A 72,089-nucleotide genomic window follows, 5' to 3' on the forward strand; every position below is an offset into this window, starting at 1 on the left:
TGTCAAATTTTTCCAAACTTCCACCTCAAATATCTCGAAGTTCCAAGCTCAAAATGAAAAAGTGTTCAACATCAGACTTATTCCTCTTGATCTGACCTTTCCAAAGAACTTCAATTCATGCATTTTGGATGAGAAATGCATAGGTTGCGTATGGCTTAAACAGGCTGACATCATTTGGCATGGATCAATCTTCAAATGACTATGCACATGTACCTTGCAATCCAATCCATCTCCAAAGCTTCTGAACTTTATTTTGGACTTTCAAACAATCATTCCATGGGCCTATGCACGCCCATGCATCATGCTTTCATCATTTGCCAATTTTGAAAAGTGAAAGTGAGTGCGCAAATATCATCCAATTTCTCTATAAATTGAAGCCCTTATGCTCAGAATCAACACACACACTGCGCCAACTTTAAATCTCTATTGAAAACCCTTCACATTAAGAGGATAACCCTGATAAATTCATTTAAATTTGAGCTTGAATCTCCACTGCTTTGGAATTCAATTCTCCAGGAATCCATTATTTCTAAGCCTTTCCATTCCTCTTCTGAAAGCAATTGAAGTGAAGCAAAGGATGATTCAGATCAAAATCTAGCAAGCTCAGACCTCCACTGAGGTAATTTGCAGAATTTTTCAACTCTTCGATTCTCCTTGATTCTTGCTCAATTCCATTGATTATTGTGTTGGCTGAAGTCCTACCAATGTAGGCAAGGTGTTTGAGTTGCTTTGAGGCCAAATCAAAGCAACTCAGATCATGAACCTCATTTTTCAATTCCACATATCTCTCAATATAGTTGAAATTGGAAGAAATGGAGGTGATATTCATGCTCAGTGATGTTTTCTATTTAAAATCATGTCCCTGTTTGAAATTTTGGTGATGGTTCATGTTGACCAGTTCGGTGAAGCTCATCGGAGAAGACAACCAGAGCTTTGGCTTCGGTGATGATGTGTCTTTGGTCTAAACCGTGTGATCCAACTTCCACGTTTTAATCTTAGCCGTGCATTATGATTACTCATGTTCTAGCGCTGTTGACTAGGACATTGGTGGAAGGCGCGTTGTGGATCATTAGATCTGCCACCTCAATTAATGAGGGAGATCTGATGGTCGACGTATTTTAGCATTTTCTGAATTTCCATATAATTCCATTTTCTTCAATAATTCATAATAAAATTAATATTGATCCAAAAAATATGGGACTTTCACCAAAAATTGTCAAATATTTTTCTATTCCATATTCTGAATTAAAATTAATTTTTGGATCATTATTAATATTTTTCATGAATTAATTGATTTTTCATTTGTTTTTAATTTTTAAAAAAATATTTTTAAGTGTCCAAATATTATGAAATTTTTTCTCCAAGGTCCTTTGAACTTGTTTGACCTATGATAAATCACATGGCCATTTATTTGGTGTTTTGATGTGATTTTAGGATTTGGACAAAACATATTTGAATTTAAGGCATTAATTTAATATTTTTAATTGAATAAATGCCATTTTACTTATGTTTGAAATTCTGGTATCAGATATGAGATGTCGAAGGTAATGTCACGACATTAATATCTGAACAGTACAAACAGGATAAAAGATAAAGAACAGTAATGCAAGAGACACAAGCAATTGTTAACCCAGTTCGGTGCAAACTCACCTACGTCTGGGGGCTACCAAGCCAAGAAGGAAATCCACTAAACAGAATCAGTTCAAAGACTCTCAGTAAACAACTTCAAGTTACAATCTTTTCACCTAATCTCTACCCGTGTGACTTCTAGCTAAGAACTCTTAGATATGAGATCCTACTCACTCCCCCTCAATCACAGCAGTGATATAAAACAAGAATTACAATGAAAAGAAGACACTCTTCAAAGCCACATACTTGATCTTGCTTAAAAGCTTCAATCCAGTAAACACACACTCATGCGTCAAAGCTTAGAGTGGACAAATTATAACTCAAAAATCATTCCAATTCAATCATCTATTGATGAATGAATGACTTACAATACACATGACCACACGAGACTAAAAACCCTTATTCTCTCTCAATATTTCGTTTGTTATTTCTTATGTATAAAACCAAATATTCCATGCCCTATTTAGAGAATCGTTTGGCTGGGCTTGGACATCACAAAACCCTAAAACTATTTTCCATTCATATCTTCTCATGATAGCTGATTATATCTTGTTGGAAAATAAGTCAATCTGGTTTTAATTACTGATTGAGGGCGCGTTCAATCATTACATCAATCACACATAGATTAGCATTAAAAACGCAATCACACAATACATAATATTCAGACTGAATGTTCTGTATACAAATGTCATGACATCGGGATTGACATCTCAGTAAAATCCTGCATATTCACATTTTAAACATCCTGCAGGTACATGTTATCTTATGTCAAGACAACACTTGTGACAACTTGTGAACACTCTAGGTTTTACCAAAATTGCATCCAACACATAGAACCAACAAACTCCCCCTTTGGCAAATTTTGGCTAAAACATATGTCAGTCTTTTTGTTCACAAGAGTACAATAAAAACACATTAGCAGTTTAGCAGTAGAAGTAATAAACCACACATTTACTAGCTATAATAGCAACTAGTAAACACACATTGAACACATATATGTGCTTCTTCTCCCCCTAAGTCTATTCAACACAGACATCTCCTTCAACAACACCTGTAACATCCATCACCTAATCTAACATCACCTTCAACATCATCTGTACATCCTTTTCAACATCATTTGCCATCTATTTATAGCCTAGCTACTTCATAGGACATATTAATTGCAGCTCTCCTCTGCAGCTCTCCTTTAGCTACTACGTCTCCCCCTTTTTAGTCAAAATAGACCAAAGAGACCAATGAGTCAAAATAAATGTCTATTAGTCAAAGAGAAAGTCACATAGAATGTTAAAACATATTGTCAGGTGTTACAGAACCACAAGCCAACACAGATATATAAGCTGAGATAAAATCCAGAGACATCAAAGAGAACCCAAAAATTACATCAAGGCATCAAAACAAGACTGCCAAAAAAAACATCAAACATCAAGGCATCCAGAACATCACATCATCATAAAAGGGGAACAATCTTCACCAACACTCAGTCAGACCTTTCACTTGAGGTGTGGGCATCTATCAGAACCTCTAAAGCTTCTTTTCTGGATTTAGCTACCCTTGTCCCAGTTTCCAATTCCTTACAAGTCTCTTTCAGTTCAGCAATCAGACCACCTTGAGAGGCTGGCTTCTTTACAGCAGATGTCATTACAATGTCATTGACATGACTGCCTTCGAATAATTCGTAATGAACTGACAAGGGAGGTTTTCTTCTACTAGGGATATCACTTGTGCTCAGAATTCCAAATTGCTGGCTCAAGATTATCCCACAAATTATTGAGGGAAAAGCTATGGGCAGCTTCACTGCATTTGTAGAAACATGTTTGACAATTTGTTCAAGCATGAATCTACCATAATCAAAATTAAGCTTGGTTCCAATAGCAAATATGAGCCTTCCAAGAGCATTTTAGATTATAGAGATGTGATTAGTTGGTACCTAGTTTGCTGACCCTATCTTGTGCAAGATAGCATATTTCACAGTTAATTTTCCTGCAGAGAGATGCTTCTTGCTTGGCCACTCCTTAACCTGTCCAGCAGTTATTTCCCTACATACCTCATTGTCTGTGGCCTCTAGTTCACCAACACCTTCTGTGCCTCTTCCGAGGAACTTATTAATCATAGTTGGAGAAAACTTCACACATTTTCCTCTAACAAACACCTTACAAAACTCTTTGTTGTTCTTGTCATCAATGTCCTCAGGGATGTTCACCACAAATTCTTTAACAAGACCTTCAAAACACTGAGATAACCCACTAATAGTCTTCATTAATCCAGCAAACATAATCAGGGGCATGACCTCTTTAACCTCCACAACATCCTTTCCCAGTTCTCTTTCCACAGCCACTCTCCTTTGGATTACAAATTTCCACTTGGCTGCACCATCTTCAAGATGGAAGGAAATGTTAACAATGTGTACAGCAACAACCTTTGCAGGGGATTTTCTAACAGTTGGCTTTTTGACAGAAGATATGTCAGGGACATCATCTTCAACATCTTCCTCTGAATCAGAACTTTCTCTTACTTTTCTCTTCTTTACCTCCACTTTATTCCAAGACTTTGAAGGGCCTACAACAATAGCCTTCTTACCAGTTTTGACTGTCATCATCTAAGCCACAGACTTACCCTTTCTGGTCTTCATCCTCTTAGCAACACTTGGCTTCAAGTGATGAAGCAAGGTATCATATTCATCATCTGAGCTCTCATCTTCCAAGTTGATCACCTTCTTAGCAAAGTCATGCTTCTTAGACTGAGAAGCATCTACAGATTTCTTTCTAGGCATGGTTTACCCTAAAGAGCATAGTCCCTCAGCAGCTATATCTTTTTCAGACATAGATGACACATCATCATTCTCATTGTGAGGTCCAACCTAGGAGAGGGGTCCCTTCTCGATAGAGGAGTCGAAACTCCCTTTACTGAGTGTCCTTCATTAAGGATCCTCGTGACAAGATTTCTAATGACACGATCAGTATGATGCATGTCATCCATAGAGCTAGGGTTATTAGAAATATTACCTTGAGTATGTCCTGCAGTGTAGGACGGACCAGGAGCGTCACCTGGGATGACTAATAGGGGAATCACTTCCAAAATATCTTCATTAAGAAAGTCCATAGAGGGTGTTTTAGCTTTGTGCGCAGGTTTGGTGTTTTTAGAACCAGAAGATGAAGGATGTTGTGACATCTTGTTGAGCTTGTGGAAGGATTTCTGTTGCCCTAGCAGAGAAGGTCGATGAAGTTTGAGGAAGGTGGAAATGTTTGAGCTGAGGTTGCGTGTGAAAATGCTATATATGGATGTTCCAATACTAGGTAATGATTTACCATAAATTGGGCATTTTCTTTTAAGTGGGAAGACAATATTTTTATTACCTTTTCCACTCCAAATTAATTGCTATAAATTCTCATAGATACAAATCCCTAATTTCCCTCTTAGACATTCAAATTGATTAGCATCCAAAGCCTTTGTAAATATATCAGCTAATTGCATTTCAGTAGTAACATGCTACAGGGCTATGATTTTCTCTTCCACTAGTTCTATAATAAAGTGATGACGAATATCAATGTGTTTTGTCCTTCTATTGGAAATGTCTTGAGACTCTTCTATGGGTGTCACTTTCATGCCAAATCTCTTAGGAAGTGACCTGAGTATTTTCCTCACTAGTTTTTCATCTAACATCTTCTCACCCAGGGCTCCTGAAGCATTAGTAATTTCAACGATATTCATATGAAATTAATGAATATTTTCATATTCTTTCATCCTTAAATTTTCAAACTTGGTAGTGAGCAGCTGCAGTCTAGACATCTTCACTCTATAAGTGCCTTCATGAGTGGTTTTGAGAATGTTCCAAGCCTCTTTAGCCACCTCACAGTTGTTTACCAATCCGAAGATGTTCTTATCTACTCCATTGAATATAGCATTCAATGCTTTAGAGTTCCCAAGGGCTAGATCTTCCTCCTCCTTGGTCCATTGTTCCTCGGCCATCTTATCAGTTGTAGTTTCTCCTTCCTTAGTAATAATTGGATGTTCCCAGCCTGTTAACACAGTCTTCCAAGCCTTATTATCCAAAGATTTTAGAAAGGCTACCATTCGAGGTTTCCAGTAGTCATAGTTGGATCCATCCAGAATAGGTGGTCTGTGAATAGATCCTCCGTCTCTATCCATAGTACCAGAAAGTAATGTCCCTAGGTCTCACCCAGAACCAGAGCAGGATGTCTGCTCTGATACCAATTGAATTTCTGGTATCAGATATGAGATGTCGAAGGTAATGTCACGACACTAATATCTAAACAATACAAACAGGATAAAAGATAAAGAACAGTAATGCAAGAGACACAAGCAATTGTTAACCCAGTTCAGTGCAAACTCACCTACGTCTGGGGGCTACCAAGCCAGGAAGGAAATGCACTAAACAAAATCAATTCAAAGACTCTCAGTAAACAACTTCAAGTTACAGTCTTTTCACCTAATCTCTACCCGTGTGACTTCTACCTAAGAACTCTTAGATATGAGATCCTACTCACTCCCCCTCAATCACAGTAGTGATATAAAACAAGAATTACAATGAAAATAAGACACTCTTCAAAGACACATACTTGATCTTGCTTAAAAGCTTCAATCAAGTAAACACACACTCAGGCTTGAAAGCTTAGAGTGGACAAATTACAACTCAAAAATCAGTCCAATTCAATTATCTATGGATGAATGAATGGCTTACAATACACACGACCACAAAGACTAAAAACCCTTATTCTCTCTCAATATTTCGTTTGTTATTTCTTGTGTATAAGACTAGATATTCCATGCCCTTTTTATAGAATCGTTTGGCTGGGCTTGGACATCACAAAACCCTAAAACTATTTTCCATTTATATGTTCTCATGACAACTGATTATATCTGGTTGGAAAATAAGTCAATCTGGTTTTAATTACAGATTGAGATCGCGCTCAATGGTTACATCAATCACACATAGATTAGCATTAAAAACGCAAACACACAATACATAACATTCTGACTGAATGTTCTATATACATATGTCATGACATCAGGTCTGACATGTCAGTAAAATCCTGCATATTCATATTTTAACCCCCTGCAGGTACATGTTATCTTATGTCAAGACAACATTTGTGACAACTTGTGAACACTTTAGGTTTTACCAAAATTACTGCCAACACATAGAACCAACAATGTTGACCATTTGTATTGACTTAATTGAGTTTCTCATTTGTTGTCGGGCCTTGGTCAAGGTTGATTTGACTTTGTCAAGTTAATATTATTGGATTTAGGGGATTGATGGAATGTACATTCCATCTCCCAAAATGAATGAATAATATTGACATACTTGTCATTTGGATTGCTCCCATTTGGTCAGATCTTTTCAACTTTAAACTTTTAAATTTTGTGCATAGGGTAGTCTCTTCATCTTCTCCCCATTTCTTTAATTTCAAAATCTCTCCCTCCATTTTCAAAACCTTCTTTGTGTGAACTACTTTTGTTCTAAACTTTGACCATTTTCAAAAAGGTAGAAACCTTGGCCTTATGCCACTAGATTTTCAAACTTATTTTCTTAAATAAAATTTGTAAATAAACTTAACTATACTTGACTTAAACCTTCAAAAAGTCAAAAAGAACTAACTCATTCAAACCATATTTAGGCCTTTGTGCCTTTCAAACTTAAATTTTGTTGAAAACAACACACTCATTTTGAAATTTCTAGCACGAAGTACGAGATTTTGATCCCTCATTTTTATGTTGTTACATAGGCACAAGACCGAAGGTCTTGTCAAACACAAAAATATAATTAATCAATTCTTTTCTCATCCCCCCATTCTATTTGTCTGTAAACATAACTTTGTATAAAATACATATGCACACAAAAAGGGCTCCCTAGGAGTACCTAGGACACTTTGGGTGCTAACACCTTCCATCTGTGTAACCAACCCCCTTACCTGTGATCTCTGGTTTTTATTAGTTTTTATTTGAAAATTTCTTACTATTTGGGTTTTGTTCGTACTTTTCCATTTTCCCTTGGAAACAATAAAAGCACGGTGGCGACTCTTATTAATTGATCTCTAGCTTGTCAATAGCTTGATGATCATGAATTTCCCGTTACAAAATTAAGTGGCGACTCTGGTGGGGAGTAGTCTCTAGTGGGTTTAGCCTACTTTTTGAGTGAATATATTTGTATATATGTGATGTTTGTATATATGTATGTGTGATATAATCTGCTTGTTGTGCTTGGTGATCTCTGAGTGGTGAGATAAGTTCTAACCCGAACTGTAGTGCAATTAAGATAGGAGGATGGTATAGTCATGTTCGACTTGTGTGGAGTAGTCCTTAACAAGTTGGCTTGAGATCAATCTGCTTAGTGGAGACTCCTTTGGATTTGGAAATGTCACACAAGTATTTATGGTTAGGTGATCGTGACTTAATGAGTCGAATTTGGGGTACAAACTGCAAGTGCACAGTTCTATCGCGTAGTTTTAAAAGATATCGATCCCACAGGGACTTATGAATCGATATACCATTTTCTAAGGTTACTTCGTAAAGCTAAGGCGGATAATACTTTGATTGTTTGGGGGAAAAGTTAAAACTAAAATAAGATCTAAATTAAATATTAATTAAGCGGATATCGGTATGTAGTTCGTCGTAATTAGGGAATCAATTCTTCGTAGGTTTCTTGGTTTTAAAATAAATCTTTTCAGTAGACACTATTGATTAAAAGCCTTTTCTCAAACTCTCGCTCTGTTGAATAAACTATGATTTTATATTATTGTAGTTGTCACTTATTAGTTAAGTCCAAAATCACTTTTTGAAAACAATAGAATCCGTAGAAACTCTTTTTAAGAAAACACTAAACGTTTAAACATCCTTGTCTCAAACTCTCGCTCTGTTGACTTAGATTATATAATTAAATTCAAATGCTTAACTCTCGTCCTCACATTCAACCTTTAAAAATACTTTTTGAAAAAGATTAGAATTTAATTAACTCTAAAAATTGCTTTCGCCCTGATCTAGAATTAATGTCCAATTTACACTGTCCTGTTAAAAACTCAAACTCTCGTTCTATTGATTTTAACTTCTTTATGTCTTTTACTTTCGTACAAAACCTTGTTATTAAACCTGTAAATTGAGACCGTAAAAAAGAGTGATTTTATTTTTAAATGTAATTAAACCAACTTAGTTTTGATTCCTTCATTCCGCTTACTCTACATACCGATACCTAAATAAATTAGCCAGACATGCTTAACAGATCTAAATAATCAGCATGCATAAATAATTCCATCTCAGACAAATAATATAAATAAACAGTAAAGCAGAGCATATATAAATTCAAACAATAATTAAAGAACCTGAATAATTTATAGCAATCTTGAACACTCCACCACAGACAGGTTGGATTTGTTCTTGAATTCTTCAATCGGACAGGAAAATAAAAGTGAAGGAATAAAAATCTAGGGTCTAACGTAAGGTTAGATCTAGTAAAAGATACACAATATTTTCCGGTGTAGAAACTATTGTGTGAAAAATTAATTAAGTGCTGAAAGATTAACTGGAAAGGAAAGTAAAAATAAGAATTGCAATTAAAAGCAAAAACAGTAAAGGAAAAATAATGGTATGCTTGCACGGCTGGAAGAAGAAAATTGAACGAAGCGGAAAGTCTCGCAGGGTTTGCCAAAAGCTACTATTTATATTGGTCACTTGTTGTAACTGTTTCCAAAGGTCTTCCATGTAAAGAGTCTTCACGTTGCAAATGGTCAAGCGTAACAATAGGCCTCAACGTCTTTGTTGCGCTTCTGAAGCCAAAAATATAGGGGAATGGTGTGACGTCTGTCACACCATGTGTTACGCTCGTAACACAAGTAGGTAGGGCGTGACGCTCGTCACAGCTTGTTTGACGCTCGTCACGGGCGCAACGCCTTGCTTTTGGGCTGGGCTTTTGCTTGGTGGAATTTGCTTCTTTTCATTTCTTTTTGCACCTCCTTTTCTTCCTTTTTCACTTGTGCTTCAAATAAGCTACCTGAGATAAATAGAAAGAAAATACCGAGTAATATCGAATAAAATGAAGTAAATTGAAGTAAATAACAATATAATTTAATTAAATCGAGTCCTAGAATGTGATATTATTTCATGTTATCAAACTCCCCCATACTTAGACCTTTGCTTGTCCTCAAGCAAAATACAGTATAGAACTCGTTTTAAAAATTTAGCCAGATGAAATTTCAAAACACACATCAATTCGTACTAGGTTGCAAGTAGATTTTGTTTAGAAGCAACTTGAATTTAATCTCGACATCAAGAACTACCGTTACCACATCTGATAATCTTACCTCATGCAAACCAGTTTGAGTCATGCTATTATAGCTAGCCTGGTTCTTTTACTCTTATTTCACCCGTTTTCATTCTAGCGAAATCACATTAAGCCCTTTATCGTTTCACGCACATAATGGAGTGACCGGTTAGTGATTTTGATCCCCTTTTTAGCTTGAAGCTCTGGTACATGAGTCGGATAACTTCGTTATTTAGTCCATTGCGAATTGCGGGGGATCGGACCGTAGTCCTCCCTACCAAGTTCAGTACCAGATACCTGCTGAACCAACTCATAATGGGTCTTTCGTATTATGTTTTTGTAGGATTTGCAACCTTTAGATTAAATGATCTGGTAAGGATCACCTAACTTAATTAGTGCATTTCCTGATATATATATATATATATATATATATATATATATATATATATATATATATATATATATATATATATTTATTTTTTTTATTTCTTTTTGGGAATCATTCACTTATATTCATCGGCCCTCCACGTAGTTTGCTATTAAGATGGTGCTGACTTCTTGTATAAACTACTCGGGGTTACTATAAAGTTAAAAATCCAGGGACTTGTATAACAGTTGCCTTTCTGATCTAACAAGTTGAGGTTTGTTTAGAGTGTTGGGGCGGTAATAGTTTTTCTCTTAATTTGTTCAAGTTCGATAAAATAAGCAACCTTTATACTTACTGAGTGTGTTGAATTTTTGTTATGGCTCATCAAATTTTTTGAGGGAATAGATAATAGAAATTTTTCACACTACGGACTTAACTTAAAATATATTATAAGAAATTTTGTTTTTTTATTAAATTCAAGGGAAATAACAATGAAAAGAAAGGTACATACTTGAAGAAGGGAGGATAGAAAGAACACGGTTTTCCCCCCCATACTTAAATGAAACATTGTCCCCAATGTTTCAAGGAAATCAAAAGAAATACAAAAAGAAAAGGAAATTAAATCAATGCTGCCTTCCGCCTCTTGTTCTTGGACCTGGTGATGTTGACGTACTTCTAAGTCGTCAAACCTGCTGAGCAACTCAGTGAACCGCTGATCGGTTATAGCATTCCTCGCTTCCTGTTGTTTTTGTTGCATTTGGCGCATCATTTGCATCATTTCGAGATTCTGCGCTTGCATACCATCAATAGCATCCATGATGTTGTCGTTGGTTGCAGGTCTTCTTCGTCGACGACGTCGTGAGGATGGGCCAGCTGCATTATCGGAAGGGTTGAGCGGGACTGATTGTTGTGCAGGAGCATGATCACCTTGCTCCATTTCTTCGAACTCGTCTGTAGACGGGTTTGCATGTGAAGGCTCGGTAGCTTCGGGAGCATTCAGATCATAGAGGTGGCGGTTGGGGTTGGTGACATCCGTTAGGGAAATGTTGGGTAGAACAACGCTTGGAACTTCCTGGTTATTCACCATAAGGTAATATTTTCGGCCTACTCTGTTCTTAATTAGGCGGCTGGACCGACAGTAGCTTATATCCATAAATAGGGGAGGTAAAGATTCTAAAGTTTGGAGTTGGTCCCCCAGGTTTAAGCCAAGTGCTATGGTGGTGATTAATCCACCAATTACAAAAGGTTGACGGCCTCTAGCACATAAGGTATGGATATGATAAAATAGGAAGGAGGCGGCGTTTACCTTAGTATCCGGTTCGAAGACGCATTCGAGGAAGAATAATTCCTTTGCGTTGACTTTGCTGTTGTTCGGTCTTCCAAAAACTGTGTTTTGCAGAATGCGGATAAAGTACCGGATAGTTGGGTTATGTATATGGGAAGCAAGGAGCACATCCCAGTTGTTGGTATCTACACCGGATATTTTCCTGAAGAGGTCGAAGGCGTGTATGTTCCACTGGGAATTCGGAGGGATTCTCGGGTGGACTTGACCTTCTACAGGGAACTGTAGCATGGTACTCAATTGGTTTTGGGATAAGGAGTATTCGGTGTTGAACATACGGAAGGTTGCGGTACCGGTTAAGTACTCGTCTTCACCGGTGGGAGTGTTGTACGCATATGAACTTAAAAATTCTAAGGTTAGGGTGGGGTAGGTAGGTTGATTATGCGTGCATAGGAAGGTTAAATCAGCAAGACGGAGCATCCATTCTATACCTTGAAGTAATCCTAGTTCTTGTAAACAAGTTAGATCAGGATACCTGGTAGAGGTGACACCTCGTTGTTGGAAACGCTCGAACTACTCCCTTTGATAATTATCATGTTCGGATCGGAAGATGATATTTCCGAAAGCTTGGTTGCCCGCCATATCGATAAGTGGTTTGAAAGAGGTAATTAGGGGAGAAGGGAAATGAAATTGATTTTAGAGAATGGTTTGTGGTGTATGAAGAAAGGTATGGTGGGTATTTATAGGAAACAAAAATTTGGAAGTTGGAAAGGGAGTGGTTGAAAAGTAAATAAATATGGGTAAATATGAGTAAATGAGGAAGGTAAAAAGGTGAAGTGGTGTAACGGTCGTCTCCCAACGGTTAGTAACGTTAACATGGTCAGACGGTGTCACGCTCGTGACAGGGGCGTTACGAGCGTCACAGGCACTTGGTGTGACGTCCGTGATAGATTGTGTGACGCTCGTCACACAGTCTTTCTGGCACGTTACTGCTTGCGTTCTTTATAATAATTATAGTAATTTATTTTTATTATTTTGTTTTGCTTCAGATTATTTTATTCTGCTATTTAAATTTCCCTTGCATGCTATTCTACTTTGCATAATAGTGCATAAATATATTTTTCTTTAATAAGTTATGTAGGTAGTGTAGCACCTCAAATTTGCACCCCCCATTTTGTACATTCATTTTCATGTTAGGTCATAACATTACATTGGCCACTGCATAGCATTGCATTGTTCATTGCCCAAGTGCAAGTCATCAGACAAGATTAGGTCAACTAGTTAGGAGATCAGTCAAGCAAGCAAGCATGTGAAATTCCTATTGAAACAAAGCCCTATGGTTGGTTCATCAAGTTCATATGATCTAGGGATCCTTTTGAAGTGATTTGGCCAAGGATTGGATGATCAAAGCTCAACAGTCAAGCTGAATTTCATCTGAAACCCTAGAAAGTCAATTGTGGTCAACTGTGCCTGAATTCATGGATTTGAAGGTGTGAGATGGTTTGAAAGGCCTCATTCATGTCCATACAAGTCTCATTTGTCATGTCAAAGATCAAGATTGGAGAATTTGAGTCAGAAGAAAGGTTTCCAAAAATAGTAAGTGACTTGTAATTTCAAACTGCCAAAAATGGAAAGGTCTTCTCCTTAAATTTACATCATCATACAAGCTTCAAATGGAATTTTGTCCAACATGAAAGTTGAGTATCTTGCTCTCACCTTTCCAAAAGGTCCAAGAACATCCATTTCTCATGTGTGGTTGGCAAGTTATGATCAAATCATTGTCAAGAAATTTTGAATTTCAAAGTGGGATAACTTTCACACCAATTGGCCAAATTGGGTGGGGTTTTTTGCAACAATCTCCATTTGACATGCTCTATCCAAAACATTCATTGCATTTCATCAAAACTCATCACATAAAAATGGCATTTTCAAGGTGAATTGAATTTGAAAAAGGGAGGGAAAAAAGTCCATTTCAAAACTATGCATTTGCCACACTTCTCACCACTTGAATTTGATCTGAAATCACATTTGGAGTGTGTTTAGTAAGAAATTCGTGCACTGTAGCAGCTCATTCCACACATGAGGGTTATTTTGGCCAATTGCACGTAAACACCTCATTTCACTAATCACTTTGGTTTTGGCTAAGCTTGATTAACAAAATTTATTAACAGCACATATAAATAGATAATTCTAACTGAATTTGTGATTAGAAATCATTCATCTCAGATCTAGATCAAAAAATCCCAAATTCTCTCAATTTTTCATTTCGTTTTTCTGCAAAAATTCCCATAAACCTTGCCTAGTTCTTCATTGTGCCATCATCCACAAGCAAGATTGAAGGTGTTGCAAGCAAGGATTCAGCAAATTCGAGCCAAATTTGGAACTGTTACATTGAACATCATCCATGGCAGCTGCATATTTGAGCAAGATCCAAGACATTTGAGCTTCGATTCTTCATTCATTCATCTTCCTAACCATTATTGAGCATCTGTTTCAACAAGATAAAGCTAGAAAACCTCAAATCCAAAGCTACACTTCAAACCAGGTCAGAATTCGATCCTCGCGTTTCATGAAATTATGCTATGGCTTATGTAGATCTTCTATCCATGAGTACACTGAGCTTTGTAGTTTTAGATTTCATCAAGTATTGAGAGAGATATCTGGATTTTAAGTTTGGTTGATGAAACTTCATTTGATCGATCCGTTCATGTGAGTAGGAATTAGGTCTAATGATGTTTAGATTAGTAATGAGCATTGAAAGACGAACACAATGGTATGCTGCTTGTTGATTTTCGTGGATGTTTGTTCTTGAGCTGGAAAATGATGAAGAACATCAAGAACCCTAACTATTTCAATTGCCAGAACGTGTTTGATCGTGTATTGGCCTGTTTGCATGATTTTTTTGTGTTTGTGTCCCATGCGTCCAATGATAGCTCGCCACCTCATTTAGTTAAACGCGGCGTTTCAGACAGCGCGCGCGTATTTGAATTTGGACGGAGTTCGAATCCTGGCTCCAGCACTTCTATAATTGGCTTGGCATTTTATTTTCACATAAACTTCACATGTTCACATCATTTGTTTCATGTGTTTTTTATTTTTTCTTTACATTCCAAAATTCATAACTTCTTGAATATTTGTCCAATTAACATGAGGTTTTTTCCATGATGATCCTTGCCATGTCTACTTTTTTTGGGTGATTTTTATGAAAATTGTGCACGTGTGGATTTCTGTTTTGGCTAGGGTTTGCTCATACATGTCATTTGTTGCACATTGCTTGCTATTTTGCTCATGAAATAACGATGCTTAATTGGATGGAGCTGAAATTTTGTATGCATAATCTAGACACCTTTAGGAGCATTTTGGTATAGAGTTTGTGATTTTTGCATTCCTGGTTTGTGAGATATGACCTGATCATTGGAGGTGTGACAATTTGTGTCACACCATTTCTTGCTTGAGTTCTTGATTTTCTTTACCATGCCATATGAACTCAAAATGATCTGAATTTTTACATGTTGCGTCTTCTGGATGTTAAGTTTTAATGTGAATTTGTGTGGATTTCTTGAGTGGATTTCTTGAGTGCATTTCCTATTTGTTTGAGAATTTCTCCCCTGTTTGACCAATTGTGAACCTTTTGTGAGTCATGATCTCATAGGATTTGTGAAATTCTTGTTGTTAATTGGATGGACTTGAAATTTGGCATGTGTATTATAGACATCTTGAAGTTTGCCATGGATTTGATTTGGCTCATTTATCATGTTTGGTCTCTGTTTTATGCTTGCTTGAAGTTGGTGCATGATTTGGTGCCTTGTATGAGCTTGTTTGAACATGCTTTGACTTATGGGATTTAATTGACTTGCTTCCCTTGGTCCAAATGACTTGAAATTTGGTGTGTAGGTCATGTTATGAATGCTGTTTAACCATGAATTTTTTGGGGATTTATTGAAATGTTTGTGTGTTGATTTGAGTTGAATCATTCTGTTTGGTTCTATGAGGTTCTAACTTGCATGTTTGACCATGATTGATGTATGAAATGATGTTGGTTGATGATATGAATGTGGGACCACTCGGATTTGATTCTTATTTGATTGATCTTGATTTTTGATAAGTTTCATGTTCTGTTTTGGTTTATTGTTCCCATTTTGACCCTAGGCCAAGTCCTAGTGGTTAGTGCTTAATGTTTGAGCTTTGTTTCAGGTCAAAGAGCACAATTGCTTATGCTTGATGATGTGCACTCAATTGGAGTTGGTTTATTGCTTGTTTATGACTAACATTGAGTTTGTTTTGTAGGCTTTGAGACTTGCACTTATGCCCTGTGGCTTGCACCTTTATGCATTGATACTTGTTATCTGTTTGTGCTGTGGACTTGTAATTGTCTGTTTGCTTTTTGTTTGTCTGGTATACTGAGTATGTTGGATTGATTTCAGGTACCTTAGTTGCTATAGTTCCCTTGCGAACTTGTGTTTGCTTTGCTTGCTAGCTTGAGCATTGAGGTATAATGATCTCTTCTCCATGTAGTCTGGAAGACCTGGCCTGTTATTCGGCCAGGCACCTGTCTGAAGTCCTCCTTAAGAGGCAATGTTTGTGCTTGTTTATTTCTGTCCCCAAGCAGGAAAAGACCTTTGTTAAGGCAATTGGCAGATACAAGAGATGTGTAATCCATCTCCTGCTATTCATGTTGAGTCATCCCTCTGCTCACACCACTGTGTTGATGCATTGGGATATTAACCCAAGATCCTTATACAGTTGTACTGTTGAGTCAGAGTCATAAGTGTAGAAGGGTTCCCACTTTCTGGACCCACACTTCATTGTCTGAAGCTCTCCCAGGCCAGGGATAAGAGCTGTGAAGTCTCATCTTCACTCACCTTTCATCAGCTTCACCCTAACTCTCAATGTTATGGTTAAGAGCTAATATCACCCTGATACAGTTGGCTTGCTCTTGCAGCCTAACCTTTGTTTGAGCCCCACTTGGTGTGTATATAGTGTGTGCTATCTATGATTGTTTGCTTTGCTATTGCCTGTGCTTTAGGATAGCTTGCTCCCTTTGCAAGTTAGATAGCAACCTTGACTTAGGGATGATTTTGCATGATAACATCTAGGCTCGAGTTAGTCTCCCTAGTTGTGTCTCCCTCTGTTATCTGGTTAGGCTAGTCTTGTGTCCCTGCGTAGGGGAACTACGTCGCCCTGATCCTCATACCAGATGAGGTACGTAGGCAGGAGATGAGCTGATCTCTCCGGGCGCCCGCTTTTGTTTTGCCTTTGTGTGTGTCAGGAGATGGATGTAAGCCCAGCGATTGGCATTCCGTATCCTCTTGTTGTGTGCTTGGAAGCTGATATAAGTCCAGCGATTGGCATTCGGGTTCCAGTGTGGGTGTGTTTGGTTCGGAAGTTGATATCAGTCCATCGATTGGCATTCGTGTTCCATGTTTGCCCGTGTTTGTGTGGTTTTGTTTGGCGTGCGTGAGCCGAGCTACGGATGCTCTGATTCTTCTTCGTCCGAGAAGATACGTATGCATAGGATGCGACATCCTAGCGAGCATGTGTTTTTCCCAGTCCGAACTACTTCGACTCTGATGTTTATGCTTGATAGACTAAGTAGGCCCAGGATGCGATATCCTGCCGAGTCAGTCTCGTTTGTTTTCTTGTGTCTCTTTCAGCCAGTGTTTGTTTCTTTATGAGCAGTGTTTTAGCAACCATATTCCTTCCTTTTGTGCGTGGATCCCGTCGAGTACGACGGATGCGTAGGGGTGCTAATACCTTCCCTTCGCATAACCGACTCCCGATCCCATTCTCTTTGGTCGCGAGACCATGTCTTTTCCAGATTTACTCTGAGCGTTTCCTTTCCCTCTTTTGGGATAAATAACGCACGGTGGCGGCTCTGTTGTTCTTGTTTTCCCGCCGGTTTTTCGCGTAATGCGACAGCTGGCGACTCTGCTGGGGATATTGCGAGAAGTTGACCTCTTGCTGGTCCATCTTCCCTAAGCGAGTCTCTCCTAGCGCTCTCTAGGTTAGGGTTTTGGTTGCTTTTTGCTGCTTCATTTATTGCATTCATTCATTTATTATTTGCATTTATGTGTGCATTAATGTTTGCATTCATTCATATTCACCTGTGCTGGCTGTGCTGTGTTTCTCTGTTTGAGGTGGGAGTTACTCGAGGTAAAAGGCCCAATACCAAGGCTATGAGTGAAATCTAGGAAACCTAGGAATAGAGTGATTCATGGGAAGCGGGTGGTATGCGCCACCTAGCGGAACATTGATATCACGAGCAGTTCAGACTCTGATGGGGTATTATCGGTGCATACATCGGGTGTGCACAGGATGATATTCTTGAAAGGGTTGTTTATCCCGCGTTTGTCTCGACCTTACCCTGGCCTAGATGACACCCGTGAGTGGGGAGGGAATGATCATTATTACAGGTACAGTTGGTGACTTGTCGGTGACTAGTTGGTGACTTGTGGTCCTGTTGGTGACTTGGTTCCTCAGATTGGGTTCAGATGACAGTTTGTCGGTTGACTTTGGGTTTTAGATGAATTGTGGTTCAGAGTTCAAGTCGAAGCTTCGATCCTGTGTTCCGAGATGCACAGCCTGCCAGTCTTATCTACATCATCTGCATCATAGCATGTTTATTTTCAAAAGAAACGCAATGAAAAAATTGTAAAAAAAAAAAAGAAGAAAAGGAAGAAACTAATCCCTGCATGCATATCATTTCTCAGGTACATTCCAGAGTCGGTTCACTGATAGAGATGGCAACAGTCCCAGAGCCGAAGCGGAAGACTTGTTCCTACAGCTTTCACCGTGAGCCTTTGACATCGCTGGTAGAGTTGAGCAACCTTATGACTAGTGATCATCTGAGGGGGTTCGTGGATCAGTTTGGGGATATTCTGACACTATTGAAGATGGTAGTCGATCCAGTACCGTTGCAGACTCTTCATCAGTTCTACGACCCATAACTTCGTTGCTTCACCTTTCAGGATTATCAGTTGGCGCCTACTCTCGAGGAGTACTCCATTCTGTTGAGTGTCCCGATTCAGCATCAGGTTCCTTTCTTGGACGTGCCTAAGGAGGTCGATTTCAGAGTTGTTGCTAGAGCTCTCCGTTTGGGTATCAAGGAGATCAGTGATAGTTGGAAGTCCAGTGGTGATGTCGTGGGTATGCCTTTGAAGTTTCTGCTGAGAGTTGCTCGAGGAGGAGCAGAGAAAGGGAATTGGGAAGCTTTCCATGCTCAGTTAGCTGTTATGATCTATGGGATCGTCCTGTTTCCAAGTATGCCCAATTTTGTGAACTATGCTGCAGTCTGTATCTTCATTGGAGGAAATCCAGTTCCTACTCTGTTAGCTGACACTTATTATGCCATCCACAGTAGGCATGGCAAGGGTGGGGCTATCAGATGTTGCCTTCCACTTTTTCTCAGATGGTTCATGTCTCTCCTGCCGGTCAGTGGACCTTTCGTGGAGGCTCAGAGCACTTATAGGTGGACTCAGAGGGTTATGTCTCTTACTTCATATGATATCAGATGCCAGTCTTACCGGATGGACGTGCGGGATGTTATTATGAGTTGTGGAGAATTCTGGAATGTGCCACTTGTAGGGACTAGGGGTTGCATCAATTATAACCCGGTTCTTTCTCTTCGCCAGTTGGGGTTTGTGATTAGTGGAAGACTATTTGAAGCTGAGATAGTTGAGAGTGTGTACTTTGAGAAGCGAAGCGACCCTGCTAGATTGGAGCAGATAGGAAGAGCTTGGAAGTCTTGGTGTCCAGAATGGATCTGTCTTAGGGAAGAAGTTTGCCATTGCCATGCCTGATTACACTGATTGGGTCAAGAAGAGAGTGGAAACTTTGATGTTGCCCTATGATAGGATGAATCCGTTGCAAGTGCAACCGCCGTTGATCCTTGCTGAGAGTGTACCTGCTGAGCAGTACAAGTAAGCCCTGATGGAGAATCGCTGATTGAAGGAGAAAGAGCAAGATGCCCAGATGGAGTTGTACCAAGCCAAAGCTGATAGGTTGAACCTGACTCATCAACTCAGGGATGTCCAGAGTGTAGATGTGGGTGGAGTAAGGAGCAAGAAGAGATCTTATGCAGAGATGGAGAACTTGCTGAATGCAGAGCACCGAGAGTGTTTGAGATTGCAGAGAGCTGAGGCTAGTTATCTGAAGAAGATCAGAGACTTGGAGAAGCAACTCAGAGACAAAGATATCCTGTTGAAGAAGGAAGTCGACCAGAGACTTGCATCAGAGAACCAACTTAGAGCAGAAGTTGTAGAGCTTAGAAGACAGTTGAAGGAGAAGAAGATCACTCCCTTGCCAGATTGTTCAGAGTGTGAACTGTTGATAGACCAGTGTCACTACTTGAAGACGCTCATTCTTGGAAGTCGTTTGTCTTAGCTTGTATTCCTGATGTATGTATTGAGAATCACCCCCAGGCTTGTTGGGTGGGATTCGTTGTTGTACTTTGATGTATCTGGATCTTTGTTGACATTGTTGTATGATCCATGTTGCTCATTTATAGATGAGGTTATTGGTTTCACTCTGTACTCACTGCTCTTGTATGTTTCTTTGTGTTTCCTGTGTTGTTCTTGTTGTAGGTTGCCATCTTTTGAAGATGAATCAGGCTCTTTGAATGCCTGAGAAATGAACATTTCATGTGCATCATATGCATTAGCATCATACCCATATCATATTGCATAACAGGTGTTCTAGTTTGCGACTTCTCACTCTGGTTCCTGTGTCAGGCAGGATAGCTGATCGAAGACCACACCGGTATTCAACCAGACTCAATCAACAGAGAAGTATGGATCAGGTTCAGACCGAGTTGGCTGAGATGAGGGCAAACATGGCCCAGTTTATGACGATGATGCAAGGGGTTGCGCAAGGTCAGGAGGAGCTTAGAGCCCTGGTTCAGAGACAGGAGACCGTGATTCAGACGTCCAACCGTGCCTCGCCTGTTGTTGCACCTGCTCATGAGAATATCAATGTTGCTACTCCCACTAACGACTATGCCGTCGGGGATGAACTAAGGGGGATAAGGATTAATGGACAGCCTCTTGCTGCTGAGACTGTCAATGTTAGAGCTACCCGGGCTCCGGTTCGTCACCCAGCTCCTATTGTCGACAGACAAGAAGACATGTTCACGCTGCTGAGTGAGGATGATGAGGCTGTTGGGAGAGTTGACGATAGGGATCGTAAGGTTGATGCCCTGGCTGAAAAGATTAGAGCTATGGAATGCCAGAACTCTCTTGGTTTCGATGTGACCAATATGGGGTTGGTCGAGGGGTTGAGGATCCCATACAAATTCAAGGCACCCTCTTTTGACAAGTACAACGACACTTCTTGCCCTCGCACCCACGTGCAGGCTTATTATCGGAAAATCTCTGCGTATACAGACGATGAAAAGATGTGGATTACTTTTTCCAAGATAGTCTATCTGGAGCTTCCTTGGATTGGTACATGGAGCTTAAGAGAGATTCTATCCACTGTTGGAGGGATCTGGGTGAAGCCTTCTTGAGGCAATACAAGCATAACATGGATATGGCGCCTAGCCGGACTCAAATGCAGAGTCTATGTCATAAATCCACTGAAAGTTTCAAGGAATACCCCCAGAGGTGGCGTGAGTTGGCTGCGAGAGTTCAACCCCCTATGCTGGAGAGGGAGTTGACTGACATGTTTATCGGCACTCTTCAAGGTGTGTTCATGGACCGGATGGGAAGCTGCCCATTCGGTAGCTTTTCTGATGTTGTCATTTGTGGAGAGACGACTGAGAGTTTGATCAAGGCTGGTAAGATCAATGATGCTAGTTCCTCGTCTTCCATGAAACCTTTATCTGGGGCACCTCGCCGGAGAGAGGGTGAAACTAATGTTGTTCAACATCGCCGAAGTCCGAACAGAAGTCAGTACCGTCAGGTTGCCGCGGTAACCATTCCTGCACCTCAACAACGTCAACAACCGCAATAGCAGAGGGTTCAACAACCAATGCCACAACAACAACAACAGCAACGTCCGTATCAGCTGAGGCAAAGGATTCCTGATAGGCGTTTCGACCCACTACCCATGACTTACGCCGAACTATTACCCAAACTGCTCAAGTTAGGGTTTGTAGAGTTGCGTACGATGGCGCCATTGACAAAAATACCACCTGGGTATGATGCCAACGTGCGTTGTGACTTTCATTCTGGTGCGCCTGGCCACCGTATTGAGAACTGCAGGGCTTTTCACCATAAAGTCCAGGACTTGATTGATGCCAAAACAATCAATTTCGCTCCTGTGCCAAATGTTGTGAATAACCCTATGCCTGCGCATGGTGCTCACCGGGTGAACTGCATTGAAGGGGTTGAAGCTGAGGATTTGGTTGGTAATGTTGATGAGATTCAGACTTCCTTATCAGTTGTGAAGGACCGTTTGATGAATGGGGGTGTCTACCCGGGTTGTGATGAAGCTTGTATGGGCTGTGCAGAATCTGAGAACGGTTGTGAACAGTTAAGGGCCGGTATCCAGGGTTTGATGGATGAGGGTTGTCTGCAATTCAGCCGGGCTGTCAGGGATCGTGGGGCAGTGTCTACTGTCACTATCTTTTTCAAACCGTCTGAAGGACGTGGTTCGAGGGTCAGCGCGCCTGCAACGAGTGGTAATCCTGTTACCATTTCCGCACCAGTAACTGTCAACACTCCAACTACTATTGCTATATCGGGTGGAAGACCTGTTGTTGAGAATAGTAAGGCGGTGCCTTGGAGGTACGACAATGCCTACCAGAATAATCGAAGGGCCGAGAATCGGGTCAGGCCGTCGAATCAGGCTCCAGTAACTATCGCTGCACCTAGTAGAACTCCCGCGGTTATGAGACCAGTTGTGGACAATGTTGGTGGACCGGGAGGCTTTACTAGAAGTGGACGGCTGTTTGCGCCTCAACCGTTGAGGGATGCCAATGCTGAGGCAGCTGCTAGATCAAAGGGCAAACAGGCCGTGGTTGACGAGGAACCGACTCAGAAGGCGGCTGAGGGTTCATTTGAAAAGAACGTGGAGGAATTTATGAAAATTATCAAGAAGGGTGACTACAAGATCGTAGATCAACTCAACCAAACTCCGTCCAAGATTTCGATTCTCTCTTTGCTGCTGTGCTCTGAGGCACATCGAAACGCCTTGCTGAAGATGTTGAATATGGCGTATGTACCTCAAGAGATCTCCGTCAACCAGTTGGAAGGGGTGATTGCTAACGTGAGCACCAGGCATGGTTTGGGGTTCACAGACCTTGATTTGACACCTGAAGGGCGAAACCATAACAAGGCCTTGCATATCACGATGGAGTGCAAGGGGGTTGTTTTGTCGCATGTGCTGGTCGACACCGGTTCGTCTCTGAATGTGCTGCCGAAGCAAATTCTGAAGAAAATATCTGTTGAAGGGGTTGTGCTCACTCCTAGCGACCTGATTGTTCGTGCATTTGACGGATCCAAATGTTCTGTGTTTGGTGAAGTTACCTTGCCTGTGAAGATAGGTCCGGAGGTATTCGATATCATCTTCTATGTCATGGACATTCAGCCCGCCTACAGTTGTTTGTTGGGGCGTCCATGGATCCATGCAGCAGGGGCAGTCTCGTCGACTCTCCATCAGAAGCTCAAGTATGTCTGGAACGGTCAGATTGTGACCGTGTGTGGTGAAGAGGATATCCTGGTGAGTCACCTATCCTCGTTCAAGTATGTCGAGGTGGATGGCGAGATCCACGAAACTTTATGCCAGGCGTTTGAGACTGTTGCTCTCGAGGGTGTGTCATATGCCGATCAGAGGATGTCGGGTGCTTCGATTGCTTCGTACAAGCAGGCCAAAGAGGTTGTTGACTCTGGCAAGGCTGAAGATTGGGGCAAGATGGTGGATTTGCCAGTTAAAGAGGATAAGTTTGGTATTGGCTATCAACCCTTGCAAGCAGAGCAGGGTGGTTAAGCAGGTCCGAGTACCTTTACCAGCGCTGGGCTGATGAATCACGGTGACGTCTTTGCAGCTGATGTTGAAGACTGTAACAGTGATTATGATCTCGACTGCTGGGTTCGCCCGTGTGCACCAGGGGAAGTGATCAACAATTGGACGGCAGAGGATGTGGTCCAAGTTACTCTTCAAATAGAGTAATTTTCTTTTGTTTTTTTCATTCTGCACAAAACCCTACGTTCTGCCCAAGGCGTAGTGGTTCATTGTAGGGCCACATCATGTTTTACAATTTTTATCATTAATAAAGGACGTTTTGCAAACAACTTTGTGATCCCTGTCTTTCTATTTTTGTTTTCACTTTTTCAAAAAATAAAAATGGCAATGTTTTTGTTTTTGTGACTTTGTTGAACTCTTTTTCTAAAACAAAACATTAAACATGCAGAAGTGATATCACGGCATCTACTATGAACAGTTCTGTTATGGCTCAGTATGATTTCGACAATCCCATCTACCAAGCTGAAGAGGAGAGTGAGGAAGACAGTGAACTCCCTAAAGAATTGGTCAGATTGCTGAAGCAAGAGGAAAGGGTCATCCAACCTCATCAGGAAGAGTTGGAGATTGTGAATCTTGGTACTGAGGACGCCAGAAGAGACATCAAGATTGGGGCTGCTTTAGAGGACTCTGTCAAGAGGAGGCTGATTGAGATACTGAGAGAATATGCGGAGATATTCGCCTGGTCATATCAAGATATGCCTGGGTTGGATACAGACATTGTGGTGCATAGACTACCTCTCAGAGAAGATTGTCCTTCGGTCAAGCAGAAGCTTCGTAGAACGAGTCCTGATATGGCAGTGAAAATCAAGGAAGAGGTTCAGAAGCAGTTCGATGCTGGTTTCTTGTCAGTAACCACGTATCCACCGTGGGTGGCCAACATCGTTCCTGTGCCGAAGAAGGATGGCAAAGTCAGAATGTGTGTCAACTACCGGGATTTGAATAGAGCGAGTCCGAAAGATGATTTCCCATTACCTCACATTGATGTATTGGTGGATAATACGGCTCAATCCTCGGTATTCTCTTTCATGGATGGATTCTCGGGCTATAATCAGATTAAAATGGCGCCAGAGGACATGAAAAAGACGACATTCATTACGCCTTGGGGCACGTTCTGCTATAAGGTGATGCCGTTTGGGCTGAAGAATGCTGGTGCTACCTATCAGAGGGCAATGACGACTCTCTTTCATGACATCATGCACAAAGAGATTGAAGTGTAGGTGGATGATATGATTGCGAAGTCGCAGACAGAAGAGGAGCATCTGGTTAATTTGCAGAAGTTGTTTGACAGGTTGGTAAAGTTCAAACTGAGGCTGAATCCGAACAAGTGTACGTTTGGTGTGAGATCTGGGAAGATGTTAGGCATCATTGTCAGTGAGAAAGGGATTGAGGTTGATCCAGCTAAAGTCAAAGCTATTCAAGAGATGCCTGAACCGAAAACAGAAAAGCAGGTTCGTGGGTTTTTAGGGAGATTGAACTACATTGCAAGGTTTGTATCTCACCTAACTGCCACGTGTGAACCGATATTCAAATTGCTGAGAAAGAATCAAGCAATCAGGTGGAATGATGATTGTCAGAAAGCTTTTGACAAGATAAAAGAGTATTTACAGAAACCTCCAATCCTGATTCCTCCAGTTCCTGGGAGACCGCTGATAATGTACCTATCAGTGACTGAGAATTCGATGGGGTGTGTATTGGGACAGCATGACGAGTCTGGTCGAAAAGAGCATGCCATATACTACCTTAGCAAAAAGTTTACCGACTGTGAAACCAAATATTCACAGCTTGAGAAAACTTGCTGTGCTTTGGCCTGGGCTGCTCACCGACTGAGGCAGTATATGTTGAACCATACTACCTTGTTGATTTCTAAGATGGATCCAGTAAAGTACATCTTTGCGAAGCCGGCTCTCACCGGACGTGTTGCCCGTTGGCAGATGATCTTAACAGAGTATGATATCCAGTACACGTCGCAGAAGGCCATCAAAGGTAGTGTTCTGTCAGACTATCTCGCCGAGCAACCGATCGATGATTATCAGCCTATGATGTTTGAATTCCCTGATGAAGACATCATGTATCTTAAGATGAAAGATTGTGAAGAACCTCTTGTCGAGGAAGGACCGGATCCTGATGACAAGTGGGCATTGATGTTTGATGGGGCTGTGAATGTGAATGGTAACGGTGTTGGTGCAGTGCTGATCAATCCTAAAGGTGCTCATATACCTTTTGCTGCCAGATTGACTTTTGACGTCACCAACAATGAAGCTGAGTATGAGGCTTGTATCATGGGGATAGAAGAAGCCATTGATTTGAGGATCAAAACTCTTGACATATATGGAGATTCCGCTCTAGTGATCAATCAGGTCAATGGAGATTGGAATACGAACCATCCGCATTTGATTCCGTATAGAGATTACACCAGAAGAATACTGACGTTCTTCAAGAAGGTGAAGTTGTATCATGTCCCCCGGGACGAGAATCAGATGGCTGATGCTTTGGCTACTTTGTCTTTCATGGTCAAAGTTCATTGGTGGAATCATGTGCCACATGTTGCGGTGAATCGACTCGAGAGGCCTGCGTATGTGTTTGCAGCCGAGTCTGTTGTGATTGATGAGAAACCATGGTATCATGATATCAAGAATTTCCTCAAAATTCAGGAGTATCCTAAGGGTGCGTCAAAGAATGACAAGAAAACCCTGAGAAGGCTAGCTGGGAGCTTTTACTTGAATCAAGATGATGTGCTGTATAAGAGGAATTTTGACATGGTCTTGCTCAGATGCGTGGATAGACACGAAGCAGACATGTTGATGCAGGAAGTGCATGAAGGTTCGTTTGGTACCCATGCTGGTGGTCATGCAATGTCGAAGAAACTGTTGAGAGCCGGTTATTACTGGATGACTATGGAATCCGATTGTTTCAAGTACGCTCGGAAGTGCCATAAGTGTCAAATCTATGCTGATAAGGTGCATGTACCACCAAACCCTCTGAATGTCATGAACTCGCCTTGGCCGTTTGCCATGTGGGGCATTGATATGATTGGGAAGATTGAGCCTACTGCTACGAATGGACATCGCTTCATCTTGGTTGCGACTGATTACTTCACCAAATGGGTGGAAGCAGCTTCCTATGCTAATGTTACCAAACAAGTGGTTGCCCGGTTCATCAAGAAAGAAATCATCTGTCGTTATGGAGTTCCCGAGAGAATCATTACTGACAATGGTTCAAATCTCAACAACAAGATGATGAAAGAGCTTTGTAAAGATTTCAAGATTGAACATCACAATTCTTCTCCTTATAGACCAAAGATGAATGGTGCTGTAGAGGCGGCAAACAAGAATATCAAGAAGATTGTGCAGAAGATGGTCGTGACGTACAAAGATTGGCATGAGATGCTGCCTTTCGCTTTGCATGGATACCGTACATCAGTACGTACGTCGACCGGGGCAACCCCGTACTCCCTTGTGTATGGTATGGAGGCAGTCCTACCTGTTGAAGTGGAGATCCCTTCTCTGAGGGTTTTGTTGGATGTCAAGCTGGACGAAGCCGAGTGGATTCGAACAAGGTTTAATGAGTTAAGCCTTATTGAAGAGAGACGGATAGCAGCTGTGTGCCATGGGAAGTTATATCAGAGAAGGATGGTGAAGATTTCCCGTCCCCTGTTAATTCAGTTGTAGTCAAAAAATACTTCGCATAAATTGACCCGCTGGACAAAAAGAATAAAAGAGTCCAGGCAAAAAAGGGCATCCCGGCGAACCAAAAAACAGAAAGAAAAGGTTCGGGAAAAAATTAGGGATAAAAATGAAAAGAAATTGTACACCCGGTAAGTCGAAAACCCGCAAGGGCGGCTTAGGCAAAAATGTGTATCCCGGTGGATTGAAAACCCGAAAGGGCGATCCAGGCAAAAGAGGGATTAGAGCGAAGACTACAGTCTAAGTTATCTGTACTTCATATCGCTTCGTCGTCTGCCATCTCGAAAGATGTGATCCGTCCAGTCATTATTCTCAGAAAGCAAGGAGTTGGGAGGAAAACTGATGATCTGTGAGTTATAACAGAGTCGGGAAATAGTGGATGCCGTGTTCACATTGCCATTAGGATAGATTTTTTCCTTTTGTGCGCAATTACCTCTTTCTAGGAATTGCTTCCTGATGTATTCGCCTTTTCGGGCACATTTTCAATCAATAAAAGTCGTTATTCAGATAAATAGCTCTCTTGTTTTTATTTTACTGTTTTGTTTGCAAAAACGTCCGAATTTTTGATAAACATTGCATAAAAACATGAAGGCTAAACAATAACTTGCAGAAGGATAGAACATTTGAAAATCATTTTGAATGTTGAGGACACTTGAGCGTATCTTGTCCATGTATCCCCTGGGGCATTTTGTTGTGCTGTTTTACATATTGTCATTTGCCAAGATGTTTCCCAGCAGATGTTTCCTGGCAAGTATGAGAGCTATCAGAGTTGTGTTCCCCTGCAGAGCTGTTTGTGGATAGTGCCTTCTACTTCTCAGCAGATCTAAGAATTGCCTATCCCCAGCAGGCCTGGAAGTGGGTTATTCCCCAGCGAATATTTCCCCAAGTTGAGATCACCACTGAGTTGGAATGATGTTGCATCCCCCAGCGGAGTTGTCAGTGGAGCGTTGTTCCCCAGCAGTCGAGTTTGTAATATTGTTATCCCCAGCGTGGTTGTAAGCGCTCATCCCCAGCAGGGTTATGGATGTTTCTCCCCAGCACAGGGTCTGATGTGTTGCTTTCCCACCAGAGTTGTGCTCTTCCTCAGCAGAGTTGGTGTGTTATCCCCAACAAAGTTGCTTTCCCTAGCCGATCTCTTGAGCAGAGATTGATGTTGATTGCTTTTCCCCAGCTAGTCCCCGAGTGGAGCGGGTTCAAAGAAATTTATCTCCAGCAGTTATCCTACCTGTGGATTGGATGAGTTTTCCGTAGTGAAGTGATGTCTGCATCCCCAGCTGAGTTTATCCTACCTGTGGATTGCGTGGGTCGTCCCCAGCGGAGTAGGGTTTATTCCCCAAAGCAGAGTTTATCACTTGTGGGTTGGTTGGCTCTCCCCAGTGAAGTCGCCTGGTTATCCCTAGGAAAGTCGCTTTGTTACTTCCCAGAGAGGAGTGCATTGGTAGCTGCTTCCCCGAGTGGAGTCCCCTAGTGGATTGGGTCCTGTGAAGGATGTCCCCAGTGGAGTCTATTCTTTCCCCGGCAGCAGTATTATTTCTCCAGCATGAGTGAGAAGTCGGTGATCTCCCCACAGAGTCGGAGTGTCTGATTGTTTGGCCTCCCAGCCAGCTTTGCATTTGGCATATAGTGATCATTGCATCCTCAAATCGCGTAGCATTTCCATTTCAATAATGGAACATTACGCTATAAAAAAAAAATTCAAACATATGCATTCATGTGTTCTAAACCAATCAGACCATATCCCCGGTAGAGGCGGATCATTTGTTCAAAATCTGTACAGCACGTTTGCTACAGTTGCTCCTGACAGCATTCAGGATATTCTTCCCCCAGAGAGGTTTATTTCCTCATCCGTTGGTGACAGGAAAGTTTGTTTCTCCCCAATGAGACCCCAGCAAGTGTTTAGCCTTGCCTTGACATGTGTAGATGTCATCTTGTGATACAGGTCAGTGTCACGTCAGCACCCGCGTGTGTTCTTTCTTTGGTGTCGGTCAACACCATCTTTCGGTGTTCACATCGAGTATGTCCCAGTCATTTGTTAATATCTGGTTTTCTTTGGTGTCCGTAAACATCATCTTTCGATGTTCGTAACGTCGTTCTTCTTCCCCAGAAGAGTCCTCCTCTCCGTTGGTGTCGATAAACCTCGAGTTTTTCCTAGTTGTCCGTTGACAACTGGATGTATTTTCTTCCCCAGTAGGGTCACCTCTCCGCTGGTTTCGATAAACGTCGAGTTTTTCCTAGTTATCCGTTGATAACTAGTTGTATCCCTTTCACCTCAGATTTACCTCTACGTTGGTTTCGATAAACGTCGAGTTTTTCCTAGTTATCCGTTGGTATCTAGCTGTATTTTCCCCATGCAGAGTTACCTCTCCGTTGGTCTCGGTAAACGTTGAGTTTTTCCTATGCGTCCGATGACGCATAGTTGCTTATTCCCCCATAGATCATTCGTTAATGGCTGTTGATTCCCCTCAGAGTTACCTCTCCGTTGGTTTCGATAAACGTCGAGTTTTTCCCGATCGTCTGTTGACGGTTGTTGGTGATATATTTCCCCATGCAGAGTTACCACTCCGTTGGTCTCGGTAAACATTGAGTTTTTCTCATTCGTCCGTTGACGTCTGATTGTGTATCCTATTCCCCAGTCATTCGTTAATGTCTGGTTGCTTCCCAGCCAGAATCCCCAGTAGAGCCGTCGTTGGGCGTCCTATTCGGTTTCCGGTTGTTATACCCCTTCCTTAGTAAGGTGGCTTCTCCGTCTCCGTTGGTGTCGATAAACGTCGAGTTTTTCCTAGTTGTCCGTTGACATCTAGATGTATTTCGTTCCCCAGTAGGGTCTCCTTCTCCGTTGGTGTCGATAAACGTCGAGCTTCTCCCGTTCGTCCGTTGATGTCTGGTCCAGTTTTCTCCTTCTCCGTTGGTGTCGATAAACGTCGAGCTTCTCCTGTTCGTCCGTTGACGTCTGGTCGAGTTTTCTCCTTCTCCGTTGGTGTCGATGAAACGTCGAGCTTCTCCCGTTCGTCCGTTGACGTCTGGTCGAGTTTTCTCCTTCTCTGTTGGTGTCGATAAACGTCGAGCTTCTGCCGTTCGTCCGTTGACGTCTGGTCGAGTTTTCTCCTTCTCCGTTGGTGTCGATAAACGTCGAGCTTCTCCCGTTCGTCCGTTGACGTCTGGTCGAGTTTTCTCCTTCTCCGTTGGTGTCGATAAACGTCGAGCTTCTCCCGTTCGTCCGTTGACGTCTGGTCGAGTCTTCCCAGTTCATCCGTCGTCCGTTGATGTCTGGTCTCCTTATCCGTTGGTGTCGATAAACGTCGAGCTTCTCCCGTCCGTCCGTTGACGTCTGGTCGAGTCTTCCCAGTTCATCCGTCATCCGTTGATGGCTGGTCACCTCTCCGTTGGTTTCGATAAACGCCGAGTTTTTCCTGGTCGTCCCCAGTAGAGTTACCTCTCCGTTGGTTTTGGTAAACGTTGAGTTTTTCCCATGTCGTCCGTTGACGTATGGTTGTATCTCTTCCAGTCATTCATTAATGTCTGGTTACCTCTCCGTTGGTTTCGATAAACGTTGAGTTTTTCCTAGTTGTCCGTTGACGTCTAGTTGTGATTTCTGTTCCCATTCATCGTCTTGAGATGTCTGGAGGTGGTTGTACCCTTGAGAGAAAAACTAGAAAAAATCAAAATCCACAGTAATAAATATCAGATCCCAGTCGACATTTCCGTTGGTGGATCATTTTGAAGTGATTTGGCCAAGGATTGGATGATCAAAGCTCAACAGTCAAGCTGAATTTCATCTGAAACCCTAGAAAGTCAATTGTGGTCAACTGTGCCTGAATTCATGGATTTGAAGGTGTGAGATGGTTTGAAAGGCCTCATTCATGTCCATACAAGTCTCATTTGACATGTCAAAGATCAAGATTGGAGAATTTGAGGTCAGAAGAAAGGTTTCCAAAAATAGTAAGTGACCTGTAACTTCAAACTGCCAAAAATGGAAAGGTCTTCTCCCCAAATTTACATCATCATACAAGCTTCAAATGGAATATTGTCCAACATGAAAGTTGAATATCTTGCTCTCACCTTTCCAAAAAGTCCAAGAACATCCATTTCTCATGTGTGGTTGGCAAGTTATGATCAAATCATTGTCAAGAAATTTTGAATTTCAAAGTGGGATAACTTTCACACCAATTGGCCAAATTGAGTGGGGTTTTTTGCTACAATCTCCATTTGACATGCTCTATCCAAAACATTCATTGCATTTCATCAAAACTCATCACATAAAAATGGCATTTTCAAGGTGAATTGAATTTGAAAAAGGGAGGGAAAAAAGTCCATTTCAAAACTATGCATTTGCCACACTTCTCACCACTTGAATTTGATCTAAAATCACATTTCGAGTGTGTTTAGTAAGAAATTCATGCACTGTAGCAGCTCATTCCACACATGAGGGTTATTTTGGCCAATTTCACATAAATACCTCATTTCACTAATCACTTTGGTTTTGGCTAAGCTTGATTAACAAAATTGATTAACAGCACATATAAATAGATAATTCTAACTGAATTTGTGATTAGAAATCATTCATCTCAGATCTAGATCAAAAAATCCCAAATTCTCTCAATTTTTCATTTCATTTTTCTGCAAAAATTCCCATAAACCTTGCCTAGTTCTTCATTGTGCCATCATCCACAAGCAAGATTGTAGGTGTTGTAAGCAAGGATTCAGCAAATTCGAGCCAAATTTGGAACTGTTACATTGAACATCATCCATGGAAGCTGCATATTTGAGCAAGATCCAAGACATTTGAGCTTCGATTCTTCATTCATTCATCTTCCTAACCATTATTGAGCATCTGTTTCAACAAGATAAAGCTAGAAAACTTCAAATCCAAAGCTGCACTTCAAACCAGGTCAGAATTCGATCCTCGCGTTTCATGAAATTATGCTATGGCTTATGTAGATCTTCTATCCATGAGTACACTTAGCTTTGTAGTTTTAGATTTCATCAAGTATTGAGAGAGATATCTGGATTTTAAGTTTGGTTGATGAAACTTCATTTGATCGATCCGTTCATGTGAGTAGGAATTAGGTCTAATGATGTTTAGATTAGTAATGAGCATTGAAAGACGAACACAATGGTATGCTGCTTGTTGATTTTCGTGGATGTTTGTTCTTGAGCTGGAAAATGATGAAGAACATCAAGAACCCTAACTATTTCAATTGCCAGAACGTGTTTGATCGTGTATTGGCCTGTTTGCATGATTTTTTTGTGTTTGTGTCCCATGCATCCAATGATAGCTCGCCACCTCATTTAGTTAAACGCGGCGTTTCAGACAGCGCACGCGTATTTGAATTTGGACGGAGTTCGAATCCTGGCTCCAGCACTTCTATAATTGGCTTGGCATTTTATTTTCACATAAACTTCACATGTTCACATCATTTGTTTCATGTGTTTTTTATTTTTTCTTTACATTCCAAAATTCATAACTTCTTGAATATTTGTCCAATTAACATGAGGTTTTTTCCATGATGATCCTTGCCATGTCTACTTTTTTTTGGTGATTTTTATGAAAATTGTGCACGTGTGGATTTCTGTTTTGGCTAGGGTTTGCTCATACATGTCATTTGTTGCACATTGCTTGCTATTTTGCTCATGAAATAATGATGCTTAATTGGATGGAGCTGAAATTTTGTATGCATAATCAAGACACCTTTAGTAGCATTTTGGTATAGAGTTTGTGAATTTTGCATTCCTGGTTTGTGAGATATGACCTGATCATTGGAGGTGTGACAATTTGTGTCACACCATTTCTTGCTTGACTTCTTGATTTTCTTTACCATGCCATATGAACTCAAAATGATCTGAATTTTTACATGTTGAATCTTCTGGATGTTAAGTCTGAATGTGAATTTGTGTGGATTTTTTGAGTACATTTCCTATTTGTTTAAGAATTTCTCCCCTGTTTGACCAATTGTGAACCTTTTGTGAGTCATGATCTCATAGGATTTGTGAAATTCTTGTTGTTAATTGGATGGACTTGAAATTTGGCATGTGTATTATAGACATCTTGAAGTTTGCCATGGCTTTGATTTGGCTCATTTATCATGTTTGGTCTCTGTTTTATGCTTGCTTGAAGTTGGTGCATGATTTGGTGCCTTGTATGAGCTTGTTTGAACATGCTTTGACTTATGGGATTTAATTGACTTGCTTCCCTTGGTCCAAATGACTTGAAATTTGGTGTGTAGGTCATGTTATGAGTGATGTTTAACCATGAATTTTTTGGGGATTTATTGAAATGTTTGTGAGTTGATTTGAGTTGAATCATTCTATTTAGTTTTATGAGGTTCTAACTTGCATGTTTGACCATGATTGATGTATGAAATGATGTTGGTTGATGATATGAATGTGGGACCACTCGGATTTGATTCTTATTTGATTGATCTTGATTTTTGATAAGTTTCATGTTCTGTTTTGGTTTATTGTTCCCATTTTGACCCTAGGCCAAGTCCTAGTGGTTAGTGCTTAATGTTTGAGCTTTGTTTCAGGTCAAAGAGCACAATTGCTTATGCTTGATGATGTGCACTCAATTGGAGTTGGTTTATTGCTTGTTTATGACTAACATTGAGTTTGTTTTGTAGGATTTGAGACTTGCACTTATGCCCTGTGGCTTGCACCTTTATGCATTGATACTTGTTATCTGTTTGTGCTGTGGACTTGTAATTGTCTGTTTGCTTTTTGTTTGTCTGGTATACTGAGTATGTTGGATTGATTTCAGGTACCTTAGTTGCTATAGTTCCCTTGCGAACTTGTGTTTGCTTTGCTTGATAGCTTGAGCATTGAGGTATAATGATCTCTTCTCCATGTAGTATGGAAGACCTGGCCTGTTATTCGACCAGGCACCTGTCTGAAGTCCTCCTTAAGAGGCAATGTTTGTGCTTGTTTATTTCTGTCCCCAAGCAGAAAAAGACCTTTGTTAAGGCAATTGGCAGATACAAGAGATGTGTAATCCATCTCCTGCTATTCATGTTAAGTCATCCCTCTTCTCATACCACTGTGTTGATGCATTGGGATATTAACCCAAGATCCTTGTACAGTTGTACAGTTGAGTCAGAGTCATAAGTGTAGAAGGGTTCCCACTTTCTGGACCCACACTTCATTGTCTGAAGCTCTCCCAGGCCAGGGATAAGAGCTGTGAAGTCTCATCTTCACTCACCTTTCATCAGCTTCACCCTAACTCTCAATGTTAGGGTTAAGAGCTAATATCACCCTGATACAGTTGGCTTGCTCTTGCAGCCTAACCTTTGTTTGAGCCCCACTTGGTGTGTATATAGTGTGTGTTATCTGTGATTGTTTGCTTTGCTATTGCCTGTGCTTTAGGATAGCTTGCTCCCTGTGCAAGTTAGATAGCAACCTTGACTTAGGGATGATTTTGCATGATAACATCTAGGCTCGAGTTAGTCTCCCTAGATGTGTCTCCCCCTGTTATCTGGTTAGGCTAGTCCTGTGTCCCTGCGTAGGGGAACTACATCGCCCTGATCCTCATACCAGATGAGGTACGTAGGCAGGAGATGAGCTGATCTCTCCGGGCGCCCACTTTTGTTTTGTCTTTGTGTGTGTCAGGAGATGGATGTAAGCCCATCGATTGGCATTCTGTATCCTCTTGTTGTGTGCTTGGAAGCTGATATAAGTCCAGCGATTGGCATTCGGGTTCCAGTGTGGGTGTGTTTTCTTCGGAAGCTGATATAAGTCAAACGATTGGCATTCGGGTTCCATGTTTGCCCGTGTTTGTGTGGTTTTGTTTGGCGTGCGTGAGCCGAGCTACGGATGCTCTGATTCTTCTTCGTCCGAGAAGATACGTATGCATAGGATGCGACATCCTAGCGAGCATGTGTTTCTCCCAGTCCGAACTACTTCGACTCTGATGTCTATGCTTGATAGACTAAGTAGGCCCAGGATGCGATATCCTGCCGAGTCAGTCTCGTTTGTTTTCTTGTGTCTCTTTCAGCCAGTGTTTGTTTGTTTATGAGCAGTGTTTTAGCAACCATATTCCTTCGCATAACCGACTCCCGATCCCATTCTCTTTGGTCGCGAGACCATGTCTTTTCCAGGTTTACTCTGAGCGTTTCCTTTCCCTCTTTTGGGATAAATAACGCACGGTGGAGGCTCTGTTGTTCTTGTTTTCCCGCCGGTTTTTCGCGTAATGCGACATGTAGCATACAGTAGAGAGCATTATTGCTAGATATTGCATAATTCATAGTAAAGTAAAATAAATCAATAGCTTCATAAAATAATCATAATGTAACATTGGAGGAGAAAACAACAAGAAAAATGCGAAAGAGAAACAAATATGAACATAATTTGAAATAACATTAATGAATAATCTAGCTAAAACTAAATAACTAAGAAAAACAACTTCTATCCATCCGCACGATCTTTGGCCGGATGAGCAAAAGAGTTAACATGGTTTAGCAACTCGTGGAATTGAGTTGTCATAGTGCTCATGTATCCCAAAAATTCTTGTCCCATATTAGCTAGCTCTTCTCTGAGGGCGTCCTGTTCTGACATCAAGGCTTGAATGATGGTGTTACAATTATCTCCGGGCATATGATGTCTAGGTCGGGTATTGCCGACTCTTCGGTCGGGACAGGTTGAGGAGGAGGGTCGATATCATAATAACCAGATGGTGTCTCAGGGTCAGATTCAGCATAAGGGATCTGGTCATCACAAATCTCATAGTCCTGGATGGATTCAGTAGATCTAGCTGGAGAGGGTGTTGCGTTCAGATTGTAGAGCCAGTTATTGCGGTTATGAACACTAGTCCTAGGACTGGGCAAGGTGAATAGGCAAAGAACTTGGTTATTAATTATAATCTCAAACTCTTCAGATCCTAGGTTTGCTATAAACATAGTGTTGAAGAGGAACGGTATACTCATAACCGTAATGCCACAAAAAGGGCTTAAGTCAAGCATAGGTTGACGTAATCCGATAGCATTACCAATCATGGTTATCAAACCGCCTATTCGAATTGGTGCTCGTTCATCTTGGATAAGGTGGTCAAAATTTGCCAACATAAAAGTGGCACCGTTTACTGGACGGTTCTGGGAAGCACAAAATATGATGAAGAGCTCATCACGTGAAACTGAGGTACTGTTTGACTTCTTCCCAAATAAGGTGTGGGTCAGGATCTTATGGAAATAACGGAAGGCCGGGTTATGTATGTTTCCAGAGAGAAACTCATGTTCCTCGGGATCGTCATTTCCAGTCAAGCTTCCCCAAAAGTGTTCAAGTTCTCTATATTCAAAAAGTTCTTCTTGGCTCACTGTGAATGTATCAAGGGAGGTAGGGAAACCTAAAAGGTTGGTAAAGTCTTGAATATTAAATTGATACTCCATGTTAAACATTCTGAACTGGATGAAACCTCTGCTTATTCCTTTTCCATGGCTGGGTAGATAGATCAGAGAACTAAGGAATTCTAGAGTCAGTCTCCGATAAGTGACGAATTGTCTACGGATAGGAGTGGTTTCCCATCCTATCTGACTCAGCAAATACTGGACACTCTCTCTTAGTCCAAGGGCAGTCATTGCCCAGTCATCAGCATACAAACTAGGTAGCATCTCTCTTTCTGCTAGTTCCTCAAACTTTTGTTTCTGAGCTTTCCCTCTGAATTTGATACCCATACGATAAATTTGTCCCATCAGGTTAGTGTTAGCTAGAGAAAGGAAAAACAAGAGTTTTAGTCAGGATTTGGCCAAATGCCGAAAGAATACAAGAAGAAAAATTAAAATAGATTAAGAATGAATACTATATAAAATTTTAAAAGAATAATTAAGTAAGAAATGAAAATATAAATATTTGTGGGTTGTCTCCCACTAAGCGCTTTGTTTAATGTCGCAAGCTCGACATAAAAACTATCAATTATAATCTATAAATTCTGAAGGCATTTCGTCTAAGTGCAAGACTTGCGAATCTTCATTGTTTTCTGTATAGTGATAATGTTTTAGACGATGCCCGTTTACGGTAAATGGTTCCATAGATTTGCCTTTAATTTCTACCGCTCCACTGGGAAAGACATTGGTGATATGAAAAGGACCTGACCATCTACATCGTAGTTTTCCCGGGAATAACTTTAGCCTAGAGTTAAATAAAAGGACTGTATCGCCTTGTTTGAAGATTTTCCTTGATATGCACTTGTCATGCCATTGTTTTGTTCTTTCTTTGTAGATTCTGGCATTTTCGTAAGCGTCTCTTCTGAGTTCCTCTAATTTGCTTATATCAAGGATTCTCTTTTCGCCGGCGGCCTTATAGTTTAAATTTAGATTTTTAATAGCCCAATAGGCTTTATGATCTAATTCTACCGGGAGGTGGTAGGATTTTCCATAAATGAGCTTAAATGGGGTTGTCCCATTGGGAGTTTTGTAAGCAGTTCGATAAGCCCATAAAGCCTCTGGTAATTTCAATGACCAATCTTTCCTTGAGGTGGCGACTGTTTTTTCTAATATCTGTTTGATTTCTCTGTTAGACACTTCCACTTGCCCATTGGTTTGAGGGTGGTAAGGTGTCGCTACTCTATGCCTTACGCCATACTTAAACAGTAGTTTTTCGAGTACCTTGGATATGAAATGCGATCCACCATCACTGACTATTATTCTTGGGACACCAAATCTTGGAAATATTATATTCTTAAAGAGTCTAGTTACTACTCGTGTGTCGTTTGTTGGAGAGGCTATAATTTCAATCCATTTTGATACATAGTCAACTGCCACGAGTATGTCTTTGTTACCGGAAGAAGGTGGAAAAGGTCCCATGAAGTCTATCCCCCACACGTCGAAAATCTCTACTTCCAAAATGCCTTTTTGTGGCATCTCGTCACGTCTAGATATGTTTCCTGTGCATTGACATCTATCACATTTCTTGATAGCCGCATGCACATCCTTCCATATATTCGGCCAATAAAAACCGGCTTGTAGGATTTTGGAGCAGGTTTTGGATGTACTTGCATGTCCACCATAAGGAGCGGAGTGACAATGTTGGATTATATTTTCTACCTCTTCTTCGGGTATACACCGACGGAAAATACCGTCGGGGCCTCTTTTAAAGAGTAAGGGGTCATCCCAGTAATAGTGTTTTATGTCATAGAAGAATCGTTTCTTCTACTGGTAGGATAAAGTAGGTGGAACTATTCCGGCAGCTAAATAATTGACGAGATCAGCGTACCATGGTGTAACAGATATGGCTAAGGTGGTTTCTACCTGTTTATCAGCGTTATTGGCTCCCAAAGTAGCTATAAGCTTATCGTACGAGAAATCATCGTTAATTGATGTTCTTTCCGGTTCAAGGTTCTCAAGTCTAGAGAGGTGATCTGCTACTACGTTTTCAGTTCCTTTCTTGTCTTTGATTTCCAAATCGAACTCTCGTAGCAACAGGATCCACCTTAGGAGTCTAGGATTAGCATCTTTTTTTGTTAAGAGGTATTTGATAGCAGCGTGGTCAGTGTAAATGATTATTTTGGCTCCGACCAAGTAAGAACGAAATTTATCTAGCGCAAATACTACTGCTAGAAGTTCTTTCTCGGTCGTGGCGTAATTCATTTGTGCTTCATCTAGAGTTCTACTTGCGTAATATATAACGTGAAGCTTTTTATCCTTTCGTTGTCCTAAAACATCACCTACATCGTAATCACTGGCATCACACATTATTTCGAATGGTTCATTCCAATCTGGTGTCTGCATTATGGGTGTGGAGATCAATGCTTGTTTAAGCGTTTGAAATGCTTCTTAACATTTATTGTCGAATATGAATTCAGCATCCTTCATAAATAGCCCGATTAAAGGTTTAGTTATTTTAGAGAAGTCTTTAATGAATCATCGGTAAAAACCGGCATGTCCTAAGAACCTTCGTACTTCTCTCACAGTTTTCGGGGTTAAAGGTTTTCGATTACCTCTATTTTGGCTTTGTCTACTTCAATTCCTCTGTTCGAGATGATGTGTCCTAAAACAATTCCTTCTTGTACCATAAAGTGGCATTTTTCACAATTAAGTACTAGGTTTACTTTTACACATCGCTCTAGAACTCTTTCTAGGTTTTCAAGGCATTCTTCAAAGCTTTGTCCGCATACGGAAAAGTCATCCATAAATACTTCCATGATGTTTTCGAGAAAATCGGCGAATATTGCCATCATGCACCTTTGGAAGGTTAAAGGAGCATTACACAAGCCAAACAGCATTCGTCTATAAGCGAAGGTACCAAAAGGACACGTGAACGTTGTCTTTTCTTGGTCATCAGGATGAATTGGTATTTGAAAGAAGCCTGAGTAACCGTCTAGATAGCAGAAATGAGAATGTTTTGCTAATCGTTCTAACATCTGGTCAATGAATGGTAAAGGGAAATGATCTTTTTGGGTTACTTTGTTTAGTTTCCTATAGTCAATGCACATTCTCCATCCCGATTCGATTCGTTTGGTTATAGTTTCTCCTTTTTCATTTTCAATAACTGTTATACCTCCTTTCTTTGGTACTACGTGTACATGACTAACCCATTTGCTATCAGATATAGGATATATGATACCTGCCTCTAATAACTTAGTTATTTCCTTCTTCACTACCTCACTCAGGATCGGGTTTAGTCTCCTCTGGTGTTCCCTAGAAGTTTTACAGTCTTCTTCTAGCATGATGTGGTGCATACAAATAGAAGGACTTGTTCCTTTAAGATCGGTGATGTTGTATCCTAGTGCGGTTGGATATTTTCTTAAGATATGCAGGAGTTTTTCTGTTTCGAGTCTTCCTAAGTCTGCATTAACTATCACTGGTTGTTCAAGTTCTAAGTCTAGGAATTCATATCTCAGATTTTTGGGAAGTGTTTTCAGGTCTCGGGTTGGTTTCTTAAGGCATTGCGTAGGGTCCGGTGTTATTGCTAAACATTGGTTAAGTTTGTCTTCTGCAAGATAGTCAGATGATTTGTCTTTTTCTAACTCTGTTTCTTTTATGCATTCATCGATGATATCCATGAAGTAACATGTATCTTCTATTGCATGTGCTTTCAAAAATTGGGAAAGAATGAACTCAATTTTCTCTTTTCCTACTTCGAAAGTGAGTCGTCCTCGTTTTACGTCTATGATCGCACCGGCAGTTACTAAGAATGGTCTTCCCAGTATAATGGGTGTAACTTCATCTTCTCTAATGTCCATAATTATAAAATCAGTTGGAATGTAGAATTGACCTATGCGCACGGGAACGTTTTCAAGAATTCCTACAGGATATCTAACGGAACGATCTGCTAGTTGCACAGACATTTTGGTTGGTCTTAATTCTCCCATTTCCAGTTTCTTGCATATGGATAAAGGCATAACACTAATACCGGCTCCTAAATCGCATAAGGCTTTGTCGATGACAAATTTTCCTATGTGACAGGGTATAGAGAAACTACCCGGGTCTTTGAGTTTAGGAGGCATATTCTGGATTATAGCACTACATTCAGCAGTGAGTGTAACGGTTTCGCTATCTTCAAGTTTCCTTTTATTAGAAAGAATTTCTTTTAAGAACTTGGCATATGAGGGCATCTGCGTAATAGCTTCTGTAAACGGAATCGTGACGTTTAATTGTTTCAGTAGGTCAATAAATTTTTTAAATTGGCCCGCATCTTTGGTTTTAATAAGCCTTTGAGGGTAAGTGATAGGTGGTTTATAAGGTGGTGGAGGTACATAAGGTTCCTTCTTTTCTACGGTTTCCTTATTACTCTCTTCCTTTTCCTTAGTTTTATTTCCTTCCTCAGTTGACTTTTTAGAGTTTTGGTTTTCTATCCTTGGGTCAGACGGTCCTTCCACTTCCGTTCCACTTCTTAGTATGATTGCATGAGCGTGGCTTCTCGGGTTAGGTTGGGGCTGTCCAGGAAATGTACCAGTTAGGGCAGCAGTAGGCGCTTGTTGTTGAGCTACTTGTGATATTTGCATTTCCAGCATTTTGTTATGGGTAGCCAGGGCATCTACTTTACTTGCTAGTTGTTTAATTTGTTCGCTAGTGTGTACATTCTGGTTTAAGAAATCTTTATTGGTTTCCTGTTGAGAAGCTATAAAGTTTTCCATCATGATTTCCAAGTTGGATTTCCTAGGGGCGTTATTGTTAGGTGTAGATGGGATCGGCTTTTGATATCCCGGGGGTATAGCTGGGGCTTGATTTGGATCTTATCCAGGCGCGTATAAGGTATTATTACTCTTATATGAAAAATTAGGATGATTCATCCAGTTGGAGTTATAGGTATGCGAGTAAGGGCTTCCTTGAGCATAGTTTACTTGCTCTGCTTGGATTCCTGTTAGGAGTTGACAATCTGCAGGAGTGTGACCTTGGATTCCACAGACTTCGCAATTCTGAGTTATGGCAACCACGGTGGCAGGAGGTGATACATTTAAACTTTCAATTTTCTGGACCAGAGCATCCGCTTTTGCGTTAACATGATCAAGGTTACTTATCTCGTACATGCCAGTTTTAGTTTGAGGTTTTTCTACCATTGTTCGTTCGCTTCCCCACTTATAGTGGTTTTGGGCCATGCTTTCGATAAGTTGGTAAGCATCAGCATAAGGTTTGTTCATTAGTGCACCACCTGCGGCGGCGTCTATTGTTAACCTCGTGTTGTACAAGAGACCATTATAGAAGGTATGAATTACTAACCAGTCCTCTAAACCATGGTGTGGACAAAGTCTCATCATGTCTTTGTATCTTTCCCATGCTTCAAAAAGAGACTCGTTATCTTTCTGTTTAAATCCATTTATCTGGGCTCTTAACATCGCTGTTTTGCTCGGCGGAAAATATCGGGCAAGAAAGACTTTCTTTAACTCGTTCCATGTGGTGACTGAGTTGGAAGGAAGAGACTGGAGCCATCTTCTAGCGCTATCTCTTAACGAGAAAGGAAAAAGACGAAGTCGAATTTCCTCTAAAGTGACACCGTTAGCTTTAACAGTATCAGCGTATTGGACAAATACGGATAAATGAAGGTTTGGATCCTCGGTAGGATTTCCAGAGAATTGGTTCTGTTGCACTGCCTGCAACAGTGAAGGTTTAAGTTCGAAGTTGTTTGCTTCGATTGCGGGTGGAGCAATACTCGAATGCGGCTCATCTTGCGATGGAGCGGCGTAATCTCGAAGAGCACGAGCTGGTTCTGCCATCTCGGATATCGGCGAAGGAAGAAGATTTTTTGAGATCAGGAAGTTCGACAGGAGGGAGATTGTTCGCAGCACGGTATTCCCGAATTCGTCGTAAGACTCGAAGATATAGTTTGATGTCGTTGATTCGTAAGTAGAACGGCTCGCCTTGTGAGCGAGTGTGTGGCATACAAATCAACGAAAGAAAGAAAAGAAAAGAAAAATAAGCCTTAGTCTCTACAACGTAACAGAAGAGTTACGATATCGACTAAACAAAAGTCCCCGGCAACGGCGCCAAAAACTTGATCGTGACTTAATGAGTCGAATTTGGGGTACAAACTGCAAGTGCACAGTTCTATCGCGTAATTTTAAAAGATATCGATCCCACAGGGACTTATGGATCGATATACCGTTTTCTTAGGTTACTTCGTAAAACTAAGGCGGATAATACTTTGATTGTTTGGGGGAAAATTTAAAACTAAAATAAGATCTAAATTAAATATTAATTAAGCGGATATCGGTATGTAGTTCGTCGTAATTAGGGAATCAATTCTTCGTTGGTTTCTTGGTTTTAAAATAAATCTTTTTAGTAGATACTATTGATTAAAAGCCTTTTCTCAAACTCTCGCTCTGTTGAATAAACTATGATTTTATATTAACGTAGCTGTCACTTATTAGTTAAGTCCAAAATCACTTTTTGAAAACAATAGAATCCGTAGAAACTCTTTTTAAGAAAACACTAAACGTTTAAACATCCTTGTCTCAACTCTCGCTCTGTTGACTTAGATTATATAATTAAATTCAAATGCTTAACTCTCGTCCTCACATTCAACCTTTAAAAATACTTTTTGAAAAAGATTAGAATTTAATTAACTCTAAAAATTGCTTTCGCCCTGATCTAGAATTAATGTCCAATTTACACTGTCCTGTTAAAAACTCAAACTCTCGTTCTATTGATTTTAACTTCTTTATGTCTTTTACTTTCGTACAAAACCTTGTTATTAAACATGTAAGTTGAGACCGTAAAAAAGAGTGATTTTATTTTTAAATGTAATTAAACCAACATAGTTTTGATTCCTTCATTTCGCTTACTCTACATACCGATACCTAAATAAATTAGCCAGACATGCTTAACAGATCTAAATAATCAGCATGCATAAATAATTCCATCTCAGAGAAATAATATAAATAAACAGTAAAGCAGAGCATATATAAATTCAAACAATAATTAAAGAACCTGAATAATTTATTGCAATCTTGAACACTCCACCACAGACCGGTTGGATATGTTCTTGAATTCTTCAATCGGACAGGAAAATAAAAGTGAAGGAATAAAAATCTAGGGTCTAACGTAAGGTTAGATCTAGTAAAAGATACACAATAGTTTCCGGTGTAGAAACTATTGTGCGAAAAATTAATTAAGTGCTGAAAGATTAACTGGAAAGGAAAGTAAAAATAAGAATTGCAATTAAAAGCAAAAACAGTAAAGGAAAAATAATGGTATGCTTGCGCGGCTGGAAGAAGAAAATTGAACGAAGCGGAGAGTCTCGCAGGGTTTTCCAAAAGCTACTATTTATATTGGTCACTTGTTGTAACTGTTTCCAAAGGTCTTCCGTGTAAAGAGTCTTCACGTTGCAAATGGTCAAGCGTAACAATAGGCCTCAACGTCTTTGTTGCGCTTCTGAAGCCAAAAATATAGGGGAATGGTGTGACGTCCGTCACACCATGTGTTACGCTCGTAACACAAGTAGGTAGGGCGTGATGCTCGTCACAGCTTATGTGACGCTCGTCACGGGCGCAACGCCTTGCTTTTGGGCTGGGCTTTGGCTTGGTGGAATTTGCTTCTTTTCATTTCTTTTTGCACCTCCTTTTCTTCCTTTTTCACTTGTGCTTCAAATAAGCTACCTGAGATAAATAGAAAGAAAATACCGAGTAATATCGAATAAAATGAGGTAAATTGAAGTAAATAATAATATAATTTAATTAAATCGAGTCCTAGAATGTGATATTATTTCATGTTATCATTAGGCATGACTATTTCTAATTGGGTCTGAGAAGCTAGGGACCTTAGAACACCTAATCCATCTTGGCCTATTTAGGACGTAGTGCGGAAACTGTTTAGGTGTAGACTTGATAATAGTTATTATGCGATACTACACTCAGACGAGTTTCTCTTGAGAATATTATGGGTCGATGAGTTAGTCATCTTAACTGTAATATCTGATAGATGGAATTAAGACTCTAGGAACTTTTTAGAACATGATCTAGAGGTTTTATCCTTAGTTCACTCCTTTGGGTTTGTTCTTACCCAGACTCCATGCTTGTGACTTGCAACAAACCCTTGATTCTTGGTTGATCCAATCAAGTCTTGTCAATATTAATGGAACTTGGCTGTTGATAAGGCGTAAAGCATAATCCACCAAAATGGATGATTGATATTGACAAAGACTTGATTCATCCCTTGACCTTTGTTTTGCCTTGTGTATGATCCCTTACTTGTGATTGTTGCATTCATGCATTTCATGCGCATCATAACATTCATCCCACAAAAGTTCAAGGAACTAAGGTATCATTTACAAATATTTTCAAAGCATGGATTATGGACGAAGGAACACTAAGAACTACAGTTTCAGATGTCCCGACTTGAAAGAGTTAAGGAAGCTAGCATCTTTTGTACTAGATCCCTTAGACATCAAACAACGTCATGGGAAGCTTCTGTCCATTTTGTCTACTGATGTAGTGGAAGGATTGTTGAGTGTATTGGTGCAGTTATATGATCCTCTCTACTGTTGTTTCACTTTCCCAGATTTTCAGCTTGTGCCTACCTTGGAGGAGTATTCTCATCTTTTGGGGATACCTGTTTCTAGTAGAGAGCCTTTTAATGGATTGAAGGAGATTCCCCGGTCTAGTATTATTGCTGAAGCTCTTCACTTGAAGAAGTCTGAGATAGAGGCTCATTGGGTGAAGAAAGAAGGGTTATTTGGATTGCCATCAGATTTCCTCATCAAGGAAGCTACTACTTTTTCTCAAGCTGGTAGTGTGCAGGCTTTTGAAGCTATCCTTGTGTTGCCTATTTATGGATTAGCTTTGTTCCCTAACATTAACGGTTTTGTTGATGTTAACGCCATTGGAATTTTCTTAATTGGGAATGTTGTGCCTACTTTGTTGGGTGATATGTATTTCTCTTTGCATCAAAGGAATTCTAAGGGCGGTGGAACGATTGTCTGTTGCATTCCTCTTCTGTACAAGTGGTTTATTTCGCACTTTCCTCAGACGCCTGCTTTTGTGGAGAACAAACAATGTCTAAGGTGGTCTCAGAGACTTATGTCTCTCACTAATGATGATATAGTTTGGTATGATCTGTCTTTAAGCAATTTGGAGATTATTGATAGTTCTGGTGAATTCTCTAATGTGCCTCTTATTGGTACAGAAGGAGGAATTAGCTACAACCCTGCTTTGGCTCGTCGTCAACTTGGGTTCCCCTTGAGAGACGAGCCTAATAACATGTTGTTAGAAGGTCTTTTCTATCAAGAGGGTAAAGATCCCTAACATTTGAAGCAGAAGATTATGCACGCTTGGCATAATGTGCATAGGAAAGGAAGATCCGAGCTTGGTCCGTGCAATTGTGTAGCTTTGGAAGCTTACACTCTTTAGGTTAAGAAGAGAGCTATGGAATTGAAGATGACTTATCCTTGTGAAAGACCTATGTCTATTGTTGTGGTTGAGCTATTAAATCTCCGTAACCAAGATGTCGAGGAGTTGGAAGATGCGCTCATCAAGATGAAGCAAGAGAAGGATATGTGGGAAGAGAGTTTTCATGCTTTGAGCAAGAAGCATGAAGAGTTACAATTGAAGTCTAAGGACAAAGATGCATTGATTGAGCTACTTGAAGACCGAGTGACGAAGAGACAGAGAGAGCCAGACGTTTCATCTTCTAGCATGCCTCAGCCTTCCGTTGCTTGGAATAAGATTGTTAACCAGCTTCTCCTCGAGAAGACCTAAATGAAGGCTTCTTTTGAGACCGAGATTCGTCACATTCGAAGGAAGTACGCACCTTCAGCCAAATCTTCTGACACTGTTGTTAGGGATCCTTAGGATGACTAGTCTCCTTTTCTCTTGTATTTTTCATTTGGTTTCTGAAATTGTACTCAATGTAATCCTTCCAATTTATATAAATAAAAAGATATTTTTTGGGTCATATCAAAATTATTGCAATCGCCATTTCAAATTTTCTATATTTGCAAATGATATAGTGAGTTCCTTGGAAAATAAAATAATCAAGCATTGCATTTCATGCATCATTTTCATAAGCAAGTTCTTGCCAGGTATCTGATTGGTGTTCTTCTGTGCTTTAGCCAAGCTGACTCACCGGTACAACACCAGAGCTAATCGTCCAAAGATCATGGAACACCTTGAGCAAGAGAACCGAGATTTGAAAGAGGAGATTGCCAGGCTGACTGCCATGATGGAGTCAGTTCTTGCTGCCCAGAGCCAAGTTTCTCCAACACCTACAACTCCTCCCACGAGGACTGTCATTTCTGAAGTGGTTACCTCTACTGTGCCTGCTGCCACCGCCCACTTCGCTCCGAATCTACCTGCTGGATTCCCTTGGGAAATGCCACCCAATTTCGTGCCAGAGGGTTTCGCTCCCACTTTTGCTTCCATGTCGGCATCTAGCCCGGTCATGTCTGTGCCACCTCCCATTATGCACACTTTGCCGCGTGTAGAAGACACCATCTATCATTCCGAGCCATCTGAGGGCCCAAACGGCTATGAAAAGATGGATGAGATGAAGGACCAATTTCTTGAGCTGCGCAAGGAATTTAAAACACTGAGAGGAAAATACCTGTTTGGGAAGAGTGCTGCTGAACTGTGCTTAGTGCCCAATGTGAAAATCCATGTGAAATTCAAAGTGCCTGACTTTGAGAAGTCTAAAGGGAACTCTTATCCACTCAGTCATCTCGTGATGTATGCCCGCAAGAGGTCAACCCAAACAGATAATGATCAACCACAGATTCACTAATTCCAGGATAGCCTGACTGGTGTTGCACTCTGTTGGTATATGGGGTTGGATAGTGCAAGCATCCGCACTTTCAATGACCTACACGAGGCTTTCGTGAAACACTACAAGTACAACATAGATATGGCGCCAGATAGGGACTAGCTGAGGTCCATGTCTTAGAAGGATAAGGAGATATTCAATTAGTACGCCCAGCGTTGGAGGGAGTTGGCTGCCTAAATCACTCCTCCTTTGGAGGAGAAGAAGATGACGAAAATCTTTCTCAAAACCCTGAGTTCATTTTACTATGAACGCATGATTGCCAGTGCCCCCAGTGATTTTACCGAAATGGTAAATATGGGGATGAGACTTGAAGAAGGGGTCCGTGAAGGACGATTGTCAAAAGAGGAGGCGTCGACTAGCAAGAAGTATGGGAGTAATTTTAGCAAGAGGAAGGATAATGAGACCAATGTTATTTCAAGTGGGAGGTAGATAAGGCCTCAAGCAAGAAGAAATCTACCACCCCGTCAACATCATCATCATCAAGTATCGTTTCTAATTCTGGTATTTTCAAATCAGCAAGCAACACCAAGTCAACAACAACAACATCAATACCAAAATCCACGTCAACAACAACAACCGCAACAAAGAACGAACACCTACAACAACGACAATTCCAACAACAATCATCAACAACAACAGAATTTTAAGAGGAAGAAGGTCTCTTTCGACCCTATTCCTATGTCATATTCAAAACTCTACCCATCTTTAGTCCTCAAGAATTTGATTCAACCGAGGAATCCACCGCAGATACCAGAACCACTTCCTATGTGGTATAAACCCGAACTTCGTTATGCTTTTCACCAGGGTGCACCTGGGAATGATATTGAGAAATGTTATCCACTGAAATATGAGGTGCAAAAGCTTATGAGAGTGGCATGGTGTCTTTTAAAGACCGTGCGCCTAATGTGAAAGCCAATCCTTTGCCCGCTCATGGGAATACCTCAGTGAATATGGTGGACGGCTGTCCTGGTGAGTACAAAGTTTTTGATGTGCGTTTTATCCATGGATCCTTGGTGCCGATACACAAGGACATCTGTATGGTGAGTGATTGTGAACATGATCATGATGGTTGTGATATTTGTAGCATAAACCCAATGGGGTGTGTTGTGGTGAAAAGAGACATCCATGTTGGTGTAAGCCCTAGAGGCCAATACCTTTTGGTACTTGTATCTAATTATTTATTAATTATAAAAGGCATTTTCTTAATTATGGTTGATTAATAAAGTCCCTGGAATAGATAGTCCGTTTAATGTATTAAGTGTGACTTAATCATGAGAACACATTAAACATAAGGACACTATTCATATAGTATCCGTAGTCGAGCTTTAGTGTGAGGTGGGATAACATTAAAGCATTAAGACTATTATGTTTGTAGACTGATGATCACATCTCATGGATCATGGATAAAGAGTTATCAAGTCTTAAACATAGGTATGAATATTATGAGTAATATTTATACCGGATTGACCCGTTATGAGAATACTATATAGAAAGTTATGCAAAGTGTCATAAGTTATTCTCATGGTGATAAAGGTGTATACCACTCTTCGACCTGAAACCACTATGGACCCTAGATGTGGAGTCGAGTGCTTTATTGCTGATCCAAGGTTGTCGGTAACTGGATAACCATAAAGACAGTTGATGGGTACTCCACGAAGCATGCTGAGGGACATGAGTGACCTAGATGGAATTTGCCCATCCTGCATAACAGGATAAATGTCTATGGGCCCAATATTGAACTCGACAAGGATGACACGGTTTATGCCTTGTGTTCAATATAGACATAAGGGCAAAAGGGTAATTATACACATAAGTATTATCACATAAGGAATTGTCAGATCACATGAAATTTTCGTGTCTTGGGTAGCAGTGATGTGTTGCTAGATACCGCTCACTATTTATTATGTTAAATACATGATTTAATATAATTGCCAATGCCGTGAAAACCTACAGGGTCACACACAAAGGACGGATTGATGAGAGATAAAGTAACTAAGGAATACCGTAAGGTACGGTGCCCTTAAGTGAATTATAGAACATCATAAGGTACGATGTACTTGAGTAGAATACGAAATATGGTAAGGTACCTTGGGCTTAAGTGATTTTGGGCATATTATAAGATATGGGCCAAAATACACTTAAGTGGGCCTTTTAGCTTGAAGCCCACACAAGTGGTTCTATAAATAGAACCCTTGTGCAAAAGCATTAATTGCGGTGGCATTATTTTCGTTTTCTCACTCTCTCTCTCTCACTCAAAGCCTTCATTCGTACCAGTTAGCACTGAGATTGAAGGAACCCGTTCGTGTGGACTGAGTAGAGACGTTGTCATCGTTCAACGTTCGTGATCGCTCCGTGTATCTGCATCAAAGGTTTTGATCGTCACAAGAGATCTGCACCAAAGGTTTCAATCGTCACAAGAGGTAAATATTCTATCACTGATCATGACCATTCGTAAGGATCTCTAAAGGAGAAAATTTTAATTTCCGCTGCGTTTTGGACCGCAATTCTCCTTCAATCCAGCGTCTGATGGATGAAGGCATGATTCAGATTTGTCAATCCCGTCATGAAGATGGAGATGTTAATGTCATTTTTCCCGTTTTCAAACAACCAGAGCGGTTGGTGATTCGATATGATAATAGTGGTAGCCAGAACGTCAGCAATAAATCAGTTTCTCCGTTGGTAATACGGTTAGCGGGCCCAGTCCTGTATGCAATTGATAAAGTTGTACCGTATCAATAAAATGCTACAATGATGGAGAAAGGTCAAGAGGTCCCGTTACCTACGACCAATTGAGTAGTGAGCATTACAGATGTGACGAAGGTGACCCGTATTGGTCGAATTTTTGGACCACTGTTCCCGGAAAATAAGGAAGAATTGATTGTTGGTAAGAAGGCGGAGCTGCCTAATGTATATCCTCTAGGTTATTCAAAGGATAAGTCTGGGGAATCCAGAAATTTGAAAGCCAATAGTGATGATGATGAGGTACTCCGACTGATTAAGAGGAGTGAATTTAATGTGGTTGAGAAGTTGCTCTAGATCCCCTCGAAGATTTCTGTGATGTCTCTGCTTTTGAATTCTAAAGCACACAGATAAGCATTCCAGAGAGTTCTTGAACAGGCATACGTGGAGCAAGATGTTACTATGGCTCGACTTGATCATATAGTGGCTAACATCACTTCATGCAATAATTTAAGCTTTTGCAACGAAGAACTCCTTAAGGAGGTAAGAAATCATAATCTGGCTTTGCACATTTCAATGAATTGCAAAGAAGATGCTTTGTCAAAGTGATAGTTGACGTTGGGTCATCACTCAATGTGCTTCCGAAGTCAACATTGTCAAAGTTATCTTATCAAGGAGCTCCCATGAGATATAGTGGAGTAATTGTCAAAGCCTTTGATGGCTCTCGCAAGACAGTCATTGGTGAAGTGGTCCTTCAATTCAAGATAGGTCCGAGTGATTTTCAGATTACTTTCTAGGTAATGGATATTCAACCGTCCTACAACTGTTTGTTGGGAAGGCCATGGATCCACGAAGCAGGAGCTGTTACTTCCACTCTGTCAAGAATGGCAAGTTGGTGATTGTGGGAGGTGAGAAAGCGATGTGGGTCAGCCATCTGTCATCTTTTTCCTATGTGGAAGCTAAGGATGAGGTTGGAACTTTGTTCCAAGCCTTATCTATTGCTGCTGAGAAGAGAGTTGGGGCACCTATGTCTACTCTGAGAGATGCTCAAAAGATTGTTGAAGAAGGACCTGTTGATCAGTGGGGGCGCGTGGTAGAAGTCGCCGACAACAAGGGAAGAACTGGTTTGGGGTTCCAAAAGGGCTCGTCAACCGTTAGATCTGAAGAGATGCAACTCAGCTTCCGTAGCGGAGGGTTCATTCATGGGAATGAACAACACTCAGCTGATGTGCTAGAGGATAACGAAGAAGAAGACTGCACCAACTTTGTGACGCATGGAGAGACGTGCAACAATTGGACTGTTGTTGATATTCTTGTTATTTTGCATCAATCTAAGTAATTGCTTTTATATTTTAAAATCCTTCTCCTATGCCTAAGGGAGAAGTGAACATTGTTTGGGCATTTTCAAATTAATCATCAATAAAATTAATTCTATTCATCCACATCTTTGATGTTTATTTTTACTTTTTGGTTTTTTCTGAAAATGGTAATCACAAAAAACATAAATAAACAATATAATTTTCCGTCTGCATAATATTTGGTCACAAATTCACTTCTCTAAAATCAAAATATCAAATCATTATGCTGGTTGGTTCCTAACCCCATTGAATGCAATGATCCTTCTCCTTCTCCAAATTTTGAATTCCCTGTGTTTGAAGCCGAGGAGGAAAGTGATGTAGAGATGAGTGAGGAATTGTATCGTCTTCTTGAGCAAGATGAGAAAATTATTCAGTCTTTTGAAGAGCAGATTGATGTGAAGAAAGTCAAGATCGGGTCTCGACTGTGTCCAGCTGCTAATAAGGGGTTGATTGATCTTCTTCGAGAGTATTTAAATGTCTTTGCTTGGTCCTATCAAGACATGTCTGGGTTGGACTTTTATCTTGTGGAGCATAGATTTCCGTTGAAGCCAGAATGCCCGCCAATCAAGAAGAAGTTGAGAAGAACGCATCCTGATATGGCTGTGAAGATCAAAGAGGAAGTCCAGAAGCAGACTGATGCCAGTTTCCTTGTTACTGCTGAGTATCCGCAATGGGTGGCCAATATTGTGCCTGTGCCGAGGAAAGATGGAAAAGTCTGCATGTGCGTTGACTATAGAGATTTGGATAAAGCCAGTCCGAAAGATGATTTCCCTCTGCCACACATTGATATGTTGGTAGACAATACTGCTAAATTCAAAGTCTTTTTGTTTATGGATGGATTTTCCGGATATAATCAGATTAATATGGCACCCAAGGATATGGAGAAGACCATATTCATTTCACCCTGGGGAACATTCGGTTATAGAGTGATGCCTTTCGGTCTAAAGAATGCTTGTGCAACTTACCAGAGAGCAATGACTACCCTTTTTCATGATATGATGCATAAAGAGATTGAAGTTTATGTTGGTGACATGATTGCTAAATCGATTGATGAAGAGGAACATCTTAAGTATTTGTTGAAGTTATTCCATCATTTGAGGAAGTATAAACTCCACTTGAATCCCAATAAGTGTACTTTTGGTATTCATTCTTGTAAGTTGTTGGGCTTTATTGTCAGCGAGAAGGGTATTGAAGTTGATCCTGCCAAGTTCAAAGTAATACAAGAGATGCCTGTGCCCAAAACTGAGAAGCAAGTCAGAGGTTTTATCGGCCGCTTGAATTATATTTCCTGATTTATTTCCCACATGACTGCCAAATATGCGCCTATGTTCAAGCTTCTTAGGAATGATCAGTCTTGTGATTGGACCGAAGACTGCCAGAAAGCATTTGATAGTATCAAGGAATATCTGCTTGAGCCTCCGATTTTATCTCCGCCTGTTGAAGGAAGACCGTTGATCATGTATTTCACTGTGCTGGAAGATAGTATGGGTTGTGTTCTTGGTCAGCAAGATGAGACTGGGAAGAAAGAATTTGCAATTTACTACCTCAGTAAGAAATTCACCGACTATGAGACTCGGTATTCTATACTTGAGAAGACTTTTCGTGCATTGGCTTGGGCTGCTAAGCGTTTACGTCAGTATATGTTGAATCATACCACTTGGTTGATATCCAAAATGTATCCAATCAAGTATATTTTTTAGAAGCTTGTTTTAACTAGGAGGATTTCCCGTTGGCAGATGCTGTTATCAGAGTATGATATAGAGTACCGATCTCAGAAAGCAATCAAAAGTAGTATATTGGATGACCTTTTCGCTCACAAACTGTAGTGGGGTATTCGTTACCATTAGAGATATTGATTAAATCCAAGGTAAATCATACAAGTCGAGTCGCCACCGCACTTCTATTTATCCAAAGGAATGGTTAGAAAGCGAACAAAAACCTAATAGTTTTAACAAAAACTAGTAAAAGAGAAACAGAGATCTGGGTAAGGGGGTTGGTTATGTAATGGGAAGGTGTTAGGCACCCAAAACATCCTAGGTACTCCTAGGGAGCCCTTTTCACACTTGTTGCAAAGGTTGTTTGTTTTGTGAAAATTTGTTTATGCAAACATGATTGAAGAGATGAGAAGAGAATATACAGGTTATTTACATTTTGTGTTTGGATGGATAAACCCATTGCCTACGTACCATCTTAAAAAAAAGATTAGGATCAAAACCTCGTATTTCGGGATAAAAATCTCAAAACAAGTTGGTGAATTGATTGGTCCAAAAGCCTTAAGTTCTTTTGTTATCAAAGGGAGAAAACTCAACCAAACCACAAATCCATCATGTGAGGATAGCTTCAACATGCTAGTGACGGGTTAACCCTATAATAAGCATGGAAGACTCATTGTCCATCACTAAGGACATAGGTGAGTATTACATCTACCACAAAGATAACTCAAACCTAATAGCTAAAGGTTATGGAAAATTGGATTAAGAAGTGGCCGTTGGAACCACAAAAAGAAATTTGAATGGGTTATATTTACCAATTAGAAGTATGTACAAAATAGTCAAAGTTGACTTAAAGATTCAATTCAAAATAAGTATTGTGAAAAGAAAGTTTGAAAATCAAAAGCATAAGGCTTAGGTTTCTAATGTTTGAAAGCAAAGGTTAAATGTTTGCACAAAAGGTTTTGGCTTGGGTTAGAGTGGAGAGATGAAAAAGAAGGGCTAAGTCCTAAGTAAAACAAAAAGATGAGGGATGAAGAATCAAAACCATAATGGAGTCCCTCTCTTGAGATCATATTGATAATCCAAGTAGCTCCCATCCTTTGGAATAAGCAACCCCAAAACATAAGCAATTAAATAAGTCTCTTAAGAGATCCTCAATGTATCTGGTATCTTCCACTTGATTGATCATGGCAATGGTCCTCCAATTAAGCTCAAATGGAAACTCCTAGCACAAAAGCACACATATCAAAAGATTCCATGAAGTAAAACAAGAATGGACAAGAGTGAGTTTAGAGATTTGGTCCTTCCAATCCATCTTCATCATTAAGATCTTTTTACTCCAATTTTGCATAAGGAAGGTCCTAGAATCTAAGTCCAATTCTCCATTTTTTTTGCATTGGGAAGGTCCTAGAAACTAAGTCCATTTCTTTGCATTTGGTCCACAACAACCAAAACAAAAACACAAGCACAATAATATATACACAATTATGTGCTCAAGTGAGCAAAAGGCTGATGGCATTAACATAAACATGTGCTCAAGTGAGCAAAGAGAAAAGCAAATGGATAATATGTGCAAGAATAGTAAATTGCATAAAAGTAAATTACATAAAGTAAATGTTAATTGTCAATGGTTAGTGTTAGTAGTTAGTGTGCCATAAGGCAAATTTAGCGCTATGTTAAGCAATCGTAATTGGACTTATGTAGAAGCCACAACTATCTGAGGCCGGTCAATAATAATGTAGGCAACAAACACGAGTTAGGAGTCTTGATTAGTGAACCAAGTCCCAAAAACTTATCATGCCAAAAAGAAAATGAGAATTGATCTTGTATTGGTTTAAGCCTTTTGCATGATTTAGAAGACAACATATCCTTAATGCAAAGCCATTCACTTGATCAATTGATCAAGATGATTTAGATTTGAATCAAGGAAGATTAAATCTCCCTAACCAATGCTAACTTATCAACCTTCAACTCATTGATCAAGAAGAAAAGAAATAGAAGAAGAAGAAGGAGAAGATGGATAAGAGAAATGGAAATGGCAAAATTAAAGTGCATTAAATGAAATACAATGTACCAATCCTCATATGTTGACCAATAACATTGAAAGTCAAGGTCAAACAATCAAAAACAGAAGTGAGATGAAGATTGGGAGACAAGAAATGAATAAACTATTTTTGGCATTTTTTAATATTTAAAATAAACTTGAATTAAAAATAAATGGAAAGGTCAAACTTCAAAATTTCTTCAAATCAACCTTGAAAGGTCCAAGTAATTTATCCTAAGTTCAACAAGGTCAAACAAAGTTTGACAAAAAATTTCACCATTTTTAAAAGTCAGAAACTATTTTTAATCAATTAAAAATGAATAAAAATAACCTAATTGAACTAAAATCTCAAATAAATCTCAAATAAATTCAAAAATTGATGAGAATATTTTTCATAGATCCATCATCATTCAAATAGGTTAGGAAAATATTTTTGTATTTTTTGAATATCAAAAACTATTTAAAATGAATTTAAAATAACCAGAAAAGAGAAAATTCACAAAAAATATCAAATGACAAAATAAAAATAATTAAAAATCAAAAATAGAAACTAGAAATTATTTGGGAAATAATCCAATTGGTCCCATAATTTTTGGATTAAAAATGAAAGAGATATTGATTTTTGAAAATAATTGGAATTAAAGAAATTAAAACCAGAAAATAGAAAATGCAAAAAACGAGAGCCCTTTCAAGTGTACAAACAACATGGCAGAATATGAAGCTTGCATTATGGGGCTTGAAGAGGCCATGAATCTCAGAATCAAGTATTTGGATGTTTTCGGTGATTCGGCTTTGGTTGTGAATCAGATCAAAGGTGAATGGGAGACAAATCAACCCGGTTTAATACCATATAGAGATTATGCGAGAAGAATTTCAACTTTCTTTACAAAGGCTGAATTTCATCATATCCCTCGAGATGAGAACCATATGGTAGATGCTCTTGCAACGTTGGCATCAATGATTGTAGTGAAGTATTAGAATGAAGTTCCCAATTTATATGTGATGCGTCTTGATAGGCCAACTCATGTGTTTGCTGTTAAGCCGTGGTATTATGACATCAAATGTTTCCTCCAAAGTCAGATTTACCAGCCTGGGGCATCTTTGAAAGGTAAGACGACTTTGAGAAGATTAACCGGTAATTTCTACTTGAATGGTGATGTACTGTACAAGAGAAACTTCGACATGGTTTTGCTCAGATGCATGGATAAACATGAAGCATACTTGTTGATGATCGAAGTGCATGAAGGTTCCTTTTCTACTCATTCCAATGGACATGCAATGGCAAAGAAGATGTTGCGAGCAGGTTACTATTGGATGACAATGGAATATGATCGTTGCAAGTTTGTGAAGAAGTTCCACAAGTGTCAAATATATGCTGATAAGATTCATGTTCCTCCGACACTATTGAAACTTATCTCTCCCCCATGGCCCTTCTCCATGTGGGGAATTGATATGATTGGGATGATTGAGCCCAAAGCTTCGAATGGACATCGTTTCATTTTAGTGGCCATTGACTACTTCACAAAGTGGGTTGAAGCGGCATCATATGCAAATGTAACCAAGAAAATTGTTGTAAGGTTTATCAAGAATTAGATCATATGTCGTTATGGTGTGCCAAGTAAGATTCCACACCATAATTCATCTCCCTACAGGCCCAAGATGAATAGGGTTGTTGAAGTTGCGAATAAGAACATCAAGAAGATTACCCAGAAGATGGTTGTCACATATAAGGATTGGCATGATATGCTCCCACTTGCTTTGTGTGGGTATCGTACATCTGCCCGCACTTCAACAGGGGCAACCCCTTTCTCTCTTGTTTATGGTATTGAAGCAGTGCTCCCCGTAGAGGTTGAGATTCCTTCGTTGTGTGTGCTCATGGAAGCCAGGTTGACTGAAGCTGAATGGTGCCAGACCAGGTTTGACCAGCTGAATTTGATAGAAGAGAAGATATTGAATGCCATGTGTCATGGTCAGTTGTATCAGTAGAGAGTGAAGAAAGCTTTTCATAAGAAGGTCAAACCTCGAGTGTTCAGAGAAGGTGACCTTGTTCTCAAGAAGATTTTGACATTAAAGCCAGATTCCAGAGGAAAATGGAATCCCAATTATGAAGGCCCATATGTTGTTAAGAGAGCTTTTTCAAACGGTGCCCTGATTCTTCCAACTATGGATGGTGAAGAGTTCACTCGTCCTGTGAATGCAGATGCAGACAAGAAATACTTAGCCTAAAAAAGGAAAAGAACAACTCGTAAAGTTGAAAACCCGAAGAGGCGGCTTAGGCAAAAATGAGCATCTCGGTGGATTGAAAATCTGAAAAGGCGATCCAGGCAAAAATTAGAGACATAAAAACAGAAAATAATTTCACGATAAGTTGAGTACCCCACCATGGGGAAACTTATGCAAAAATTAGGGATTATGGCAAGTAACTGCGTTCTGCTGATCTTTAGTGATTATGAAGACTTGTTTGAGCACAAGGGTGACATCAGTTCATCTCCAGCAGCAGTCAAGAACACAGAGGATATCGAGATTTGGTAGAATGATTAAGGATCATTTGTATTCAATGTAACCCTTTTCCATGTAAATTACCATTTTTAACTTTGTAAAAGCTATGGAGTCTTGTCATTTACAGACTACCATTCTATTAAATAAAGTTGAGCCTTTATCCAATTGTTTCTATTCCTATTTATTTCAGCCAATAGTTTTAAATTTTATTATGATCATTTTAAAATTAAAATTTAAAAAAAAAAAAAAATGTAAATCAAGTTTTCTTTAATTTATAAAAGCAAGAACTTTTCCAAAGTAAGTAACAGTAATATCAACAACATTTCAGTGAAAAAGCAAGTCCTTAAGTGTGAAGCATTTGAGGCTACCCAAGCAGTAACTCTTCGGGTATCCCTAGTCATCAGTGTTGATTCATTTCCTCAGTAGAATGTTGTTATCCCCAGCTAACGGATTCAGTTCCCCGGTGGAGGTGTTTGATTTCTCAGTGGTGTTTCTTTAATCATCCCCAACAGAGTTTCGATCTCCCTAGTGGAGTTCGTTTTTCCTCAGCAGGTAGATCGTTATCAGAAGATGTTTGATCTCTCCCTAGTAGATCGCCTTGGTGTCCCTACTGATTGTCGTATCTTTGCTCCCAATCAAAATTCTCTCCTGGTTTCTGAGCAGCTTTTTGATTTGTTCTCCTGTAGGGTTGTCTCCCATTTTTATGGTGTTGACCTAAAATTCCCTACTTTTGGATGTTTGATCCTCAGCAGGTCTCTTTCCCCAGCCAGGTTTGAGCCTTTGGGATGCTGATCTTTTTCGTTCTCTAGCAGTTTGTCTCCATGATTTTATGGATTAGCTGAGGATTGTACCGGTGATTCAATTTCTTTGCGACACCTATGTATCCTTTGTGATCGTTTTGTCAGCGTAATCATCATTTATACATATACATTCATATAAATTCATGATTTCCATATCGTGCATCTTCATATTTGATTTATTTGAGATTTTCATTCTCTGTTATGGCGGTACTTTATCCCCATACCAAATATGGTGTCTGTCCTCCTTCAATTGTAGAGTGTCAGCCCCTAAGCAGAAAACATTTTAACCTTTCTCTGTTTCCCCACTGAGTTTGTTTCCTCGTGGATGATTGTTATTTCAGTTTCCTCTCCAGCAAATTGTTTGGATGGAATTACTCCCCTTAAGTTATGTCCTCATTGGGTTGAGTCTTGATTGACCGTTTTCTTTCTAGCTCTTATCTAGATAGATATGTTGGTCCCCTAATAGTCTATTACCTAGTAACTGGTAATATTCTTCTTAGTTTGCAGTTTGTAACTTCTTGCCCAATACCCGGCAAAAAGTACTATTTTTTTCTTCTTTTCTCAAGGGGAGTCCCCTGAAAGTATATCCTTGAAATGTTCATCCTAACCAGGGACGAATATCTTTCCTTCCCCCGCAGGAGTCTATCCTTGATATGTTCACTTTAACCAGTGACGGATATTCTCTTCTTTTGTATTCTACCCAGTAAAAGGTAGTTATAATCCCTACTTTTGTTCCTCAGAGAGTTAATCCTTGATATGTTCATCTGAACCGATGACAGGTTTTCTTCTCCTTATGGTCTTCTACCCAGTAACCGGTAGTTGTAAATCCTATTGTTCCCCTTGAGCGAAGTTAATCCTTGATGTGTTCACTTTAACCAGTGACAAATTTTCTCTTCTTTGGTATTCTATCCAGTAACTGGTAGATGTAATTCCTATTTTATCTCCTCACCAGAGTCTATCCTTAATATGTTCACTTTGACTAGTGACAAATTTTCTCTTCCTTGGTATTCTATCCAATAACCGATAGATGTAATCCCTACTTTTATTCCCTTCTTCAGAGTCTATCCTTGATATGTTCATCTTAACCGATGACAGATTTTCTCTTTGATTGGTCTTCTACCCAGTAACCTGTAGTTGTAAATCCTACTTTATCCCCTCGCAGAGTTAATCCTTGATATGTTCATCCTAACCGGTGACGGATTTTTCTCTCCGACGATTTTCTATCCAGCTTTCGATAGATGTAATTCCCTTGTTGTTCAGTTTGTATATCCTTGATATGTTCATCCTAACCGATGATGGGTATCCTCCTTGACATCCTCAGGCAAGTTGATCCTTTATATGTTCACTCTAACCGATGACGGATTTTCTTCCCCGTCGAGTTTATCCTTGATATATTCATCCTAACCGATGACGGATTCTCTCACCCTTGGGCTCCTGCCCAGTAACTTGTAGTTGTAAATTCTATATTTTTTCTGCAGTTTTTCCCAGCAAGGCTATTCTTACCTAGTAATCGGTAATGAATATTCCTCCTGGCTTTTCCTCAGCGAGTCATCCTTGATATGTTCATCTTAATAGATGACGGATGTTCTCTCTGTCAAATCTTTATTATCTCCTTACCCAATAACAGGTGGTAGGTAATATATTTCTACTCCTCATGTGTTGGAATTTTTTATTTCTTCCTCGACTGAGTCTTTCCATTTTGTATGGATTTCCTCGAGTCCCCCAGTAGTTTTAAGTCGTAGCCTGGCCTACGCATAACTCCTTTTATCCCCTAGAGTCTTTGTCTCCCCTGTGGGTTTTCCTTATGGAATGCATTGTACTCCTGTGGACTTTCAGTCTCTCTGATTTCTTTTCCTTTGTGGCATTATTTATCCACAGAACATTAACTTTTTGCATCCATATCATATTCATCATGAGGTCTCTTAGGGACCAAAATTTGTTTCTATGTTGTTATTTAAGCCCATTCTACTGAGTTGAGCCGAAGATGTTACCTTCACCTCCTCAGTTAGAATGTACTTAAATAGGGGCAGCTGTAAGACCCCAATTTTGACCCTAAGATCCCTCATGCATTCTATCATAAGCATTAGCATTGGGATCATACCTTGGCATCCTCCTTACCCCTTTTCGTTGGGTTTGTTTTGGGAGAGATCACCAAACACTTTGTAATTATATCATACTTGTATATTAACATTTCACTAACCAAAATACAAAAAGTTTGTCTTTGCATCTATCTAACTCTTTTTGTAGGTAGGACATGATCTCATTGATTCATTAATCACATCTAGGGTTTGAGACCCTCATGAACTAAGAGCACAACTAAGAATTGATTCAAGAATGGTTATAAGCATCATATATGAGCCCAAATTGTTTCTACATGTTATATTGCTCAAGTTTTCTTCAAGAGTTTGAGGGTGATTTGCCTTGGAAACCCTAGTTTGACAGGGTATCTTGAGTAACTTCTCCAGCAAGCTATCTCACCAATTGATCAAATTTCTCAAGGGACACTTCAACTTCTATCATCTTATGCATATATGATCTACCATGAGCCAAGAAAGTCAAGATAATTGGAAGTTAGCAAGTTGGTTGATGATGGTTGGCCAGATGAATTCATCTGATCAAAATTGGATCTCCCTAGACCCTATGTCCTACAATTTTCCCCATATGAAAATTATTCCAATAGAAAACTTACTCTAAATGACATTATAAACAACTTTCCAGTTGAGACCTAGAGCTATTTTTGCTTGGAAAGACATTTTCTATGTTGAAACATTATAGGTCATTTTGTCTAAACCCTAATTTGAAAGTCAACTTCCCAAGGCCCTAACTTGCTCAATTTTTATGAGATGAAAGACTTCCAAGTTGAAAAATCAAATTCAATGTGTCTACTTCAACTTTTATGTTTGGAGTAGGAGCTAATTCAACTTCTTTGTACATGTGATATAAGGCTACATTATAGGTCACTCTTGACCTATACCATTGATCAAGTGATTTTTCCAAATTTCAAAAATGCATAACTCTATCATTTCAAATCCAAATGACATGAAACTGGTGACCATTATTAAGGTATTTCAGATAGCTACAACTTTTATGAATACACTTTTCTCATTTGAAGCTCCCATAAAAAGTTAAGCAAGGTGGAATATTGAGACATATGGCTTGACACTTAGAAAAATTTTGATATGTCAAACTTTTCCAAACTTCCACCTCAAATATCTACAAGTTCCAATCTCCAAATGAAACAGTGTTCAACATCAAACTTGTTCTTCTTGATCTCACCTTTCCAAAGAGCTCAAATTCATGCATTTTGGATAAGAAATGCATAGGCTGCGCATGGCTTAAACAGGCTGACACATTTGGAATGGATCAATCTTCAAATGACAATGCACATCTACCTTGCAATCCAATCCATCTCCAAAGCATCTGAACTTCATTTTGGACTTTCAAACAATCATTCCATCGGCCTATGCGCGCCCATGCACCATGCTTTCATCATTTGCCAATTTTGGAAAGTGAAAGTGAGTGTGCAAATATCATCCAATTTCTCTATAAATTGAAGCCCTTATGCCTAGAATCAACACACGCACATTGCGCCAGCTTTGAATCTCCATTGAAAACCCTTCACATTAAGAGGAGAACCCTGATAAATTCATTTGAATTTGAGCTTGAATCTCCACTGTTTTGGAATTTAATTCTCTAGGAATCCATTGCTTCTAAGCCTTTCCATGCCTCTTCTGCAAGCAATTGAAGTGAAGCAAAGCACGATTCAGATCAAGATCTAGCAAGCTCAGACCTCCATTGAAGGTAATTTGCAGAATTTTTCAACTCTTCGATTCTCCTTGATTCCTGCTCAATTCCATTGATTATTGTGTTGGCTGAAGTCCTACCAATGTAGGAAAGGTGTTTGAGTTGCTTTGAGGCCAAATCGAAGAAACTCAGATCATGAACCTCATATTTCAATTCCACATATCTCTCAATATAGTTGGAATTGGAAGAAATTGAGGTGAATTCATGCTCAGTGATGTTTTCTCTTTAAATAAATGTCCCTGTCTGAAATTTTGGTGATGGTTCATGTTGACCAGTCCGGTGAAGCTCACCGGAGAAGACAACCAGAGCTCTGGCTCCGGTGATGATGTGTCTTTGGTCTAAACTATGTGATCCAACTTCCACGTTTTAATCTTAGCCGTGCATTCTGATTACTCATGTTACAGCGCTGTTGACTAGGACATTGGTAGAAGGCACGTTGTGGATCATCAGATCTGCCACCTCTATTAATGAGGGAGATCCGATGGTCCACATATTTTAGCATTTTCTGAATTTCCATTTAATTCCATTTTCTTCAATAATTCATAATAAATTTAATATTGATCCAAAAAATATGGGACTTTCACCAAAAATCTTCAAATATTTTTCTTTTCCATATTCTGAATAAAAAATATTTTTCATGAATTAATTGATTTTTCATTTGTTTTTAATTGTTAAAAAATATTTTTAAGTGTCCAAAAATTATGATTTTTTTCCAAGGTCCTTGGAACTTGTTTGACCTATGATGAATCACATGGGCATTTATTTGGTGTTTTGATGTGATTTTAGGATTTTGAAACATATTTGAATTTAATGCATTATTTTAATATTTTTAATTGAATAAATGCCATTTTACTTATGTTGACCATTTGTATTGACTTAATTGAGTTTCTCATTTGTTGTTGGCCCTTGGTCAAGGTTTATTTGACTTTGTCAAGTTAATATTATTGGATTTAGGGGATTGATGGAATGTACATTCCATCTCCCAAAATGAATGAATAATATTAATTTGGTAAAAGTCCTCCTTTGACCAATTTCTGATCTCATTCATCCCTTCCCCTCTTCATCTAATTCCCCTTCTTCATCCATTCATTTCAATTGGCCAATGACATCTCAATGTCCTAATGCGAGTTGATTGAAAGATTAACATGAGATTAGGTCACACCTTTTGCATATTTTTGTGTGTGGTATGTTTAATGAGCATAGTTCTTAATACTATGTCTCCAACATGCATTAACACCAAAAGTTCATTGCCCAGCCTCAAGTAGTTGTGACTTCATTATAAGTCCAATTACGATTGCTTAACATGGCGCTAAATTTGTGACATAAAAGGCATAAGCATTCTAGTTGGTGAGATTGTAAGTCTCCCCTCTTCCATGGTATTGCGTGGAAACTTGGCCTTCTTTCCTTCCTTTGGAAGATGTTTTGGTTCAAGGATCCATGCTTGTGGAAATTGGCCTTCTTTCCAAAACTAACTATTAACTGACTAACCGTTAACTTTTAACTTCAAGTCTTTACTTTTAATGCAATTTACTTTTAGCACTCTATTATCATTTGCCATTATACATACCATTCTAATTATTTATATTAATGTAATTTTTCCTTTGTCCACTTGGACCATATTGTGTGATATTATTTCGCTTTGTGTATATCTTGTTTGCTTGTTTGGTATTCGACCATTAATGTACATAATATAAACAAAAACCCTAAAAGACATTTGAGTGGACTGTTGTTTTGATCTCCCCCAATTGGACTTATAGCTTAGGCAACATTCCTTTGCTAATGCACTTGGCCAATGCCAATTTGTTGAAGAACCAAGTGCTTGCAAGATTGAAATTCATCTGATACATCATTCAAGATCTCTCCAGATTCATCTGCAACATTGACCATTGTTAAGCTGTTATGTTGAACTTGTGACTTGGAATTCATCTGCTACATGGGCTATTCTGAAGACGATCATTGAAGTGGATAAGCTTGGATGAGGCCATGTTTATTTGATGCCTCTGCTCTTCAAGATTGAGATAATTGTGCATTTGTATGTTGCTTGAATCTAAAAAGTCCAAGGGAATTTTGGGTTTCTATTGACATACTTTTCATTTGGATTGCTCCCATTTGGTCAGATCTTTTCAACTTTAACCTTTTAAATTTTGTGCATAGGGTAGTCTCTTCATCTTCTCCCCATTTCTTTAATTTCAAAATCCCTCCAACCATTTTCAAAACCTTCTTTGTGTGAACTACTGTTGTTCTAAACTTTGACCATTTTCAAAAAGGTAGAAACTTTGGCCTTATGCCATTGCATTTTCAAACTTATTTTCTTAAATCAAAGTTGTAAATAAACTTAACTATACTTGACTTAAACCTTCAAAAAGCCAAAAAGAACTAACTCATTCAAACCATTTTTAGGCCTTTGTGCCTTTCAAACTTAAATTCTGTTAAAAACAACACACTCATTTTGAAATTTCTAGCACGAACAACGAGGTTTTGATTCCTCATTTTTATGTTGGTACGTAGGCACAAGACCGAAGGTCTTGTCAAACACAAAAACATAATTAATCAATTCTTTTCTCATCCCCCCATTCTATTTGTCTGTAAACATCACATTGTACAAAATACATATGCACACAAAAAGGGCTCCCTAGGAGTACCTATGACACTTTGGGTGCTAACACCTTCCCTCTGTGTAACCAATCCTCTTACCTGTGATCTCTGATTTTTATTAGTTTTTATTTGAAAACTTCTTACTATTTGGGTTTTGTTTGTACTTTTCCCTTTTCCCTTGGAAACAATAAAAGCACGATGGCGACTCTTATTTATTGATCTCTAGCTTGTCAATAGCTTGATGATCATGAATTTCCCGCTACAATATGACAGAAAGTGTAGTAGATAGGGTCTAGGGAACCCTAGTTTTGACAGGTTGACTTTCTCTGGTCAACCACCATGAACCAACTCGCTAGCTTGACATTATCTTGACTTTTGGGACTCATGGAGGATCATATATGCATAATATGATGTAATATTAAGTATCCCTTGAAATATTTGATCAATTGTTGAAGAAACTGTATGAAGAAGTCACATAAGATACCTAGATGAATTAGGGTTTCCAAGGCAAACAAACTCCAAACTCTTGATGATTTCATGATCAAAATAACATGAGAAGAACATGGGGATCCATATGTGATACTTAGAGCAAATGTGAACGATTTCTTGATTGAGCACCTTGCATTGAGGGTCTAAAACCCTAGATATGAGCTTGGTAGAGCATAGGTGAGCACACACATTACCTACAAAAGCAACAAACTATACATTGACATATTTTTCGTATTTTGGTTAGTAAATAAAGAAAAATGAAGTATGATACAATCAAAAGTGCTTGGTGATCTCTCCCAATTCCAACCTAATGAATGAAGGTTAAGGAGGATGCCAAGGTGTCATCCCAATGCTAATGCATATGATGAGATGGAATGAGGGATCTTAGGGTCAAAATTAGGGTCTTACACCATCCAACTTTATGCATGAGGGGTATGCGCCCACTTTTGTCTGTCTGTCAGCATCTAGCCCGGTCATGTTAATGCCATCTCCAGTTGTTCATACTCTATGTTGTATTAAGGACACCATCTACCATTCTGAGCCATCTGAGGGCCTAGACGTGTATGAGAAGATAGACGAGATGAAGGATCAGTTTCTCAAACTGCGCAAAGAGTTGAAGACGTTAAGAGGAAAAGACTTATTTGGGAAGAGTGTTGTTGAGCTCTGCCTAGTGCCTAATCTGAAAATCCCGATGAAGTCCAAGGTCCCTGACTTTGAAAAGTATAAGGGAAACACTTGTCCGCTGAGCCACCTTGTGATGTACGCCAGAAAGATGTCTACTCAAACTGATAATTGTCAGTTGCTGATTCACTATTTTAAAGACAGTTTGACTGGTGCTGCTTTGAGATGGTATATGGGGTTGGACAGTGCAAGTGTCTGTACTTTCAACGACTTAGGTGAAGCCGTTGTCAAGCAATATAAATACAATGTTGATATGGAGCCTAATAGAGACCAGATGATGTCTATATCTCATAAAGATAAAGAGACATTCAAAGAATATGCTCAGAGGTAGAGAGAGCTTGCTGCCCAGATAAGTCCACCCTTTGAAGAAAAGGAGATGTCGAAGATTTTCCTGAAGGTGTTGAGTTCGTTTTATTACGAACGTATGATTTCCAGTTCCCCTAATGACTTTACCGAAATGGTAAACATGGGAAGGCAGAGGAGGCCTCATGTCAGAAAGAGTACTCAAACCCGTCAACATCAACATCAAGTTTCATCAGTGATTTCTGTATTTTCCAACAATTATAATCAATCAGTTCCAATTTAGCAACAACAACAACCGCAACAAAGAAGCAACTCAACAACAACAATAATAACCAATGAAGCTTTGAGAGGAAGAATGTCTCCTTTGAATCTATTCCTATGTCATATGCAGAATTGTACCCATCCTTAGATCTCAAGAACCTCATTCAACCGAGAAATCCTCCGCAAATTCCTGAGCCACTTCCATGGTGTTTCAAACCTGAACTTCACTGTGCTTTTCACCAGGGAGCCCCTGGCCACGACACAGAAAACTGTTACCCATTGATGTATGAAGTACAAAAGCTTGTGAAGAGTGGAATGGTGTCGTTTGAGGACAGAGTGCCTAATGTGAAAGCTAATCCATTGGTTGCTCATGGCAATGCTACTATCAACATGGTGGATGGTTATCCAGGAAATTTCCGAGTATTCGATGTACGACGTATTCGTAGGTCGTTGGTGGAAATGCTTAGAAACTTGTGTTTGATCAATGTTTCTGAGCATGACCATGATGGTTATGTGATTTGCAGTGGGAACCCCCGTGGGTGTATGGTTGTCAAGGGAGATATCCAGAAGTTGATGGATGAGAATGTAATCCAGATTCAACAGTTGAGGGATATATATGATGTGAATGTAGTTGTGCCTGTGTTCAAGACCCCTGAGCGGGTAGTTATCCAGTTTGTTAGCAGCAACAACAACAATGTCAATAGATCAGTATTATCATTGGTTATACGGTTAGCGGGCCCCTATTACGTATGCATCCGATAAAGGTGTGCCTTATCAGTACAACACCATAATGATAGAAAATGGTCAAGAGATTCCTCTTCCAATTGAAGACTCGGTTGTGAATATATTTGATATTGCAAAGGTGACCCGTAGTGGTCGTGTATTTGGGTCGTTTTTTCTGAAAGAGGTAGCAGATGTTGTAGCCAATAAGAAGGAAAAAGTTCCAGTAGCGAATCTGGTTAGCACATCGGTGTGTCAGTCTGCTGAATCCACCAAACTGAAGGCTTGTGGTGATGATGAAATTTTGAAGTTAATAAAAAATAAGTGAGTTTAATATGGTGGAGCAACTACTCCAAACCCCGTCAATGATCTCAGTGCTGTCATTATTGATGAATTCTAAAGCACATAGGGAGGCATTGTAGAAAGTGCTCGAGCAGGCTTATGTTGAGCATGATGTTACTGTGGATCAGTTTCACCACATTGTTGCCAATATTACTTCTTGCAATAATTTAAGTTTTGGGGATGAAGAGCTTCATGAGGAAGGCAAAAATCACAATTTGGCACTTCATATTTTGATGAATTATAAGGAGGACGCTATGTCCAATGTGTTGGTTGACAATAAGTCATCACTGAATGTACTTCCAAAGTCAACATTGTAAAGACTGTCCTACCAAGGCGCCCCAATGAGATACAATGGGGTAAAACTGTCATTGGTGAAGTGGACCTTCCGGTTAAGATAGGTCTGAGTGATTTCCAAATTACTTTCCAGATAAAGGATATGCACCTAGCCTACAATTGTTTATTAGGAAGGCCATGGATTCATGAAGCTGGAAGAGTGACGTCTACTCTACACCAAAAGCTAAAACTTGTGAAGAATGGAAAGCTTGTTGGTGGTGGAGAAAAGACACTATTGGTGAGCCATTTGTCATCTTTTTCTTATGTTGAAGCTGAGGAGGAGGTTGGAATGTCATTCCAAGCCTTGTCTATTGCTGAGGATGACATTCCAAGCGTTGTCTATTGCTGAGGATAAGAAAACTCGTGCACCCATGTCCTCTTTAAAAGATGCACAAAAGGCTATTAAGGCTGGAAGCATTGATCAATAGGGTCGTATGATAGAGATTGTTGAGAACAAGAATAAGATTGGATTGCGATTTCAACCAGGGTCGTTCAACGTCAGAACTAAAGATGTGCAACCAAGTTTACGGAGTGGAGGGTTCATTCCTAGGAATGATCAACACTCAGTTGCTGTAATTGAAGACAATAATAATGAAGATGAAGCTTGCGCCAACTTTGTGATGCATGGCCAGACTTGCAACAATTGGGTTGTTGTTAATGTTCCTACTATTATTCAGTGCTCTAAGTAAATTGTTTTCATTTTTAAGAAAAATATTTCTCTTATGCCTAAGGGAGAACTGAACATTGTTGGGCATTTTCCAGATTATCATCAATAAAAGACAATTTTATTCATCCACATTTTCCAGTTTGATTTTTACTTTTTTGCTTTTCTGAAAATGGTAATCACAAAAAAACATAAATAAATATTAATCTTCCATATGCATAATATTTGTTCACACTTCACTTTTCTAAAATCAAAATATCAAATCATTATGCAGGTTGGTTCTCAAACCCATTCAATAAAATGATCCTACTCCCTCGCCAAACTTTGATTTCCCTGTGTTTGAAGAGGATGAAGGGATTGATGATGAAGAAGTATTTGATGAATTATCTCCTTTATTTGAGCATGAGGAAAAAGCCATTCAGCCTTTGAAGATCAGATTGAACTGGTCAACTTGGGTTCCAAAGATGGTTCCCAAAGCTCTCAATCATCATATATGCCTCCCAAGTATCTCAATTTGTCAATTGGATCAAGATAACCCAAAGGGCTTGAGGATAGTTTCCCAAGGAAACCCTAATTCATTTATGCATTGACTGTGCCTTGCTCACGAAGCAACCTCAACCCATGATCAAATACAATCAAGGGAAGTTCTTTCATTCATAATTTCATGCATATATGTGCCTATATAAGTGTCCTCAATCATCCATTCATCAAGATTCAAAGTTTGAACTTGAGAAGTTGATCAGTCAATTCATCTGACTATTTTGAAATCCACTTAGACCTAACCTTTGATGTATTGGTAAAATGAAGATGACCCCAAGATAAAAAATGTTCTTAAGAACCATATGAACGACTTTCATGTTCATAAAAAATTTATTTGAAGCTTGGATAGTCATCATTCATTTCAAAAGATTATAGGTCATTTTGATTGAAACCCTAATTTTGGGTCAACTTCCCAAGGAACTAACTCCTTAGTTTTTCATTATTTTGAGGTGGGATCAAATGAATTGGAAAGTTTAAGATGTCTACTTCAATTGTTATGTTGGACAAAATTTCATAATCCTAAAATAAATACATGTGATAATGATATGATAATGTTGGTGCAACATACCAGAGAGCTATGACCATTCTTTTTCATGATATGATACACAAAGAAATTGAAGTTTAAGTTGATGATATGGGTGCCAAATCAAGTGACGAAGAAGAACATCTTGAGCATTTGTTGAAATTATTCCAGCGTTTGAGGAAGTACAAACTCCGCTTGAATCCCAATAAGTGTACCTTTTGTGTTCGTTATGGAAAGTTGTTGGGATTTATTGTTAGTGAGAAGGGTATTGAAGTTGATTCTGCCAAGGTCAAAGCGATACAAGAAATGCCTGCGCCCAAAACTAAGAAGCAAGTCAAAGGTTTTCTCGGCCGCTTGAACTATATCTCAAGATTTATATCGCATATGACTGCCACATGTGCGTCTATTTTCAAGCTTCTTCAGAAAGATCAGTCTTGTGATTGGACCGAAGATTGCAAGAAAGAATTTGATATTATTAAAGAATATTTACTTGAGCCTCCAGTTCTGTCTCCGCCTTTTGAAGGAAGACCCTTGATCATATATTTGATTGTGCTTGATGAAATTATGGGTTGTGTTCTTGGTCAGCAAGATGAATCTGGAAAGAAAGAATACGCAATTTACTGCCTCAGTAAGAAGTTCACCGACTATGAGACACGGTATTCTATGCTTGAAAAGACTTATTGCGCATTGGCTTGGGCTGCTAAGCGTCTGCGCCAGTATATTTTGAATCATACTACTTGGTTGATATCCAAAATGGATCTAATCAAGTACATTTTTTAGAAGCCTGCTTTAACTGGGAGGATTTCCTGTTGAAAGATGTTGTTATCTGAGTATGATATCGAATACCGATCTCAAAAAGCAATTAAATGTAGTGTCTTGGCTAACCATGTAGCTCATCAGCCTATTGGAGATTATCAGTCAGTGCAGTATTATTTTCCTGACTAAGAGATTTTGTACTTGAAGATAAAGGATTATGATGAACCATTGCTTGAAGAAAGACCAAAATCTGGTTCCCGTTGGGGCATGGTATTTGATGGAGTTGTTAATTCTTATGGTAATGGATTTGAGGCAATGGTTATTACTCCTCAAGGCACTCATTTTCTGTTTACAGCTAGATTGACCTTCAAGTGTACAAACAACATGGCTGAGTATGAGGCTTGAAGAGGCCATTGTTCTCAGAATCAAGTATCTGGACGTCTATGGAGATTCGACTTTAGTTGTTAATAAGATCAAAGGTGAATGGGAGTTGAATCAACCCGGTTTGATACCATATAAAGACTATGTGAGGAGGATTTAAACTTTCTTTACAAAGTTTGAGTTTCATCATATCCCTCGAGATGAATACCGGCTGGCAGATGCTCTGGCAACGGTTGTTTCAATGATTATGGTGAAGTTTTGGAATGAAGTTCCCAATTTGACGGTGATGCATCTTGATAGGAAAAATCATGTGTTTACTATTGAAGAAGTCAAAGATGAAAGGCCTTGTTATTTTGATATCAAATGTTTCCTCCAAAGTCAGACTTACCCGTCTAGGGCATCTTTGAAAGATAAGAAGACTTTGAGAAGATTAGATGGCAACTTCTACCTGCATGATGATGTGCTTTACAAGATAAACTTTGATATGGTTTTCCTCAGATGCGTGGAAAGACACGAAGAAAACCTGTTAATGACAAGAGTCGATGAAGGCTCCTTTGGTACTCATTCCAATGGACATACCATGGCAAAGAAGATGTTGAGAGCAGGTTACTCTTGGCTGTCAATGGAATCCGACTGTTGCAAGTTTGTGAAGAAATGCCACAAGTGTCAAATTTATGTCCCTTCGACACTTTTGAACGTTATTTCCTCTCCATGGCCCTTCTCCATGTGGGGAATTGATATGATTGGTATGATCGAGCCCAAAGCTTCGAACAAACATCGTTTCATTTTGGTGGCTATTGACTACTTCATAAAGTGGGTTGAAGCGGCATCGTATGCAAATGTGACCAAGAAAGTTGTTGTAAGGTTTATCAAGAATCAGACTATATGTCGTTATGGTGTACTAAGTAAGATCATTAATGATAATGGATCTAACTTAAACAATAAAATAATGGAAGCTCTTTGTAAAGACTTCAAGATTGCCCATCATAATTCTTCTCCCTACAGACCCAAGATGAATGGGGCCGTTGAAGCTGCAAACACGAATATTAAGAAGATCATTCAAAAAAAGGTTGTGACGTACAAGGATTGTGCAAGACCCTAATTTTGACCCTAAGATCCCTCATGGCATCATATCATTGCTCATTTCATTTTGCCTCAAGGATCATAGCATCTTGGCTCCTTTACCCTAGGGTTGGGACTTGTGTGAGTGGTTTGAGACCACCAAGCATGCTTGAAT

The 72,089-nt window shown here is 39.6% G+C and overlaps 1 non-coding gene across 1 annotated transcript; it reads left to right on the forward strand.

Moving 5' to 3' along the window:
• Positions 1-41,845: 41,845 nt before the first annotated feature.
• Positions 41,846-41,952, forward strand: LOC127077706 (small nucleolar RNA R71). Its single transcript, XR_007787488.1, has one exon. It is a non-coding gene; the product is annotated as a small nucleolar RNA R71 (small nucleolar RNA).
• The last annotated feature ends 30,137 nt before the right edge of the window (positions 41,953-72,089 follow it).

Source organism: Lathyrus oleraceus, chromosome 4 (assembly GCF_024323335.1).
Source record: "Lathyrus oleraceus cultivar Zhongwan6 chromosome 4, CAAS_Psat_ZW6_1.0, whole genome shotgun sequence".
Lineage (NCBI taxonomy): Eukaryota > Viridiplantae > Streptophyta > Magnoliopsida > Fabales > Fabaceae > Lathyrus > Lathyrus oleraceus.